At 38.7% G+C, this 72089-nt stretch overlaps 1 protein-coding gene across 2 annotated transcripts; it reads right to left on the minus strand.

Moving 5' to 3' along the window:
- Positions 1 to 5911: 5911 nt before the first annotated feature.
- Positions 5912 to 22650, minus strand: SLC7A2 (solute carrier family 7 member 2). Of its 2 annotated transcripts, none has more exons than XM_009952398.2 (11): positions 22275 to 22650; positions 20846 to 21001; positions 17812 to 17977; positions 17113 to 17249; positions 16246 to 16468; positions 13039 to 13175; positions 9644 to 9746; positions 8228 to 8433; positions 7763 to 7929; positions 6701 to 6809; positions 5912 to 6099 (listed from the first exon to the last, which is right to left on the minus strand). In XM_009952398.2, the coding sequence occupies exons 1-11, from the start codon at positions 22648 to 22650 to the stop codon at positions 5912 to 5914; spliced, it is 1968 nt and encodes a 655-aa protein (XP_009950700.1). The 2 variants fall into 2 exon arrangements, with proteins under 2 accessions (XP_009950700.1, XP_009950692.1); XM_009952390.2 differs by lacking the exon at positions 13039 to 13175 and adding an exon at positions 13581 to 13720.
- Between the last annotated feature and the right edge of the window lie 49439 nt (positions 22651 to 72089).

A 72089-nucleotide genomic window follows, 5' to 3' on the forward strand; every position in this document is an offset into this window, starting at 1 on the left:
TTTCAGTGACTTCTTGAGTGCTTGGAACCAAGTGTGAAACAAACGCTGCTACTATCCCCATCTCCACACCAATGGAAATATAAAAGATTTAAACATAAAACATGGTTGGTTTTTTCCCCCTCTATAAAAGCTGTTGTGTTATTTATTTTAATAACATTAGATATCTGACACACTAATGATTATTAAGTCACTATATTATTTTGGTGTTTACTAAAACTATAGTGGTGGTTAGAGTTAGAGCTGTTGTGTGAAGTAGATAGAAGTGATATTCAGCTTTATTAAAAAAAAAAACAGAACTACTGCACAACTGTTATCCCGTGAAGCACATTTTACAGTACATGAAGAGCAAATGTAATTTCCAACAGAATTTGGAACTAAGGTAACTAAAAATGTCGCTGATTACAATTCTATCATAAAAGTGAAAAAAAAAAAAAGCACCATATTCTTAAATATAAGTATTTTTACATTCATAAAAATTCAAGACTTTTCATTTTGGTAGAGCACTTCAAAGAAATAAAAATTTGTAGTTCAGGTTGCATCATAATCATTCTATCTACATTTTAAATGCTCAGCAGCATACAATACAGAAATAATCACTACAATGTACATATGAACAAGAAGAAAAGTTACAGTGGATATGAACACTAATGTTTTTTAAAATGATGCACACATAACTATTTGTAAAGATATGTAACATGTGGTAACAGAAAAGAAAAAAGCCCTGCTAAACATTCAAATCCTTTTATCCTTTGTCCTGACTCCAACTAGACTTGTATTGGTGCAGCTGGAGTTACCTGGCACAAGGCTCAATGAAAACACACAAAGTCAACAGAATTTGTCCAACTGACAATAAAAAAAAAAATTATATACATAGTTCTTTGTAATGCATGTCTATGCACAGACATCCTTCAACTTAGCTAATGTTTAAGGATTTCGGTTTCTAAAATCGAATGGAAAAGCAGATCAGGAGATGGTAAATGCATTATACTGAACTTTGGAAAGGTCCAGCTATTAAAAATGCAGAGGTCCTCAGAACGTGTACCAGAAAGAAATACTAAAGGCACAGGAAATTAAAACCAAAGATCCTACACTATATGAAATCCCAGCTGCTCTTTCTGTAAGATAGATATTTGCCCAACAGTGGCTAATCTCAGTGCTTTCAACGAGCATACTGCAATTTGTACAAACTTCTAGGCCAGTCTAGGAAGAATTAGGGCCCAAGAGCCATAAAAGGTGCTTTTATTTTCTTTTTTATGTAATCGAGTAACACATGCCAGCCACCATGTGAATTAAGTTCCTACTGTACAAAATGCACCTCAATGTCAAAGCATCACACCTGATTAAAACAATTGCACAGTCCCACACAGATTCCCTGCGCTGTCATGGATTTCACCCAGGTTGTTCAGCTTTCAGTATCTCAGGATGCTTATGGCACATCTGATATTGGCACTTATTAAAACCCCCTTGAAAACAGTATGCCTTTTATTTCAAAAAAATGAATATATCTTTGCATAAATTTCAGAGAAAAGGTGGGTAGACTTGTACACTTATCATCTAATAAAATACAGAATATATATTTAAGCTTTACAAAGTTTTGCCTCTGAATTCATTGTATCATTTGAAGTGTTTGGATGGCATAGTTAAATTCGTAAGTAAGTACATAAGTAACCCTCTGTCACTACTATTGACATTTATTACTGATAATTCTCTAACAGCAGGTAATATAACTGGCTTTAACACACATTGACATAAACATAAAATGACAGATTTCAGGAACCTAACCAGCATTTGTTGTGCAGGAAAAAGGGTACTATCATTAACAGAATAGTTTCATCCAGGATAACAGGCAATGAAATCAAAGATACCTTGTAAGATTTTCCATTGCAGAATTAGGACTGGAATGCCACAAGAAGATCACTTCAGTTAACATGAATTATACAGAAATGTTTTATAACTCTTATCCCTCAGAATAAAAAGACTTATTTTCCCTTAAATATGTTTTGACTTACTTTCTTAAATCCAACTAGATAAAAATAATTCCTCTATCTAAAGGCATATCCAGAATGTACCAATGCAAATAAAGGTTTTGGAGGATTTTTTTCTACAAAGGAAGAAAAAACCAATAAGCTACCTCCAATAACAGATATCTTGTATTAACATGTACCATTATTATTTGCACAGAACAATTTACAGTATCAACAACTATGTTAAAAAATGACAACAACCATTTAATTCCACTGGTCTTGTGCTGTCTGCTGCTCTCAGCAAATACAGACATAAAGCAAACACGAGAACAAAATCAGGATTTGTTTCATTCATGGCTCCTGCGTAAGGACTAGCATGGCATGTCCTTTGCTCCTGCAAAGTCCCACTAAAGCATCTGGAATTTCAAGACTGCATATACAAATGCAGACCAAAATTAGCATAAAAATCTTCTGGCTTGTCCTGTTCTTACCCAGCCATTGACTAATAATGACTTTAACTATACGCACATATAAATAAGCTTTGCGCAGTTGGAGCAACCAAGAATAGCAAATGACTTTCCTTTAACTTCATTTTCTGTCTCATTAGTTAAGTGGACAGTTCCTGTGCTGCAGCTGGCCCCATCTCCCTTAGCAACATTTGCCCCGGCACATTTTTTTTTTATTTTTATCTAATTAATTTCTCTAACATGGGGGAAGAAATATTCATACAAACGAAAGGGGAAACTGTCAATACACAAAGTGCTGACACATCCATTAGGTAAATAAGATAGAAAATTTATTTTCTTTAATTATCTCCAGAAGTCTTAGCTAGCACTTGCTTTAGTCAGGAGTTTATTATATTGACAGCATCCCTTAGAAGGAAGATTCCAGTGCAGTACAGAAACTATTTTAACCAGTACATCAAAATCTCTACGGGCTAATGTCAGGCAGATGCAAACATGTAGACAGGCGTGCACACATACATTCTTTATGATGGCCTTGGGAGGGAGCGGGTTCTTCCTTGCACACCACAGAACAGCAGCAGTTTGCATCTTGGGAGCCTGGCTTGCCTGCTCTGTGGCATTAGCAACCATAGGAAAAAGTAAGTCTCTGCTTCCCACGCACCAAGATGTGTAAGGAATTTTAAAAGAGCTGCGTTTCACTGTAGGCTTGTAAAGGTGTAATACAAAAGCTTTACCTGAGTACTGCTGACTGGCTCCCACAGCAGTGGCATTTTTTGCAGCTGAGGATTTAAGAGTACTGGGCAAGCCAGATTAAGAATGTCCTCTGAGAGGACAATCACTGAAGAAGCTCTTGGCAGAGTTGTAGCTGATAAGGAAAAGCATCAGCTTCTCTGTTTCAAATACTTGTGGGATTAAAAACAACAGAACATATATTCATCTACTCAATTCTTTGGTTACTTATAAATAAAACCTTTGTTATGACATGTCTAAGAATTACTACATTGGATTCCTTTCAAGAATCTTATATTCTTGAAATTCTTGATTCTTAATTTCTCTTAAATTTGTAATATTTCAGACAAGAACATACAGTTCTTTTGTAATTTTTGGCATAAAAATGGGCCCAAGTTAAGTACAATTAAAACAGCAGATCCAACTGACATAGATGGCTCTTTCATTCAATGAATAGAGTTTCTGAAAATTATCAACAGCTCTAAGAACTGCCCTGAGAATTCTTATCCGTCCCATCAACCAAATATTTACTTAGCATATCATCTACTTTATATTAGTCTAATATGAAATCTGAGACTGTCTTTAATGGCATTTGTAAAACAATGGTGAATTGTGGAAGGAAGTGGCTATAACATGATCAGTTCTGGATGGATTAGGATATATTAAAAACCAGTATCCCATTGCCACCTACCCTATAATTTTTCCTTATCCTCTGTGTCCCATCCATTTTTAAGGACCCCAAATGGCTAGAACAGCGGTCCTTAAGACAACGGCAGTTGCAGTAAGAGGATGTGTGCGCTCGAACCTCAGTTAAGAGGTAGGTGCTTTACCTATTGCGTGCCTCTTACGTTTTCAGATTGCTGCTCCTAATTCTGAGCAGCCAGTAGAGGCCACTGGTGCAATAGCACACACCGATCCGCTCGGCACTGCCAGCACGGCAGGACCCTCTCCCAGTTCAAGAAGAAACGCATCAGGCTGAAAACCTCAGACCTGCTCCACGGTGGGATACCAGCCCATTGCAGGGTTCTCTGTCAACCAGCACTTCTCCTTCTGCCCTTCAACATTTAGGCACGCTACTCTTGCAACAACAGAAGTCGTTTAAGATTAAGAAGTGTGAACCTATTACTGTAAAAAAGAACAGGAGAGAGACAGAAGCAGCTTAACTAGTTTCTTTTTCTTTTTTTCTCTTTCTTTTTTTTTTTTTTTTTTTCCTTTTTTGGTGAAATTCCAGCTGTTACAGAAAGTAAGGTGCTTTTCACTGTCAACCAACACAGCTCTCAAGGGATCTAGAGTTTTTATATCTAACAACAGGGATTAATACCAATGATTAGTACCGGCAACAGGTTGCAACTCTCCATGACAAAGTCCAAGACAGTTCTTACTTTAGGGAAGTTATTTTTATAAATACATTCTTGCAAAATAACTTCATATTGTGGAATCCTTCATGGGACTTGAGCCTACTACTTGCTGAGAAAAAGTGTTAAAATAGCTGGTGCCTTTGACAGGTGACATGACTTTTATGTTGAAAGAAGAACGGTTTCCATTTTCACCAGCGGTAAAATAATTGTTCATCCAGCACTGCTGCAACAAGTTGGTTCTTTACATAAATTAGCATTTGGACATGCTACCCACATGAGTCGATTTGTGGATATAGGCTTGGCTTGTGAGAAACTGCTGTGCTAACATGTGTTTAAGGCTTAGTGAAGTGCTGAAATACTGTTTTGACAAGGATTTTTTCCAAAGCCTGGGCCTCTGGTTTTTTAACCTCCCCTTCCATCTGAAAAGAAGGCTGGGATTTTGTGCATTAATTTTTCTGAGGAGAAGCAACATGTAACAACTAATCTCAGAAATATCAGCTCTGGCACATGATAAAGGAGAAGAAAATTATGAGGGAAATAAATACAAGGAGGAAACCTTGATGACTGCTGTATGTATGTACCAAATTATCTAGTCAGGGACAAAATCTGGGCCCTTCTGAAATCAAAAGCACAATACTTGCTAAATCACATACGAATGTCACTGACAATACTGTGACCAACAGATTATTTCCCAGATGCTTTTGCAGAAAACAACATAGCTCACACACAGCACCTCTGAAAGGAAAGGAATTCACGTAAGTAGAGATCTTGAATAATATTTAGAGGGAATAAAAGCCTTTGAAGTATATTTACTGTTTGAGTTCTCTATGACTACTGATTAGTAAAGGCAAGCAATTATTTCTTTTTCCATAAATATGTGTTCCTCTACTTTTCACAAAGTATCAGATCTGTACAATTACCATTTGGTTTGCAAATACTTTCCAGGCCTGTCTGCAACTTCTCTCTTGTGGGAGTTACTTCTGTAGAAAGAAAAGAGCTATTAGATTGTGACCAAAACACGTAACAGAGATAAGGAGAAGGTACAAAAGGCACTTGGATTCACAATGCAGTGTCAAATATTCAGAACTTCTTGCAGGCAGTTCTAAAATTCTTCATATTTTGTTATGGCCAGTGATTTTGGATGACAGTTCAAACAATGCATCCAAATTTTCGCTTGCCAAAGGGTACTTCTCTTGTTTGTTTTTAAATTTAAATATTAATCTCCATGCTGTCAGTTATGAAATGATGAAGATGGATTAGCAGCTTGTCCAAAATATCAGCCAGGCCTTGTAGTAAACACTTTCAAGAGGCACAATGTTGGCAGACAGCTTTTGAAATTTCAGTCCACGAGTAAAACGTCAGTTAAAGGTTTAAAAGACTTGTATGTTTGCAGAGATTAACATTCACTTGTCCTCTCATGTGCAAGAAATTGATCACTTTCATTTGCATTTTCAGGTTCATCCACTTCTTCCACAGGGTTCTTTTCTTGCAACCCACTATTTTCTGAACAAGAATCATCATCTCCATCACTACGATGACCTTCAAGACTGTGTCTGATGCCATAAGCAAAGTAAATGAGGAAGCCTTCGAAAAGGAAAAAAAATATAAGTTAATAGGGTTTTCTGGCAAGTAGTGCATTGAAAAGTAGTTACTTATTACTCTTTGGTTGAACATATTTTCCAAAACAGGTTTCTTCTTCAGGTATCTTAATCAGAGCTCATGCTTCAGGTCTTCCCTGTTTCTATGGAAATTCCAGTGCATCATTTTTGTGTAATTAAATGCTCTAAAAGGTCATGGAAACTACTATCTCTAATTTATGTCTGGATGGAATTAATACAATTTTCCATATCTCAAAGGAAAATGTCTGATACACTGTGAAGAAACCTCTTACAAACAGGCTTCTGCACAATTTTATCTATATCTCTTAGGAAAAAAAGTTGTGGCTTATTTGAATTAGTCCTATAATTTTGATTCTTCCTATTACCTCAAAACTGTATTTACAGTTTTGACTGCATATAAATACTGCTTCTGAAGCACGTTCTTGTTTTGATCAGAAATATCAGCTTACTTTTAATAAAACACAGACTTTTTTTTTCAAATATTTAAAGGAAGAGAATCAAATGTTCTGAGATGGGATTCATGAGTCCTAACCTAAGAAGTGACTGAAATTAATAGAAGTACCTACCAAGTGCCATCCAGAAGCTAAACCTGATCCAAGTGTCTCCACTTAATTGCACCATCAAGTAAATATTTACCAGGATACTGAATGATGGCAAAAATGGCAAGAGTGGAACCTAAAAGGAAATATTTAATACAAATCTATTAAATAGAATTTCTTGCATGTCACACTTCAGTTATGCAACACAAACTAGAGGTGACATATCTAATCACTAAAAAATAATTGAAAAATTGTTTTTATTGGAATAAGGTGAAATTTTCTTTTTCACTGGGTTTAACCACCAGTTTCTATGTATCTTATATTTTTAAAATACATTATGTTTGATATATATTCTCTAAGGCTGTGTAGAAAACGTTCCAGTTTGTGCTGAACATATATACTAACGAATTCCTGTACCTACAGCTGAAAAATATTATATATTTATATATCTCACTTCTTTCTGAAATGTCCACCCAACTCCACCAGATTCCTTGACCTTCATCACTATATTTCATTATTTCCATTAAATACTCCATTAAATAACTGATCTTAGAACGTAAGCGAAAGCTCAAAATGCAAGGATTATACTCTGGGAGGTATGAACTGTATTGTGGTCCAAAGCGTTGCACACAACACAGACAAGTGTTTGTACACTAATCAGTTCCTGAATAGTTTTACAGTTTCTAAGTGCTGGATCTCAGCAATGCGCACTTTGAGGATGCCCCTAAAGGAATACCTAGAAGATCAGTGCTGTCAGATATGCTAGTTGTAATTGCAGCTGTTCACACCAACGTCAGTGGTACAGCCATTTTCTGCAGCCATGCTCCAAAGCATGTCACACATTCAATCTGTGGACAACAAACCCCTTTCTCTAGTCCTGAGAAGATCTGGACTGTACTGCACACGCTGCTGATTCAGCCATGACCGCCAGCTACCCTTACGTTCACCAAAAAACCTGCAATAGTGGCAGTGCAGCAAGGAAAAACTGCCTGAAAGAGGACCACCTCTCTCTTTCTCTGCCCCTCTCCCACTTACTAGAATCCATCCAAACCTCTTATTAGAGGATAACATAGAGAATATGTTATTCACCATAAAGGCCACTTTCTGCTGGTTCTGAGGCTGCCTTTGGATGAGGAGAATGGTAACTATGAAGGACGCCACCAACACAGCAAGAAGGCAAATACTCCAGGGCTCCCAGTTAGCAATGAAATGAATCCCGTATGTGGTGAGACCACTCAAGCCACAAACCAAGCAAGCTGTGTGAAAAACAAAATGATGGAAATAGGAAAGAGGTCTGCATTGAAGAGGAAGTGACTTTTAAGAACGATAGCAGATCTTCGGTATGAAAGGTCATCATGAAAAAATGTTTAATTAAAGGAAAATACGCTAGACTACAGATTAGATCCATCAAGAAGTATAAAAGCATTCTGCAGAATGACATGTTAATTATGACTGAAAGAAGGCGTGTTATCACTGGATTTTTAATTTTGTCTTTAATAAAATTCCATTATTTATGTTAATGCATTATATGAGTTTGGACAGCTGAATACTTACCTAAGAGACCCACTAAAAAGTTAACGGTGGTTGCAGTCTGCTCAGTAGGTAAACTGGATGGATTAATCAGGGACTGAAGACTGAAGTGATTCTCTTGTATCATATTTATCTGTGATTCACTTACTGCAGATTCCCTTTCAGATGCAGCCAAAGCTGCTTTTTCTGGAGAATATTTTGGTTGCTCATAGGTTAAACTGGGTTGGTACCTATGCATAAAAAACCAGGTTAATAAAAAGATTCAGCTTACTTTGGGATTTGAAGCAATATGACTCTAGGAATGTATTCAAATACTAAATTCTTTTCAGTAGAGATTTATAATTTCCCGATTTATAACTGCACTGCAACAGCATATATTATTGTTATTAATATGGTAACATGCTAGGGAAACAAACTATGGCAATTCACTTCTTTGCTGGGTTTGTTTGGGGAATTTTTGGGCAGTTTTTTAAGCTACATGAATGCGCCAATCGGTCACATAAATGACCAGTCTTGTACAAAAAGAGGTGACAGGGTCTGCTGGTCAATGGAAGGGAAAGGGTAGGGGAGCTTCTTTCTGACTTGCTTCCCATACTGTAAGAGGCCTACTAACAGGCATAAACTGAAATTTTACATATGCTCTGTTAGAATTTAAGTGTATTTTTAAAAATACATGTGTTAAGTCACTATGGGATAAAATAGTCTTCTCTTTTAAAGTGTGAATTATTGCAATGACAAATTTGAACTGAATTTAAGCTGTTATACTTTTCAAAGTTAATCAGTTAGCCTTAAGTAATAAAGACTTTTTAAGTTAAAAAGAGCAATGCATAATAAAGTGAGCTGTAGCTACCAATATATCAGTATTGTTCCATAGTTTTACAAACAGAACAGATACCAGAGTTTTACTGACAGGTATTTATAATCTCACTCATTGAGAGATAATATTTTCACTTTCTTCTAGGGCTACCACATCTTGAAACACTTGTCTGATCTTATGTTTCTGACTAGGGTAATACAAAGCAATTATTTGATCTTGTTCATCCTGCGGACTACTTAGAACATCTACACCTTTCACATATAGCCCTCACAATGTAATAGGCCTGATGTACAGCATAGATTGTATTTGTATCAAAATTGAATTTTGTACACAAGCTTACATCTAGTACCTTTGGGACTAATGCTTGGACCAATAAAACTTCTGGAAAATAAAAGGTGTCTAGATTTCACATGAAGCTTTGACTTGACTAACTGCTATACTGATATGACAATATACCATTGCTTTCTTTGATGGGTCACTGCTTCTTAGTAATCATTTATATGCATACAGCTAATTTTTAAACATTTAGCTATCTGGCAAAAATCATAGCCTGTAAATATCACTTCCTTTTATATATTGACAGAATAAAATACAGTAGAATACAAAGGATGTTTTTCACTCACCTAAGAATGAGGACACAGGTTGCCACAAGTGAATAAGCAAGAAGTGTACCAATAGACATCATGTCCACTAAAGCTTTTAGGTCAAACAAAAATGCCATTATAGCTAAAAAAGAAAAGAAAAAAAAATGCAAAAATTGTATGAGGCTGACACAGAATCTTAGAATTGTTTAGGTTGGAAAAGACCTTTATGATCGAGTCCAACCATAAGGGCTAATATTAATATTAAGACATATTAAGAGCTACGATTTTAAAATCCATCTGCAGTATAATTTTACATTGTTTGACTGACACCAATGTAAATGAAATCATGGTAGTCCTTCAGAACACATTTTTGAAGCCATCGCCAACATTCCCAAACCTAATTCCCTACAGTTGGGAATCTCATTTGTATAGATATGCACTGTTGAGCTGTACAGTCATGTTGCATAATCAAGTGACTCCTGTTGGACTTGTTTGGACATTAGTATTTGTACACATGGCTTTTTTAATTGGGACCACATTAAAAATACATTTTTACAAAATAAGGTTCAGATCCTGCAACAGAATCTCACCAAAGCTAAGAGGATGGATCCCACTGCAAATCTGCAGAAAAATGATCCAGCCCAGTAAGTCACCCATATGTGAAATTTCTGCTGAGCTGAGAAAGAGCTCTACGTAAAAAGGGCTTTCAGGAGTTGTCTCGAATAAAATGGTTTTGTGGAGTTTTCTAAATCGATTATCTCCCTAAAAAAAAAGTTAAGTTCAAGTGGTCTTCAGGAAAGGCCAGCAAAATCTCACAAGAACTAATATTCTTGAGATCACTGAAATCAGAAGCAGAAGCTTCCATGACACTGACAGTAATTATAGCAGTCTTTGTGTTTATAAAAGCTAATGCCACATTCTTTTTGAGATTCTGGCATGTCTACTTTTGTCTGTGCTGTTTGCACACAGACACAGATAACTCATCAATAAATTAGCACAAGCCATCACTAAATGAAAGGCTAATGCTAATTGATTTGAAATATATGTGGTCAAAGAACCTCTTAAAATATTTGTATTACTGAGATGCAGAAAAAAATCTAAAAATATTTAATCTTTCAAATCATCAGTAATCTTAACATCAAAAGAAACTATTAAACGTAGCCTTTATACACTGTACGTATATGCATGCACCATTTTTTCTATGTTCAGAAATACTTATAAATAACATTTATGTAACATGTTTGTTAATGTATGTGTACACAGGTGTATAAGTGCACAAACAAACACATATCTCTCTAGTATTTGATGCTGAAGGAGAAAGCAAAATGCGATTTGCTGAAAACAAGACTGCTGGGTCGCAGAAGTTTTATTTAATTTGTGAGTCTCCTTTTCCAATGAAGGAAGGAACACTATCCTGTTTTCTTTAATGATGGTGGACGTTCCTAAATCCAAGAGGTCATTTACAGGGTAGATTTCTGAATACCTCACTGCTTTGCATGCTCAGAAGAGCATAGGTAAGCAAAGCTGAGGAGGAACAGAACCTACTATAACCTCACATACAGTAGCTATATTTTTTAATCCTAGCTTTGAAACGCTACTTTGTAGCCCAGAATATTCTTTTGTATTAGAACCAAACTGAAAAATGCCTGTAAGTTTCTGACTAAGAGAAAAAAAGACACAGTATCGCTCTTCCACTTCTCTTAATTCTACTCCAAGAAACAACTGTAGATCAATTTATGGTGAAACCTTGGACTGACACCAAAAGATTTCTCTATGTGCTGAGTTTCGCAAGCATGATTACCACTTGTGAAAAGGTAAGTCACGGTAATAACATGTGACTATTACCTCAGCTGTAGTCTTGGCCTGGTAACTTTAATTAAGGGGCCAAACATCTAATCTTCTTAACATTTCTTAAAGCTATGAAACTATGCATGCTACGAATGAATAGAAAAGTCAGATAATATAAGCTGTTGCAGACATCTGTAATTATTCTGGCAAAACTATTTATGACCACAAGTTACCAATATGCATCTTTTTTTTTTAAAAAAAAAAAAAAAAGAAAAAAAGTAGAAGAAATTATTCGTTCTCCAGCAGTAGATAAAGCTGTCTTCAGGTGAGTTGTTGACACACCAAATTCCCCAAATTGTCTAAAAGCAGTCCAGGTGATGGCTGCTGCATAGCTATAGTCAGGGCTGTATAACTATATTGATCAGTTTACCAGCTGGGTAATATGGTTTTCTTTCTCCTCATCATTACTGTGATTTCAGATAAAGATGTTCATTTCATCCCACAGAACTGCACTTCCAAATTATTATAGGGGAATATGTCAATATTATAAATTCAAACAATATATAATAAGTCAAAACAATAACAGTAAGTCTAAGCAATTTATGTGCACTCTGACAAAAGAAAAAGGGAACTGATAATAATGTTTCATGTGGGAGTTATCTGGACAATGACTGTGCCTTCCCACATTATTGTCAAGTAGATGGTGTGAGTGGTTCCATTCTTGTGGCATCTGAGGATGGCCCTGACTACAAAAAACAATATTTCAGTCTCAGTTCTGAACCTCTTATTTGATATCAATTTTAGCCAGGGTTACTAAATCTTATAAGGCATGTATTTCGTATTTGAATTACTTTTAAGACTTTTTTGTTTTGCCTTTGGGTAAATACTTCTAGAGCCTCCAGTTTTCCTGGGTAATCAGTCATCCCACGGAAATAACAGTGAAATTTGGGCACTGTGACACCTACCTCTGCAAGAAGTATGGACAAAAGTGAAACAGATGTATGTTAAGAACTTATATTTGTGAAACATTAAGAGTCAGCAACAACTCCCAAAATGCTGTTTTGCTAAAATATACGTGGGCATGTATGTACATACATACACGTGCATACACACACAACCCCCCAACACATGCACATATCCCTCAACCACAATTTGGTAAGCCTATACAAAACCAGAATAATTTTCTTTAGAAGAAAATTTAAAACTCTTGATATGTTACACAAAAATTGATTCTGCTACAAATGTAGAATTTTTTTTTCATGTCTCATCATAAAACACATGACAGTTATTTTCCCCCCTTATAGATGTGATAAATATACAGTGTACATCAGACAAGGAAACCCTGTAAGTAGAGCATCAGCCTAAGGGACCCAGATTAAGTAACAAGCTTCATCATCATACAAGGGGCCAATATTAAAAGAAAAAAAAAAAAAATCATTTTTAATTCTGTGACATTAAGGACATCACCACCACCATGATTGGCATGATCTGGAGTTCTTAACACCCTTTGATTTCTCAGTAATTTTATTCCCATTGTACATGCAAGGGAAGTTAACAAGCAGCCCTTTTCAAAAATATAAAGTAGCATGCATGTGCACAGAAGGTTTAAATCTCAGTTTTAAGTAACGTGGGCTTTGAGAGCTTACCAGAGATGACCCCTGCTGTCAAGGTGGCAGAAACTGGTGCCTGCCTCTTACTCACTTTGGCAAGAAAACTAAAGAGTAAACCATCGCGTGCCATGGCAAACAGAATTCGGGGCAAAGGGAACATAGAGCCGAGAAGACTAGAACAGAAAAATGTATAGTTCAAATATAGGTTATTAAAAGCACAATGCTTTACTGGCAAACCCAACTACACAAAAAGAAAGCTTGGAAGAGTTAATGGGTTTAGATATAGTTTTGGTTTAGGCTCTGTGTTTCTGCTCTTGTTTTTTTGTTTTGTTGACTGATGTTCTTGGGTTTGGGTTGTTTATTTTGAACCTAGGCTTTGAAAGCCCTTGTGATTAACCAACATATACAAAATCTGTGGTAAGGAAAAGTTTTACTCGTAGCCTACTTTACCTGGCAACAATCAGATTGGAACATTTCAGTCCAAAGCAAATCAAAGCTGCACAACAGTGGTGTATTTCCATATATGCAACATGTTTAGCAGTGCACCTTTCTTTACAAGGATCAACTCTTAGTCTCACCTGCTACTGCACCAGACGATAGAGTAGCAACTAGTGGGGTCTTCGTTTTGGAATTGATTTGAGCTAGACATTTGAAAAGCAACCCATCCTTCGCCATAGCATAGATTACACGTGGCATTGGGAAAATGGATCCAAGAAGACTGAGTAAAAAGCAAACACATGCAACATGGCAAACACAGTTCATGCAGAGTTGTATCACGAACAAGATAAACAATGTTAATTAATGGCATGTATAGAAACAAAATTTATGATTGTAAGACAAAACCAGAAAGCCCCATAGTCCAAGATACTACAGATCAGACACAAACAGGAAATTTCTTTTTCGCTGTAATGTTGTTGCCCTTTTTTTTAAAAAAAAATTAATTTAGGTAATGGAATTGCTTCATTAGAGATAATTAAGATTAGCAAAGTAACTCTTGTCATCGCTGTAGTTCTTGGATATTAGTGGACCAGGAACGTGTTCCAGGTCACACTAACTAGGCACTTAAGCTTTAGTATTCCTGGAGAAGGTCTGTCAGTCAGCAGCAGCAAATCAATAAGCATTAGCAGCATCTCTTACACTCTGTGTTTCCATGTGAGGCTGCTGATTAACAGTAATTCAAAGTAAGCACCATACAGTTATACGCGGGTGTATTATTTCTTGCCATTAAAGCATCTCTAGCCAAGCTTCACTAAGATTGTTTCTTTTTTTTTTTTTTTTTTGGAAGAAGTAAAGATAATTAATTTAGATTTATTATTAGCAGAACACAGAAAGCTTTTAAACTGTTGATAACTTGAAGCTCTTTTTAAACATACTTCTTAAATTAGGTGGTTTCTTTCCCTGAAAGCAAAATAATTGTAATTAAGAAAACCAAAACCATTGAAAGGACCAAAGGCAAAATCATAGCCAGTATAACCTCTGCAGCAAGCACACTAGTTTTTTTTATCAGATGAATGGTTGCCTTTCTTACTTTAGGGAATAGACTATATCACTTACAGAAGGCACAGCTTTTACATACCACAGATGTTAAGTACCTCCAGTAATGCTCATGAGACACAAGCATTAAGGTTAGACACGTGAGGGAAGCTTCATTGCACATGAACTGATTTTGATGAATGAATGTCCCTTACAAAAAAGAATGTTTCCTGAATCAGGGTGACAACTGATTTTTCAAATAAGGATACTGTTAAAATCCACTGCCAAATTTTTTGCTCTTGTGGCTTTGTAAAATCTATTTATCCTACCTCTTTTTAAGTGCATTCACATAAATAATGGAAATGTTAACAAATATCTTTACCCTGGGGAAATAAGTTTACGACATAACATTATAAGAGGTAACAAAAGCAATGATCCCAACTTTTGTCTTAATTATACCTCTAAACTGAGGAATATGAAACACAATTTTCTTTGTTTCGTTCGAAACTGACATCAGTCAAGAGACTGAAAGACTAACCTTTCCCTAGGAGTAAATATAATTCTTCAGAATACACTGGAAAAAGAGACGAACAGTTCAAATTTCTGAAAAAGCATTTTACCATCTTAGTTCATTTTGTTTTCCAGTATTAACTTTTTAATCTAGTTTCTGCTTATGTATTACTTTTACTGTTTACCAATATAGAGGAAAAATTAGGTAAAACCTCCAAACTGAGGGGACCATGAGAAGTAGAGAGAAAATATAATCGCAGAATGAAATGTGTAACTATGACATTCTTCAGTCAGCCCTACAACTCTTTTAATGTCATTCTGGAACTTTTCCTTTTTCTATCCCATCCTACATCAGAATGTTCATTTTCTTTAAACCATTGTCCACAGTCAGTATGCTCATCTTCTTCAGGTTAATTCTTACAGGGTTATCTCGGACTGCTGATAGCATTAGTGCTTCAACAGGCATGTCGTTTCCCTTTGTTGGAAGGCAGCTGGTATTCTTACCGCTGAAGCTTGTGTAAATGACTCCTTACCTACATAAGCTCAGGTAGAAGATTGGCATCAGCATTCTTCTACACCAAAATTAAAGTATCAAGCAATTTTCTATTCTATGAAAGTGTTTATATCACATTACAATTGGGGTGTAATATAAATGAACACATACTAATATATCTCGTGCCCTCCTTGATCTTTTTAATCAAAGTAACACGGTAAATAAAGTTACATCCACAGTTTCACAAACGGGAATAAAAGAGAATATTTTCACAGCTACAATCTACATCTCAAATACCCACACAGAAACCACAGGAAGGGATGATGTCAGAAAACAGACTGGCTACTGGAGGAAAACAGAGACAGGCAATGAAGATGAGGAGTGGATTTTGCCTGTAAATACACAGAGCTCGTAAAGCTGCTGAGTCATTGGGAGTGAACAGCAAGAAAGGACAAAATGGGTGAGGTTTATTTTATCAGTTAATAAAGATAACTTGCAGGTCATATGTCTGAAAATATATATTTTAATAAAAACCTTTTTGGAAAGAAGCCAACGAGGTAGAGTTCAATAACAGTACAGTTTAAAAAAGGAACTTAAATTAATGCACCTACTGTGATCAAGACTTGCTTAGGTCTAAAACATGCTTATACTTATTGCTAATCTTTCGCATGAACTGAGCCTTTAAAATGAACTCATGAACATATATTTAAATGTCACATATTATCTATCAGCTTTTACCAATAAAATTAGTATTTCAATGTCTTTACCTTGTAGACAAAGCACAGAGGGATCCCACTGCTACAACATATTTTGCAGGACCCCATCCAACAAATTCAAATGCTACTGGCAGAGGACTTTTCTCATCTAGTAGATAGTATGGCATCATAAGTGTCAGTGCAGCTGAAACCCCAAAATAGGCCATGAAGCAGACAAGCAGGGACACCACAATTCCTATGGGTATGGCTTTCTGAGGATTCTTGACCTCTTCTCCTGAAAAAAGGAAAAAAAAACACCCCACCAAAAATTCTTACTCATTTCCACCTTCAGCTTTAAAACATAACATCAAAGACAAATCATTTATTAATCTAAGCCATGGGAATCATATTTGTAATAGGAGTTTTTAAAATCTGTACAAGATAAGCTCAGTGACACAGAACAAAACTCAGTATTTTGTTACCAGAAGTAACATTTAAAAACAGAGGTAAACTAAAGGTCATAAAATACATTCTATATTTAGAGTACCCAAAGCCCATCATTTCTAGTCATTTACCCACAATTTATAAGTACAATGTACTCATTCCCTATCAGCCATATACAAGCCAAGAGATAACTCATCTCAGAGAACTGTAAAAGTAGGCAGGCGGTTAACGTGATTTGGGCTGAAAAAATTGTATAGTAAGCACTTCTCAGACTTAGAAAGCAATAATTAACTTTTTCAGAACAGGAATAAAATCTCCTTCTCCCAGAATGATAGCCACATTCAGACTCATTCTACATGGACTGAAGGAGATTTAGGAGAAAGCAAAGGAAGAATAGTGGACAGATGATTATGTTGTTTGTGGGTTTTTTTTTTACAAAAAAGGCATGTTGTACATATATACTTATACATATAGACACACACATAAATACTATACCAGTTGTTGCAATGCAATCAAATCCTACAAAAGCATAAAAACAGGTTGCAGCACCAGCCAATGTTCCTGTGAAACCATATGGCATAAAGCCACCGCTCCCGTATATACTTGTCACATTCTCACAGGATGAGCAATTCCTATAAAGAACAAAAATACAGCAGAAAAATCACTTTTTGAAAATTCTTATTATTGGTAGGACAAACACATGCATCCTCCTCCCCTACCATTCTGGAAAAGCATGTTAAAATGCTCTCGTCGAGACATTTCCGTTTTACAAAACTGTAGGAGAAGACATTTTTATGTCGAAGCTTGTAAGAAAGACAAAAATAACAGTAAATGGAAGAATACCCGAATCATGTAACTATCATCTTACTCACTCTGCAGTTTGTGGCAAAACATATTGAAACACTAATGGTGTAGGCAACTCTTGCTGTCATACTCACATATTACAGTTAATACACGGCTTAAGGACAAGAAGTACCTCTCAAAGGGCCGTGGACAACAGTATAGAAATAACGTGATTTTTTAAAGGAAACTAAAAACAAGAAAATAAAAAACTATTTTTAAGGGAATAAAAAGTTTATAATTCCCAGCAACAGAGCTATTAGTTGATATATCACCTGCAATACCACTAAGACAAGTATAACAGAAAATTGCTTGGAATATGAGAAAGTAAAATGATTAAAAAAATGTAATTACTCTGTTATTGCAGTAAGGTTCATGAGATATTCTTCACTTATTTTCCAGTTGCCAGCATCTCCTTTCACAAAACCAGAAACCATAACGAAGAGTAGGACCAAGATGTTAATAGCAGTGAAAATTTTATTGACCCATGCAGATTCTTTTACTCCAAAAGATAAAAGACCTATAAAATAAAAATATTTTATAGATGTGAATGGTCCCTTAAACTAATTGGCATTTTAAAGAATATATACATGGAGGTACTGTGAATAGTACTAAAAAATTAGCACTAGATTTTATTCTTTTAAAAAGCAGTAGCACAAATTTACTAGACTCTTTGACAGCATGGCAGTAGGCAAGTGTGTTAGAAACCACAAAACAGCAACCTTCTTTAATCGTGTTCTTTAAGTATTTAAAAAGTATTTTCAGCAATTGTTACTGCTTTTCTGAGGTTCTAATTCATATCTCTAATTTATGCGATGGAGCAAAAATAGTTACAAGAATTCTATGCTTAGTAAAAATGGATTAGTAGAATCTACTCCTTACAGAACAATTACTCATTAGATTAATAAAATAAGCAAAGCTATTAGATTAATAACATAATCTGTTCACTCTAAGTTTTTCAGGGCATATCAGTCACAGAGTAATAGTCCTATTTCCTAGCTTATTAATAAAACCTTTAAAAGAAATGCATGCTGCCTATTCGTAACACTGATTCACAGAGATTCTGGGGAACAGTCTGACAAAATGAAATCATAGAATCATAGAATGCATTGGGATGGAAGGGTCCCCCAAAGGTCATCTAGTCCAAGCCCACTGCAGTAAGAAGGGACATCTACACATGCCTTAGGTTGCAGAGTACTGCATTTAAACATCCTAATTTATTCCATCAGAATCCTACTGTGTCATTAGATTTTTGTAACAACTCTAAGTGATTAACAGTTTAATGGAAGAGCAGGCAATGAGCAGATCAGGAAAAATTACATGCAATGGGAAAGCCTCCACAGGTTCTTTGCACTCCAAGCATTTCCACTATCACATACATGCTTTCCCTCATTATTTAGAGATTAAGTCTGAAAATTTTAAGCCTCTCAAGATACCATCTAAAGAATTTCTGACTCCACTAATGAAACATTTGTTATCTTATCATAACACAGAAGTTATTATGGCATTTTTATTGGAAATACGTGTATGCTTTCTTTAGTTCAGTTTTTCCCAAAAAGGCAGTGTGTCAATCAGCCTGATGCAGCATGACACATAGTATGTATATTTTTTAAAGTCTTTTCTGTAGGAAAAAAAAAAAATCCCCAAACCAGATTTCTGTGTACATTCCCTCGTGCTTAGCACACACAACATTTTCTGTGAAACATCATCTGCTACTCCTATGATTCAGCTTTGCACAGCTCAGAATCCAATTACTGTATCATGCTCAGCCTACGCAGCCCTGAGCCATCCCCACTGCCCTTCCTCCATGCAGCAGTGAATTCTGCCCAGTTCATTCACTGGTGGTTTGACTGCTTACCTGGAGCGGTAATTTGCAGCATGAGCGCAAGAGATGTGAAGAAGGAATGATGGTGGGAACGAAAAGACAGGACACAAATGAAAATGCAGGAGCAGTGACAAAGCACAGAGAAATATTTCCTTTTCTATCAAAAATCTCTGCTTCTTATGTTAGGAAGCAGCAATGGCAATGGAGAAAACACAAAAGGTGGCAGCATCTATACCAGCATTTTATAGTTTCGTTTGTGGAGTTTCACTGCTCTGCTTTTCAAAATGTCATTTTGCCTCCTTCCTTTGGAAGAGGTGAAACTGAAAGGTCTGTTCCAGCTATATACCAAAGTCATTCCCATCCCTCCTTGAAGACATAAGGGTCTGAACTGGTCCCATAGGCAACTCTGAGCCACAAACATGGCAGGATGCTGGACTAAACCTTGTCTAGTAAAGTCCCTGATCTTCCTAAGTGTGGGAACTCATCTTTTTATGTACAGAGATCTAATAAAATGCACTGGTCACTCCTTCTGCCATTAGGACTTGAACAGAAATTATTTCCTAAGTACTGAGTCCAAAAAGCCACTCATAGCAGAATAAGAGAACAGGAGGTTATACTCATATAACTTAAAAGTTTGACTTTCCAGAGAACAAAAGCTCTTGCTTTTGTTTGATCTAAAGAGAGGCTGAGCATGACAAATATTTGAGATATGGGCAAGACCTCTACTGAATACTGAAATGCTTCTAGTATTGGCTAAAAACAAACTATACACTACAGAATACACTTACCAATTCCTTCACTCCTGGTTGCAGTAAAAACATTTCCTTTTGGAAAGGAATTGTTAAATGCAAACGTGCAAATAAGTTGTAGTATTTTGAGCTTTCTGATCCCTCGAAAAGCATATAGTTGGTGTCAGTTTTTGTGATTTAAGAACATGATACAGGAGTAAAGATGAAAATGAAACAGAACTGAGTGGAGTAAACATGAAAGGTTTAGTCAGGTTTAAACCTGTCTGTTGGGCCTTGGAGTGCCCTTTAGCTCAAACAAGTTCTAGGCAAAACAACTCCTTTGAAGACTCAGAAAGCAGAAAGTTATTTCATGCTGAACAAGTTAACAGTTTAGAGGGGAAAAAAATCCCCTTACAAATACCCACCACATGCACAATATGTGATTTAAGGAGAGCATGTCACCAAACTACAGAGCTTAACCTCAAGATTCCTCTGAAAGCATTTACCAGTGATAAAGCCATAAAAAGCACACTGAATTGTATAATTTTCCTGTTATCATCAATCTGTATCATGTGTTTAATAAAAAGGGTACTGATAAGTGATTATGTCATGTCTCAGCTTCAACAAAAAAAGAGGGTACACATGAAAATTTGATTCTAACATTTAATTCCCAGAGTTATTGTGTCAATAAGCAATATTGACACAAAACGCATCTGAACTTATTTAATGTTATTAAGGTATTTCTGGTAAGACACAAACTACAATTTAGCATTTTCATCTGTAAGAAACACTCTGACATTACAACCACCATAAATGAAGCCATAAATTGTCTTACCTGATAGGAGTAATATAAGGAATACAGCAAAGAAGTCAGGATACTCTGCTAGCCCAGAGTAATTGATTTTGAAGTAGGTTCTGAAGAAATGACCAATCTGTTTTCCAAGAAGTTCATCAAAGGTACCACTCCAGGCTCTTGCTACACTTGATGTACCTTCATAAAATACATGCATGTTTAGGATTTTGCATATGTACAATGGGGTATAGTTACTTCTACCAAAAAAAAAAGTAGAACTAAGCATATTGCTACTTGCATTTAAAAAAGCAGAGCTTGTGTTAAAACAGTGATTTTGTTTTGCTGAGGAATTTTAACATTTTAGAATTCTTCTACATAGTTAAATGGCAACATATTATTCTACAACTAAAACATACAAATTTGTAACTCATTTATTCCCCAAATATTGCAGAAATTATTTCTGTAGCCTTTATATCTGATGTCGTTCTGGAAGACACTTATTTCTAAAGTTACAGTATGGCATATGTTAAACACTATAAAGCAATATAAGAAAGCAGTTTAAGAAAGAACGTGAAGGAAAGTTTGTCTACCTGGAATTAAAGCAAAAAAATCACTAGCAAGATGTATTTTGCTAGAGTTAGCATTTAAGATTAATACTCTTCTCTGGTAAAGAGGTGCACGTGGCCACGGCTAAATACAACCTCATTTTTACAACTCTCCTATGATGAAATACACTTCAATACATTACTTGGGCATACTGATTTTGTAGTGATTTGGGCAACAGTCCTGTAGTTAGGTATACATATACAGCTAGGCATGCTTATACACAATATCATGGATACTTGGAGCACATACCTCTGGAAGAAAACATTTTTGAACCAAAAAATAACATCTCTGCTAAAGCACTGAAATAGTTGTTTGAATATCTGCCATATAAGCATTGATTTTATTCACATCTGGTCAAATTTTTATTTTATGGGATTACGTGATAAGACACTGTTTATATAGCATGACATTATAGTAACAAGTTAGGACTTAAACATCATGCCTTTCTTGAAGTGAGAGATGGGGTACCTGCAAATGTCCTTGCTGTATATTATTCAGAAAAAAAAGCCCCAAACTTACTGATGTTACTGAAATTATTCTTGCTGACCAAAGACAGCAATGAAATCCTGTTTATTCCTGTGCATCATCACTGAACTGTCTGACACAATTTTCATACAAGGTAATCAGTTCATGCTGCTGGAGACACATTGTTTACAAAAGCGTCTTGCAAAAAAACTTTTTGCAGTGGCGATGCACAGGAGGATATAACCTAACCAAATTACTTTGGTTACTTCATCTCAGCAGGAGTAAAAAGCAATAGTAGCTAAGTATAGAGACAGAAAAGCAAGACAGAATCCAAAGCTATATCTTATATTTGCTGTCTCAGAAACCAACCCTTGAGACCTGTGTTTTTTCTTAATCTTACCTATAACATATGATAAAATGAGATTCCAACCAGTGATAAAAGCCCACAGTTCACCAACTGTTACGTAAGTATACAAATATGCAGAACCAGTCTTGGGAACACGAGCACCAAACTCAGCATAGCAGAGACCTGCCATCACAGATGCCAGCGCAGCAATGAGGAAAGAAACAACGATGCTAGGTCCAGAATCAGATTTGGCTACTTCTCCAGCAAGGACATATACACCAGCTCCAAGGGTACTTCCTACTCCCAGCGCTATAAGGTCCACTGTTGATAAGCATCGGCACAACTTTGAGTCCTCGAGATTTTCACCACTGACATTCTTCTTCCGCACCAGACACCGAACGAAGGACAAAGCTGGTCCACAGGGCAACATGGTGGATGTAGAGCTCTGAAATAAAAGAAATCATTATGGTACATTAAGGGTAGCATAGACACTGGTGAAAAACCATGAAAAAACATATTTGCATAAAGAATTTTAATTTGTGTAAAGAACATCTACTAATTAATATGTTTACACTCTTCTGTGACATTAAATAAGCTGGCATGTGCTTTCTCCTCAGGAAACAAATTAGCGATTCAATATCCCTAATTTTGTATTTAGCACTTGTTTCCCCAGGGAAAGATACCCATTATCTTTACTACACTGTTGTAAAAAAGAAGAAATTGTTGCTATTTATTTGCTAATTGCCACTTCTTAACCATTTCTAAAACAGAATCAGAACAGACGTCTATTATCTTATATATCATAAGGACTGTTAAGATGAGGGTCAACATGAACACAAACAAGGATTTTTAAGATCTAAAACTCCAACGCTAAGGCTATAAACAGCAAAAGCTTTAAAATACAGCATTCTGACAGAGCCAGCGCAATCTCCTTTTGGCTTCAAATACATGGCTTTTTCCTTTAGAATTTGCTTCAGTAAAAACTGCTTGAAAGCAGATAAAAATAGTGTTTCTACTCCCTCTCACACTAATGAATTTTCCCAGAACTAATTATGTTTACAAGAAGTCTTGTACAACTCTGCCTGACAACCATCTATCAAAACCTGATGGGATCACTGCTCATCCCATGCCAGCTGCAATTCTTCAATATTCTGAGTGCACATCACAGTGTGGGGCATGATCAGCTCTTGCACATGAGCTCAGATTTTGTGACCAGCTATGTCCTGGCAGCCAGCAGGTGGGCAGCACTTCTCTGGCCTGTGGTACCAGTGCCCGCTAGGAGAAACAGCAGTGAGCCTGCTTCCCAGCTCAAAAAAATGGTAGCTGAGGGTCCAAAGCTTTTGCTTGGGAGGCAGGACATGGGCATCCCATAGAAATTAATATCTCGAGGAGGCAACATTAATGTACAAGTTCTGCCTTTCTTTGCATGTTTTTTTGAATTGTATTGTTGATGACCAGGAGTTTGGTAAGAATTAAGCGATACCATCTGCCATCTCCTCAAACTGATGTTTGTTTTTGCAACTCCTACCATAAATATCTATACTCTGCTCATGATTTTTTACACAGAACCCTTCTGAGAACTGAGAATATTTTGCCATTGAGACAAACACATTTTTCTGGTAGATTCCTCCCCGATCTATGTCAGTTTCCTAGACCAGTAAAGGGCATTTCTACTCATAATAGTTCAATCCACTAACAGCAATGACTTTGCATTGAGATGGATATCTCCCTGTTCCTGTACTAGCTCAGACATGCCGCTTCTGTCTTCAAAGAGCATTATTAAAAAAAATAAAAGGTCACCATTCCCTTTCAAGGAAAGGTAAGTTGAAAAAGGATAGTGAATAAAATTGAATAGATCTGGGCAGTGATGCTTAATGCCCATTAGAAAGGTGGTAGCTGCTCCAGGACAGTGGAAGGAGGCAAGACAGGAAAGTTTCCAAAGCTATGTTGCAATTAGGCAGTCCTTTCAGCCCACCAGACTCCCAGAGAGAAGTATCTGGCCATGGTACGTAGACTTCATCCACTGAGATTTCACGCATCATCTTCAGAACCAAGATGATGTGCATGTTGGCAGGAAGAAGAGATCCACACGCTCTTCTGCAGGGAATCAACATTGAACTGCTCAGGCAAAATCCGCTGCTGTAGCTCCTAAACTCTTCAGTAAGAGCAGCCGGAGGCTGAGGCACTCCACTCCTCCAAAGCCAGGTTTGTCTATCCTGGGCTATACTTTGACAAGTATTCCCAAGGCCACTATGGTTTTTTTCCATAATGACACTTCCAAAGCTGTAGCAATCACTTAGGATATTATATTAATATACTCATTGGGCTGTAGCCTATGGCAACAGGCAGCAATGCTCTTGTGACTCTGTGCCCTTCACCTTAGCCATTTCAACATTGTAGAAACATGGCATATTTTTAAAGGAATTATTTCCCCCACCCTTCAAATGATAGTTCATTTGGTATTTCATTAACAGGAAAAACTACTCTGGCAGACATTCTCAGAACACTAACAGTTTCCAAGACTTCTGTTATCCAAATGGCATCTCAGATTGCTCTACTCCTTTGCAATATGGGACAAGAAGTCATGAAGGTCATAAAATCATCTATTGCAGTGGCCAGGTGGGTGATATTGTGGTTTTCTCTGCTGAGAAGGAATCCTTGTCACAAAATAGGAGGGTTTTTCCTGCTTCTGCTTTCTCTGATTCTTGTGGAGAGGACAGGAGGTTGGTTCTTGCTAGCCACAAGCCAGTAAGATGAAAAACCTGCTCTGACTCAAGTCCACATTTTCTTCTTTAACCTTTGAAAAATGGAGCACAACCAAAGACAAATGTTCAAGATACAAACTTTGTCTGTAGAGACAAAAAAAAAAATCTCATACACATGAGAAACTTATCTTTTTAAGTATATCAATCCTAACATGGACTTGACGAACACACATCCTTTTACGATGACCACTGCAATCCAGAACGTCTTTCTTACACTGTTTCCTATACTTGCTATGCACACATGCATAATAAGCAATGTCTGAACACTGCTTCACAACTTCTGTTGCTGTGCACTCAAGTGCAGCATTGTACCTCGGACATGACCCCCTTTTCAGATTTGGCTTAGACATCCGAAGTCTCCACTACAGATCACTTCATACTGGATAGGAAAGTGCAGCAGGAAAAACTGGTGAGCTTATGAGGATATTTGGCCTCCACAGAGGACCAAATGACGTAAGTAAGTGGTGACAAAGTGTCTTCAGAAATCACTGTCAAAAGTAACCTTTTTCTGAGGTGTCCCTTGTAAGACAGATCCTTTAAGTCATTACCCACTGCAAGACAACAACCTGGGCTCTGACTCAGTGCTGACGTGTGCTGACTCACAAGCACAGCTTATCATAACACTGGCTGAGCCCGTCTCACACTCAAATGCTAACCTACAGAGGCAAAGAAGGTAACAGCTGGGTGTGCCTTTTGGTGGCAGCATTGTCCTAGATAAGCTTACACTGACTGCAACCACACTAAAAGCATCTTATTCCTGCACTGGCATGATTGGGCAAATCTCATGGTTTCTTTTTCTGTTGATCTTTAGGACAGAGAGGAACATGAAGTAGTGAACATGGGAAAAAATTATGTCTCCTACTTTGTGACCAGCAGGTCTCAGTATTTTCCCAATTGCTGCTTTTTACTTCATCCTTTCCCCGCTGCAGTCTAAGCCTGCCTTGTCCTAGCAGACATTGTGGCCTCTGCTTCCTCTTCACCTCTGCTGCCCTGAACTCCACCAGCACTGGCCCGGGTCCTGCACAGCTGATGAGCACTGGCTTTGCTCTGAGCCTTCCTGGGGAGGCACACTTGACAGCTTGGGAAATGGGGATTTTGGTAATATATTGGGTAATTAATCAAGAAGGAAGTAAGCTTTCTTAATCCTCTGCTGCTGACAGAGCTCACAGTGCTTCTAAGGCATCTTTGAGGCGCCTGCCCTACGTTTCTTAGAGCAGACTTGGATACCTGCCTTGCCTTTGAAGAAGCATTAAGTATGTAGCCTGAAAGTATGATCAGTTAGGGTGGGCTGAGTTGTTCATGCAGTTTAAATAGAGTAAAGGCTGAATCCTGAGCCTACACAGAGTTTAAGCATAGGAAATTAGTGATAAACCAAAAAGGAAAATGACCTTGCACTCACCAACAGTGTGCAGCTATTTCTAATTTAGGTGAGGAGCAGACCCAACCTGTTGCTTCCCCCATGCTGTGCTAGGCTCCCCTTCGGTGAAGCACGCTTTACAGAGACATGTCTCACAAGCAAAGATCTGTGAAGTCCATTTGTCACGGACCTTGGCACATTCCTTTTGCTGTGTGCAACTGAGGTGGCAGCTCTCTGGCTCTGCCTGCACCAAGTCACTGCACTTCTGAAGTCTCTTTTGGACTAAGATTTTTTTAGCTACAGATTACTCTGTAATATGGAATACGTCTCCAACAGTCCTCTGAAAAAGTGAGGTCTCAGTTCAGCTGCCTTAGACTTGAGGACCAATGTTCAGTCTGTATTCATACCTTCTCCTTCCTTGAATACATTCCTAGAAACAATCGCAATGCCGTCCACATCACATTTTAGTTTTACCCCTTCAACCACATGCAACAAAGAGACAGGCGGGATAGGAGGGCTTAATTTAGACAGGAAAGGGAGTGGACAGATCTCTCTCACATAGGGCGGGGGGAAAACCCAAAAGCTTCTTCATGTCTAATGGACATTCACAGTATCTGCCAGAGTACCTGAATAAGCACAGATAGTCCTCCAACCCCTTTTGTTCTTTATAGTCTTGTTTGGTTTTTTTTTTTTTTCTTTATGGTAGCTGTTGATAAATCCTTCTTAAATTCAGTCTTTCCTAGCCGATTGTAAAACAGATTATTTACTGCTTGACCACCACGCATCCAAATGCTAACCCAAGAAGATGAGTTCAGCCTTGTAATTCATACCAGCTCTTCCATTCAGATGGATGATTATGAACATTTAATGGTCATATATTGTTAGCTCTCTTCTAGCAGGAAAAGTTTGGTGTAAAAAAACTTGTAACTACAAACACAATGCAAGGGACAAAGTCTCCATCTGCAAAGTTTGTATTCATCTTTAAAATAGCTTTGACTGCTTCACAGTCATGTAAAACCTATCAATTTTGCAAAGTATTTTCGATGTAAAAATAACCTCACAGCCTCCTACCTCAAAAAAACCCACAAACAATAAGCGGATATTGGAGCAAAAAAAGTTACTTATATCATGTATCACCACACTCCTCCATTAAAATAACATTTTAATTTAATTTTGTGTAATAAATGGTTTAATTTAGTAACATCAAACCTAGACTACAGGTGGGAAAATCTGAAGTTTTGCTGCAGTTGCCATTCAACTCTTCATACAAAATTTTCCATTAAAAGCTCTAACAAAAAAGATAAAAATCTCATATGGAAAGCAAATTATATAAAGCAATATAAAACCTCTGAAAGTTTTAATCCTTACTGAGATGTAAGTTTAAAGATTCCTGAAGCAAAAGTAACTGAAAGATATTTTACTTATAAACTATTTTGTTGAACTAATATTATATATTATAATATACTATAAATTTTAGGTGCAGTAGTTTAACATGTTAAACATCATACCCATTAGGGAGAATATACTCCACTAAGTCTGTAACATACTGAAACCAGGACAATATAAATATATACTGATTACATACAGATTAATTTAGAGTCTTCCTTCAGCCTTATTTTCCTGAAAAAAACCTGCAAAATTTTATATTTTATATTTTCCATCTGTAGAATTTATGAGAAAATGTTTGTTTGCTCTTAAGTACATTTAGCCTTATTCAAAATTAATGTATTGCATTGATTAGAACTAGTGCAATAATACATGAAAGTAAAAGAATTCAGAGATGAAGCAAAACTAGGTATAGTCTATGATTTGTGTGTGCGTACACACATGCACAGACAATACATGATTTTACTGCAAGCGTCCTGAAACTTGATGTTGTGCCCAAGACTTTCACAAAACTCCTAATGCCTTGGACTATTTAAAGCAGTGTGTTTAAATAATACTTAAAGCCCTAAAATTGGAAAGCAGCACCTATAACAAAATTCTAATATGTATAAAATGGAAAAGGAAAGCTTTATCGTCCAAAAGCAGAAACACCTTCCAGTCAGACTGGGAAGGAAAACAGAAATTGCATCTTCTACACATTAACGCTGTAATTTGCATTTTATCAGAGACACAATAATGCTATAATGTAACCTAAATGTAATACGGCATACCACAGCTCTTGCTGCTCAAAAAGCACATATGTTAAAGGCAAAGCTTCCTATGATAAGCTACATTGCTTTCAGGTTACTTCTTTCAGCAGTAAACCTCATTACAAACCTGATTCAGAGCAACTTCTGTTGGGCAAACTTCTGTTCCTTCTACCCAGTCCCGAACTTCTGCCATCTTAAATGGAAGAGTAATGACTGAAAGTGATTTTATTAAAATATTTGCTTTAAAAGCCAGCTGTAGGTGGTGTGAGAGCTGTTGGTGCTAAGGGGTGGATTCCCGGCAGCCCGGGTGATTGGAGGGCTGTGAGCCGGCCAGCTGTTTGCCCAGCTAAGGCAGGGAGGGAGAGAGAGAAAGTCTTGCTGCTGCTCAGATAAATCATATCCGCTGTCTTCAGGACACAAAATCCAACTGGAATGCCATTTTCTGCATTTAAACACACCTATGTACTTGCATACAAAATGGACACTGTAGTGAGGGTATCCCCGCAGGGACTCATTTTACACATCCCGAAGGAAAAGCAAAAATGTGGATGTCAAACTTGGTCTCCTACTGTGAAAGCAAAGTCTTCCCATTACCCTTGTAAAAAAATAAACTGGCTTTGAAGCATATTGAAGGATACTTTGCAACGCTTTGAGACCTGAATGCAATAGCTTATCATGAAAACTGCTTTTGCCGAGTAAATTTTAGAAGAACATAAATAATTTGAAAAGTTAGAAACAACTTGTGGCTAGGAACAACACAGAAGACTATATTTACAGAGTCTGGTTAGGGCCTGTTGTGTTGAAAAGGGATAGACGCACCATATATCTTGTTCTCCTTTATATGGCTTGAAATGTAAAAACGCTGAAGACTGGTATTAGAACAGTCCAAATATTCCTGTGACACAATCAATAAATAATCCTGTTTCTTAAAAATTAGTTTCCAGAATAAACCAACCCCCCATGGATAATATACAGCTGTATTTTCATTACTTCCAATGGCAGACAACCCCACCCCAAACATGCAGTAGCATTTCCAGTCAACATTATTCAAAGCATATTGCTTCCCTTAAAACACTTGTGTTTCACTATCTCTCTTTCTGTTCAGAGAACACTGGAAATATGAACTTTGCAGGAAAAAGCCCTATGCTTCTCAGTATTAAAAAGTATTTCCTAACAAAATATGGAGAAAAACACATGTAGTGTGGTAAACCCCTGCAACTTGCTCTCAGCTTTTAGTTTTCCCCGAGTGTAAAGTCTGCCAGGAAGGCTCCTCTTCCTTCCCTCATGAAAAGTTCTGCTTCCTGCGGCCACACACAAGGGACGAAGACAACCTTTTCTCAGCTCTCCCAGATCCAAGGAGAAACATCTCCAAGTAGAGTGTGCTCCACAGGCGCGGGTGGTATTTCAAGACCAGGAGTCCATATGTCATTTCTTACATTATTCAAGGCTATTCTTTTCTTAAAGTGCAAAAAGGTGTGGAAAGAAAAGTTCTTCCCTTTGGGCTGACCTCATCGTTGTTAAACATAAACTTTATCTCTTTTGCAGTTAATACCTGGTCAGAAGACAGAAACAAGAAGTTATGCTACAGGCGTAAGCTGCAAGGTTAGGTTTCTTGTGTGGAAATATACAGAAATTACTTTTAAGGAGCATAATTCTCAACCATGAAAATATCTAGGTATTTTTTTCTCAAACCATCACTTTGTAGCAAGTTTGTGAATGACTTGAGAATTACCCATGTGGTTTTTAGTTAACATCCTCAAGACCAGTTTTGAATCGTTTCCAACCATGTAGATCCACTAGGAATTGTTGTTAATGCATAAATTGAGTGAATTATTTCTTAATCATGGAAAATATTCCTTCTGCTTTAAAACAAAAGTAGAAGCTATAATTACTTCATAATCTGCTGAATATAGAGACTCCATTTCTACTTGACTTCAGCTAGCCTTCCTCAGGCATACCTTCCCCACAGTATCAGGGCACGATACACCCTCAGAAAAGCTGAGTGTGAGGCTAGCCTGGCTTTGACATTCTGCTTTGATTGCTTTCTGGTAGACTTCTGCCAGGTTAATGGTGACGCACTGTACTGGGCTGATCTATGAATTCATGCCACTCCTGGAGCTGAAACCACTGTCTGGGGTATTACCATATGTAAATAATTTCCGAGTGGCTTTATTAATTTTTAATAAAAGACAGTTCATCAGGTCAAACCAAAAAAACCCCACCCCAAACCAACACACCAAAATCAACCACCACCACCCCCCCAAAAAAAAAACCCAAACAAAAAAGCAAACCTTGGCAACTACTGGCAACTACTTTCTAAATGTGGCCATAGAACTGAAAACTGAGCAAACCATATAGATGTGGTCGTAACAGGAGCATGAGCACAAATTTAAACAGGGGAATTGGAAATCTGTATTTCCAAGAAGGTAGAACAAACTTAAGAAAGTAGTTTAATTTCAAATTTTCATTCCTGTAAATATATTAATTCCTTATAATCATAGTTCTTCCTATAGCGTCTATAAAACACCTATAAAATATTTTATGGACATTTCATATACATGCATTTCTTGCATTTGTATGTACACACATTTAAAAAACTTTTGCACTCTGAAGAATTAACATAGAGCAGTCTGGGACATGTTGTCATATTCACAGAGCAAGACAAACAATTCTTGGTATTAAATACACAAACCTGGTCAGACTGAAGCCAACAGCAAAATTCCAAATTATGTGATTTGGGTCAGCATTTGATTCAAAATAAGGACTTTGAATTAGGAAATGGGAAGAAGTAGACAGTAATGACAGAACGGACTAACTCTTCCTCTCCCAACAACACACAACAGCACTGCAAAGATTATTCACACTTTTCCACAATAAATATTTTAGGGGTGTCACCTTTTTTTCTGGGTCTGTTTTGACTACCCCTTGCAATCTCTAGCACTCTCTCAATTTATTCATTGTACAATTAAGAAGAAACAAACCCACTACTCTTATTATTTTACAGTAGAGCACAATCACTACATCGTACATGGATTTACTCCCCAAACAGAACAGAAATATAAATATGCAAACTATTTCTCTAGTTTAAATTTGTCTGCAAGTGCCATAACACACATCGCAAATCCCATATTTAACTACTTTATCTAATATACAGCATAAAACAATCCGTTGAATGTACCATCAGGTTTCTAGAGTTTCCAAAAACCCACTTCCAGTACATCTCACTGAAAACTGGAAAATGAGCACTTATTTAGTCATCCATGTAACCACAGCATCTCCAAAACTTTCTTCAGTACCATTTCTAACTCTGAGGCACCAGCTCCTCCTGGTGATTGCCTCTTCAGAAGTGGATCTCCCTTTTATGGAAAATGCCAGAAACAAGATCATAGTAAGTCAGATTTAGTATTAACCAGATCCCCCTTTGCCTTCTGCCTCTCTTCATTTTTATCCTTGACCTTATTATGGTACAGACTTGTTACAGACACTAAAAGTTCAAATCCTTCAGGGGCTGTATAAATTGGCTCAAAATGTCATGCTCATTCTTTAAATTAACAGTAGAAACTCAACTGACATCCACGGAGCTGCAAAGTCTCTCACAAGCCCACTTACTGGTTCCTTCGGAGTGATCACCTGGCTGTGATTAACAATTCATCCCTGGTAACACCAGTAAAATTATGGATCATTACAGACAGATAGGACCTTGTATTGGGTTTGTGTGGCAAGCTCTTGGTAGCAGCGGGGCTACAGGGCTGGCTTCTGTGCTAGAAGCTTCTAGAAGCTTCCCCTATGTCCAATAGAGCCAATGCTAGCCGGCTCCAAGACGGAGCCCATCAGTGATGGTGGTAGCACCTCTGGGATAATGTATTTAAGAAAGAGAAAAAGTTATCGTGCAACAGCAATCGCAGCTGGAGAGAGGAGTGAGAATATGTGAGAGAAATAACTCTGCAGACACCAAGGTCAGTGAGGAAGGAGGGGGAGAAGGTGCTCCAGGTGCCAGAGCAGAGGTTCCCCTGCAGCCCATGATGAAGACCACGGTGAGGCAGGCTGTCCCCCTGCAGCCCACGGAGGTCCATGGTGGAGCAGATAACTGCCTACACCCCATGGAGGACCCCATGCCAAAGCAGGTGGATGCCTGAAGGAGGCTGTGACCCTGTGGGAGGCCGTGCTGGAGCAGGCTCCTGGCAGGACCTGTGGCCCTATGAAGAGAGAAGCTCACGCTGGAGCAGATTTGCTGGCAGGACTTGTGACCACGTGGGGGACCCACACTGGAGCAGACTGTTCCTGAAGGACTGCACCTTGTGGAAGGGACCCACGCTGGAGCAGTTAATGAAGAGCGGCAGCCCATGGGATGGACTCACACTGGAGAAGTTTGTGGGGGACTGTCTCCCATGAGAGGGACCCTATGCTGCAGCAGGGGAAGAATGTGAGAAGTCCTCCCCTTGAGGAGGAAGGAGCAGCAGAAACAAAGTGTGATGAACTGACTGCAACCCCCTTTCCCCATACCCATGTACTGCTTGGGGACAGAAGGGAGAGAAATTGGAAGTAAAGTTAAGCCCCAGAAGGGAGGGCTGGGGGGGGGTGAAGTTGTTTCTAAAATTTGATTCTATTTCTCATTACCCTTCTCTGATTTGATTCGTAATAAATTAAACTAATTTCCCCAAGTCGAGTCTTTTTTGGCTGTGATCTTCCTGTCCTTATCTCAACCCATGAGACTTTAATTGTATTTTCTTTCCCTGTCCAGCTGAGGAAGGGAGTTTTAGAGCAGCTTTGGTGGGCTCCTGGCATCTAGCCAGGATCAACCTACCACAGAATTGCACTGCTGCGGTTCATTTGACTTTCTAAAACTTAATCCTGGGAACAGGAGCACACAACAGCTACATTGCTAAAGGCATTCAAACCTAGAACCATCCCAGGCTCCCAGCCGAGAGGCAAGGAGTATGCTGGCTGGTGAAATAATATAGCTTGCATCTATCCCACCTAGATCGAGAGCACTGTGAGGTAGATCAGTATCTCCCCACTACCTAGTGTTTGGTTCAGAGGTCCTATCGATAGTTTTGTGTGTGTTACCAGTCATGGGAACTCAAAACTACAAGATCGTGTTGCTATCCAGCAGAGTGGCATTTTTGTAGACTCAGCCAAAAGCTTGTTTGTGTGACTCAGGGTGTGTGACACAGCAACATCAGAGGGGTGTTCATGAAGGTATGGGGTTTAGTGGGGTATCAGTGAAGGATGACAGATCTGAGGCACTTTGGAAAAGACTGACTATACAGAGTGCTGTCTGGAGGCAGCTACCTGCAAGAGTATACCCAGCTTCTCTCTTGGAGGAAATTCTTGTTTCTCTCCAGAGAAGAGCTGTGGTATATCCACTTTGTGTAGTCCACTTTGGCTGCCAGTTTGTTTCCAGTTACAAATCCAACTGTGTTTTGAACCAACAACATTACTTTATAGCTTAGGTTCTGGCTTTAGGGACTTCTTTTCTGATCCTTAGCAACTATATCACAATTGGATTAATCTCAAGTGCCTCATCCAACAGTTCTCTGAATTGCATACCCCAAGGACTTTTGCATTCTTCCTGTAAAGAAGTTGATCAGAAATTCTCTTCTCACCATGAAACGGCTGACCACGTTAGAGGGAATGAACTGAGAGAGAAAATTATTTTGTTTATTTTATTTTCCTATGGAAGGCTTTTTTAAGACTTTCTCTTATATTGTCAAAAGAGTGTGAACGTATTTTCATAGACTTAAGCAGAAACTCATGCTTAGGGAATGCTACATGTAAAAAAAAAATCCTCATTAATTTGTGAAGCTCTTGCACAGACTGAAACAAAGTGCTGCAGAAGCCCAAATGACAAGCTGATTAAAAACTGCTCTGCTGTTGACTCCGACTTCTCTCACAGATGCAGCCTCACAGCTACAGGCCAAAAAGCTGTGGAGTTTTGCATAACTAGAGGCGCTAACTTTGCAAAAGCATGTCCGTGTGCTTGCCCATATAACTACTCATACTGCACAGGAGTTAAACATGAACAAAAGTGCTTGCAGGACAGGGCCTTAGTGAACCATTGCAATCCCTCAACGGTGTCCTGCACAGCACATGCTGCTTTGCCTTGGAAGTCAGGACTTTGCAGCCAACTGTGGCAAACGTAACTTTTGACATGCACAAGAAAAAAACCACAACATGGTTTGTACAGTTTGTGCAGCTCTGATGGGATTTGAGACGATGTACTAATATTCATAAAAGGATTCATCAAGTGCCAGCAGGATTCTTTTCTATGTCGAGATAAATAAATTAGCATTTTAGTGGTTCTGAGAATAAAAATCCAGGTTACCACAAAAATAAAAAACTAGTGCAATCTATGTGCTAAACTACATAAGATGATCATAAACATGTGAGAGAGAAAAAGAATCTTCATAAAGCTCAACAGTAATGTAGGCTATGTCTATAATGTCATGACAGGATAATTTCTGAAAAGAATAAATTAAATTCAACAGTTTTTAACAGGCTTTCTATTTATTAAAATATATTTATTTTAGATTGCTTCTTATGGTTTAAGCAGCTTACTGAAAATAGTTCCTACAGGATGTTGTTTGTACAGATTAAAAGAAAATTATCACTTACCAATTCTCTCAACTTTTCTGCAATAACTGACTTTCACTTTGTACTCAGAGAGAAAAATACCTCAAAACCTGACCTTCTGTAAGAGAAATGTAAGACATCCTATTAAAAATAATCATATACTATTAGACTAATACAGGCATGAAGAATAAATCTGCAAAACTGCATTTCATATGTAACAAGAAGAAGGGCTACATTGGCACAAATTCCTACTAGTTGACCCAGGAATGAGTCGTTTAACCTAATATTAAGTATGTCCCAAGCAGCTACTAGCTATCATTTGTTGGATTCCAAGTATTCCCAAGGGTCTAAAGAAAATGTTTGTAGTGCTGACTCACAGTGCTGTCCCCAAGTCAAAAATCAGAGTTTTAGAGAAGCCTTGGAGAAGGAGAGTAACTATTTAAAGACATAGTCTCTAGAAAAAAAATCCTCATATACTTTTTTGGCCCAAATCCACACCTCGAATACAGGATAAATATGAATAGGAAATTTAGATAGAAAAGTTTTTAATGTATACAAAGAAGAGCCAAGAAAATCAAAGTTAAAGCTAACACGTTATCTGTAATTGAAAATAAAGTGTGATGCCATGTCTTGCCATGACTGAAATAAAGCGGCCTTGCATCTCCCCAGAGACCTGAGAGAGGAGCATCAGATGTGGCTCCACACTGCAGCTTGGGAAGGAGCACGAGGAAGACATCACAGGCCGGTCAAGGTGTGAGAACACTTCTTCATCAGAGGCATGAAGTCACAAATGGTCATTCAATAAGAGCAAGGAGGAAGATCTACCAGAAAACAAATTATTAAGACACTGTGCATTTTTTGAGCTCTAAGCTATTGGATAACATCCTGTTTTGCTTTTCCGTAGGCTGACGGAACTCACAACATCTCAAATTGAAGCAAACTCAAAAAAAAGAAAAAAAAAAAGAGTATTCCATTTCTGACAACAGTCCATGTTTGAGCCAAATGTGTGGTAACATACTACTGACCATGTATATTTTATTCTAATTGCAACTTAGGTCAGTAATTAGGCACATTTCTTAGTAACTATCCTAGGCTATGTAAATGCAACTGACATTTTATAATAGTACTTAAATCTCAAAACTTAAAATAAACAGCTAATGAAGTTTTTACCCAAATAATGGGGCTCTGAGTTATTTATTATTAAAAGTTTTATCATTATTTACAAGGATAGTCTTTTTTAGTTGTTTTGAATGTTTCCTTTATATTTTTTTAAGGTTGCCTTGTTCTAGTTATCACTTTCTTCATTACCTGAATTAACCAATTGAAAATTTATTTCCCAGTCCTTCTATAACATAGGAGTGTAATCCTTCAACTTACTCTTTTTTTTCCCCCTAGCCAAAAAATCTCTTTTCTCAGTTTATTTGGATTTTTTATTGCAGTGGGAATATTTGTGAGGGGGGTTTAATTTGTTTTGTTTTGTTTTGTTTTTCTTCTAAAATCTTTCAATTGGAAAGGCTAAAAGTGTTAATTTTTCCTGTGTGAAGAAAGGGAAATCTCTCCAGTTTACCATCTTCAATGAACATTCAGTTTTTCTATAAAAAACAAATTTGTCTGGAAAATTTCTGTTAACTCCAATTCTACTTCATTCCTGGGATATGCAATTAACAATCATTTTCCATGCTGGAAAATGCCTGCAAAAATTATATTAAGGTTGCTCGGTTTATTTAATTTTTTTTTTTTTAAGCTGATTTTAATCAGTAACAGGACTTTACCTCTTACCCCATGGTTACTAGGTTTCCATGACAGCCTCTTGTGTAAGACATAAGCAAAAGCCTCTTACAAGCTAACATGAGATCAATTCCATCTATTCTGATCTCTTCAAAACCAGACAAAATAAAAAAATAAAACCCTGATAAACTATTAGAGAAGTATTTTTTTTTTTTCTGTGCTAATAGTTAGATATGAGCAATGACTTCAGGATCAAAATGAAATCCCAACCCTTTCCTGCTGAAAATTGTATTGATTTGCACAAAAGCTTGTGATTCTCTAAAAGGGATTTAGCCACTGATTTTAAAGTAGAAGACATGAGAGCCCTTTCACATGGCTAAATTCCTGAGGTGGCTTCTAAAATTTCTGTAAAGTCTACATATTTTTTGAATGGCTTTGGCTGTGCGCTCATGTGTGCTTCCACAGGGGAGCCACAAAGGGAATAGCTCAGCAGTCCAAAAAGTAGCCTAATTTCATGGTGCAAGAATAGAGACTAAGGAAAGAACTAATGATTCACCTCATTTCTCTCCTCCCGTCCTAGCCTCCGATGGCTGGTTTGATGGCAGCAGTGATATCAGCTTCAGGGATTCCTGCTCACTCAGATTGCCCAGTCCCATCCCTAGCTCACAGCACCTCTCGGCCCATTTGACCAGTAGACCGTACACTAACGGGCTCCAGTGGGTTTTTTGTTTAAAAAAAAACAGTGTAATTACTTTTCTGTATTGATTTATTGAAAATTGTATAAAATAACTCAATTTTATATAAAAAAGTCAACTTTTCCCCTTTTTTATGGGGGCCAAGGAAGGAAGAACAGAGTAGAGGAGAGCGAAAGGATGAACGTATCTAATTTAAGACTAAAAGAAACCATGGATGATACTGGAAATAGCGTTGCTTACAAAAGTATCACAGAGCAAGGGAAGGGAAGGAATTCCTAGTACACATCTCACTTGTTCCTACATGGCTTTTTACGGCAATGAAAACCATGTCATCTTAAAGGGATTTAAAAAAAAAAAAAAGAACTAGGTCACCTAATCAAGGTGTCACAACTTTCTCAGAATAGAACATTTAAAATGAAGTATGCATTCATTATCTGCCAATTATACATATTGGAGTTTTTAGAAGCTAGGTTTGCTTTCTCTTGCTTACAGAATTCCAAGAATTAGATTCACATATTGTTTATATTCCATATTTCATTTATGTCAAAGGTGGTAAAAATTAATTTAAGAGATTCTTACATAAAGGTTTTGACAAATCTTTTTTGCAACCAAATATTGCTCTGAAATAATGGTGAAGTATTTAAAGTAGGATCCATCGCTGGATCGGTACTGAACTTTAAATGTTAAATCAAAAAGTACTTTGCTTCCAGTCTGTGCGAAAAATGGAACTGTGACGTGCCCAACACCACTGGCAGACATCACTCACACCAGACAGAACCAGTGTGCTACGTGCACTGCTGTGACTTATTTCAGGCTTATATATCAGAACAATCAAAACAACATAAACAGGAATAGTTAGTTCACACAATACAAATAAGCCCCATCTGCAAGGCTTAACCCCAGAAGTGTTAAACAGCATTCTGTGTTCTGAAGCTAGTGGTGCTAAGACCACCCTGCATTCCTTGAGGGTACTTTCTGCACCCTGCAAAATCAAACGCTCTTCTTTCAAACATTAAATCCCTAAAATAGTAAGTCACTGCAAAGTCACTGTAGCAACCCTGTTACAGAGCATTACCCTTTGACATTAAATGTAGACACTCCAGCCAGACATTCTGCATATGTCCATGTCAAGATCATATAAATTCTAACATCTAACATTATTTATAACTGAGGCAACCTATGCCAGAGTTCCCTTTTCATTCTTGGCTTTAAATAGCACCACTACATTTAATGGATCAGGAGCAGAGCTTGAAGAACATTATAACCTTCAACTGGGTAATTTTCTGAAAAGATTTTCAAATTTCATGGTATTTTTTAAGCAAGTCAATAAACAGCTTGACTGAGTGTAACATCTCACGAGTAAAACATGACCAAGATTTCAAAACACAGCAAAAATCAACACTGACCTTGCTAGTCACACACTGGGATCTTGATCAGATTTCCAGGTGGCCTAGCAACAGCTATGGGAAGTGACCCTGTGTTAGCCTAACCTTACGCTGTGGCTTTCCAGAGAGCTTACACTTGCACAGGCTAAAGTGCTCCATTTTGTCACATACATAGAGCACTGCAGACAGCAAGGCTCTGTTCAGCATCTTCAGAAGGTACATAGAAAATCCTTTGTGAACTTCCCTTAAGAAAGAAGTATTAATCAAATAACAGCTATGCATGACACTTGCATAACCATGACGAAGGCTGCTGCTTCGCAGATCTATGAAGATCTGACAATGCATAAGGTCTGAAACATTGGCAAGTCTGCCTGAAGAAACTGGATCTTCTCTTGGTATAAATCCAGAACAAGTTCAGCAATACCAGGAGAGTCATTTCAGCAGAGCATAAAAAAAACATGTAAGACAGGACAAGCATAGGTTCATAAAGAGATTAATATTCTGAAAATAATAAATTACATATGGAATGACACAAACATCCCAGACAAAGTCCAACTTGTCTGTGTCAATGTGTCTATCTGTACTTCCAGTCAGCCAACATGAGGGTTCTTTACTTGCAACTTTATCTTCAATATAAATTATCTGGAGGGTATTCGAAAAGCTATCTGCTTAGCAGTTCCGCATTTTTTCCAGGAGGCCATTCTGCTCATAAAAATCAAGTCCTTTGAGCATTAAATTGAGTTTATGGTACCTATGAAACTACTTCACTGGCTACCAAATGGCACAGAGGAACAAACTACATAAATGTTGCTTGCAGTAAAATACTTGCAGTACCAACAGATGAACTAGTCATAATAAGTTACCCACAAATATGTTTTCAGGATAATTTCGATCACATAGCAACTGGAAAGTGGTTGGGACAGTCCATCACTTCCCCCATATGAAGATCAGGTTAAATCCAGTTTTCCATTTTCACTCTGTTGTGGCAACAGAAAGCCCCATAAATTTATAACTTTTTATTTTATCTTCAGCGAACACAGAACATCCTGATAAATATTTTATACCACCTCCACCCCTCAGTCACTTTCTTGCTTTGCCACATCCAATGATCCTAAATGGCATGACCAACTTCTGATTGAGAAGGTTAGGGGGTGTCAAACAGGTAATTACAAATTCCCTCAAACACCCTGTCTAGCTGACATATATTGAACATTAGCAACACAGAACATCAGGCACATTTAATTACCAAATTATCCCATATTTGTTCTTTAACTGCATGTTCACATCTTTCTTCTTTTTTTATCATCCACTTATTTCATAGAATCATACAGTAGTTTGAGTTGGAAGGGACTTTTAGAGGTCACCTAGTCCAACCCCCCTGCAGTGAGCAGGGACATCTTTAGCTAGATCAGGTTGCTCAGAGCCCCATCAAGCCTGATGTTGAATGTTTCCAGGGATGAGGCTTCTACCACTTCTCTGGACAGCCTGTTCCAGTGTTTCACCACCCCCACTGTAAAAAATTTCTTCCTTATATCTAGCCTCTTTTAGTTTAAAACCATTCCTCCTTGTCCTATCACAACAGGCCCTGCTGAAAAGATGCCCTCCTCTTTCTTGTAAGCCCCCTTTAAGTACTGAAAGGCAGCAATATTTTCTCCCTAGACCTTTCTCTTCTCCAGGCTGAACAACCCCAACTCTCCCAGCCTGCCCTCACAGGAGAGGTGTTCCAGCCCCCTGATCATTTTTGTGGTCTTCTTCCAGACTTGCTCTAACAGGTCCATGTCTCTCTTGTGTTGAGGGGTCTAGAGCTGGACACAGTAATCCAGGTGGGGTCTCACCAGAGAGGAGTAGAGGAGGAGAATCCCCTCCCTCAACCTGCTAACCACATTTCTTTTCATGCAGCCCAGGATACAGTTGGCCGCCTGGGCTGTGAGTGCACATTGCTGGCTCATGTCCAGCTTTTTGTCCACCAGCCCCAAGTCCTTCTCAGCAGGGCTGCTCTCAATCCCTTCATCCCACAGCCTGTATTGATACCAAGGATTGCCCTGATCCAAGTGCAGGACCTTGCACTTGGTCTTGTTGAACCTCATGAGGTTTACAAGGGCCCATCTCCCAAGCCTTTCAAGATCCCTCTGGATGGCACCCCATCCCTCAGGCGTGTCAACTGCACCACACAGCTCAGTGTCATTTGCAGACTTGCTGAGGTGCCCTTAGTCCCACTGTCTATATCACTGATGAAGATATTAAACAGCATTGGTCCCAGTATAGACCCCTGAGGGATGCCACTTGTCACCAGTCTCCATCTGGACATCAAGCTGTTGACCAATACCCTCTGGATGCAATCATCCAACCAATTCCTCACCCACCAAACAGTCCACCATCAAACCTGTATCACTCCAATTTAGAGAGAAGGATGTTGAGGGAGACTGTGTCAAAGGAATTGCGGAAGTCCAGATGACATCCGTAGCTCTTCCCTTGTCCACTGATGTAGTCACTCCATCACAGAAGGCCACTAGGTTGGTCAGGCAGGACTTGCCCATGGTGAAGCCATGCTGGATGTCTCAAATCAACTCCCTGTCCTCCATATGCCTTAGCACACCTTCTAGGAGGATCTGTTCCATGATCTTCCCAGGCACAGAGGTGAGGCTGACAGGTCAGTAGTTCCCAAGGTCCTCCTTTCTAGCTTTTTTAAAAATTGGCACAATATTTCCCTTTTTCCAGTCACCAGGGACTTTACTTGACTGCCATGACCTTTCAAATATCATGGAGAGTGGCTTGGCAACTACATCAGCCAATTCCCTCGGGACTCCAGGATGCATCTCATCAGGTCCCATAGACTTATGTACATTCAGATTCCTCAGGTGGTCACAAAACTGATCATCTCTTACAGTGGGAGGGACTTTGCTCCCCCAGTCCCCATCTTGTGGCCCATTGACTCAAGAGGTGTGGGAATACAGGCTGCCAACGAAGACTAAGGCAAAAAAGTTGTCGAGTACCTCAGCCTTCTCTTCGTATGTTGTCACCATCTTGCCAGTCTTGCGCATCAAGGGGACAAGCTTTCTTTAACTTTTTTTCTGGTTGAGATAACTGTAGAAGCCCTTCTTATTATTCTTTGCAACCCTTGCCAAGTTCAGCTCCAGCTGTGCCTTGGCCTTCCTGATCCCATCCCTACACCAGGCCGTGTTCCACTGCCTGTGTATTTCCTTCTTGCTCTTTAGTTTGCCCAGCAGGTCTTGACTCAGCCATGCTGGTCTCTTGCCTTGATTTCCTGATTTCCTACACCTGGGGATCGAGAGCTCTTGTGCTCTATGGAAAGTGTCCTTAAAATCAGCCAGCTCTTTCTGCCCCCTTTGGCTCTGAGGGCAGTTTCCCAGGGCCCCTACTGACTAACTCCTTGAAGAGCTGGAAGTTTGATTTCCTAAAATTCAGGGTCCTGACTTTACTCTTTGCCTGACCTGTGATCCTGAGGACTGTGACCTCCACCAGTGCATGATTACTGCAGCCCAGGCTGCCCCCAATCCTGATGTCTCCACTTAGCTCACTTGCATTGGTGATCATCAGGTCCAGTGTCACCTCCCCTCTGGTAGGGCTGTCTATTACCTGGCTTAAAAAGTTTTCCTTAATGCACTCCAGGAGTCTCCTGGATTGCCTACGGCTTGCTGTGCTATGATCAATTTTAAGTATTCACTTCAAAAATAAAAATCATCTCAGACGAAATTTTAAAGAATTCTTCTGTTATTTTTTATTTTAACCTAGAACACTGTACTAGATGAATGAAAGTACAGAAACAGACAGGAAACCACTGAAATACAGTAACTGCTCCACTATGAAAGTGTTCTTTAAAACATTTAATATTACTTCTAGTAACTGCTCCACTATGAAGATGTTCTTTAAAACATTTAAAATTACTTCTAGTTTTATGAGAAGAATCCTTTGTCTTAGTTCCGAAAAAAATCTACCAGAATTCTAATGATCAAAAGAAAAACAATTTAGAAATACTTTGGTGGTAACAGAAGGAAAATCACTGTTGTATTTCAGCATTTCTGCACTGAAGTCTAGAAATGATAAGTCAAAACGCCTAAATACCTCTAGTTTCACAAACTTTCTATGGCCAAGTCAAAGCATCCAGAGTTCAACGTCCAGTACTGTACTACCAAAAACATTACCTGTCCACATCTTGATAAAGAGAGGAAAAAAGAGGAGAAAAATGCAGCAATTATTAGTTCATGCTTCATCCATTAATAACAACATAATTTTTTCAGGTTATTAGGTCTGAAATGATAAACAGTTTTGGAAAAATATCCTTCTCAAATGCTATCAATCCAGTATACTTAAATTACAAATAATAAGCTCTAATTAAAGTAACAAACTAGCATGGAAGTTTGGAAATACAAGGTAGGAAGTCTGGGTCTTATTAAAGGATATGAAGAGCAATTTGCTCCTTAGGACTTTCTGGATTAAGAGCAACTCTGTACTTCCCAGCAAAGCTACAGTGGTACACAAATTAAACATGTTTTTTCGTGCTAGCCGAATATAGTTTTAAAAATCTATCATTATATGCACAGCAGAATTTCCTGCTAGAACAAAAGGTAAAAGTAACCTTGAAGATATGCAATATGACCCACCTGAAATTAATTGGCATTTTCTTCTGATTTAGGCAAGGTTTTCCCTAAAGCTAACCTCCTCTCTATTTCTGAACTCTGCAGGTATAAAACTTCAAAATAGAAGACAAAATCAATGAAACCTGATACTCTGCTATAGCACTGCAGATACTTATGAAAAACTGCCATAGAAGATTACCCGTTGTGTACAAAAACATTTGCATTTACTTTACCTCCAAATGACGGTAGAGCTTCTACGTCCTCATGTGTAACTCTCCAGGAATGCTAGTAGTGTTCGTAACTCACTGTGATTATCCTTAAAGATGAACTGTATGGTGACAGACTACAGTCTCTTGTTGATAGGATGTTGCGAGAAATCTTTGAAAACAATGATAGTAGAAGTCTGCAAAATAGAAGCGGTGGTGTTCTAGCCATACAACATAAAGAGGTATTCTGAAATTTTCAAGGCAACTTATTTGACATGTCAAATATAGGTAGGTAACATTCTAAGCTGGAAGGCTAAGACTTCACAAGGCTACAGTTTAATGTATTTCACTTACTCTGCAATTCCCTACAATTGCAAAGGGAAAAAAAAAAATCTCCAAAGCAGTAGAACTGGTTCATTATCTTCAAAATTGACCTTAAAAAGAGGGTTTTATTTCAAAATTGACCTTAAAAAGAGGGTTTTATTGATGGGACTTACAAAAACCACCACAAACTGCAGACAACTGTGCAACAGTTAAGGGCAGACAACAGCAAATGGATGAATTGTCCAGATCAGAAAAAATGGGTTTACTTGTGAAGTACATCAGTGGGCTCAGCACTCATATGAAACTGGTGATAGTTACTAAGCTAAAACACCAGAAAAGGAGAAAAATGCAGTAGAGCTACTGAGCCCAGAGATCAAACAGATCAAAGACAGCTGCTCCTTCAGAATAAAGACCCCCATTATTTATTTTTTAAGTATAACTTTGCTCTCTGCTGTCATAGCTGTGTGAGTGTGTGACATTAGAAATTCTGTCATGACCTAGACATAACTCATCCAAATGGGCAGAAAATGCCTCTGAGAAAGCAGAGACAGCTACTCTACCATGTCATGCCTATCACCATAAAATACATGCTGGATCAGTGATGTGATGACAACTCCATGACTCCTTCAAGAGTTAATGTCATATTGCCTTTTATTCTACCTGTTCCTAAAGCTCTATAATGCAGACCCTGAAAGAACCAAACCCCTCAGAAAGCTATTTCAATGATTCAAGTTGTGTTCTGCTAACAGGTTCTCTTCAAAGAAAACACATAAACAGAGCATGAAAGTATCATTCAACTGGGTAAATTGTTAAAACTATGAGTCTGGCTCTTCTTAAACTTAGCTTAACTCCATTTATTCATACTAGTTTTTTTTCTCTCCTTTCCTCCACAAAGGACAAAAGGGCAAACAAAATAATGTTCACAGTCCTAACTGCCTGGAACTAAACCAAAGCACATTTGGAGAAGCTTGTATAAAAGAGAGGAGATGGACTAAGGGAACGCGAGTAGTGTTCAGAGGTTTTCTTTGTTCAAAGTTTATCAAAGCAACTATATGGCACACAAAGAAAGCGCAAGTAACAAGCACATGCTGGATAAAAAGCTATTTGGAAAGTGCAATCAAAACCAGATGGGAAGCCATGGATATAGAGGAGTTAATTTTTGGCATTGGAATGAATTCTGAAACAATGTAAAAGATCAAAGAGAAGCTACTGACAGTTTGGAGTATGACATCTCCCCCTTCCCCAAATGAATTGAACATCTCCCTAAAAATATAACTAGTATTACATGGAGCCTTACTCTTAGGCTTGGCACTAGATGTTAGCCACAAATTATTCCTCTTGACATCTATGCAACAGAATGCCCAATCTGCTGGGAAATATTTTAAACACTCAGATGAACTGAAAATCTTCCTGTTAAAAATTAAAAAAAAAAAAAAAAAAAAAAAAAAAAAGAAGAAGAAAAAAGTTGAGCTGTAGCTGAAGAGCAATTTTCTTTTCATATCTGTCAGTTTTTCAGATTACAAGCAGTGTTTTGTATTATGGCTAAGAGTAAAATGACTTGGTGACCCCATCTATTTGGATAATTCTTGAGGTTGATGTGGCTCAAATTCATGGAACTAATTTGTCTGGATAACAGCTTTACAAAGGTTCAGAAAAGTCTAGACATTTTTACTGTGGGAAAAAAAGATGCACAATCACTTTTATACAAACTTTAAAAATAATATCCTGCAGTCATCCTTTCGTATTGCAAATTGTACTTCTAAAGTCAACAACAGATAAACTAAAGCAGTTGAAAGTAGCAGTGTTTGTACAACACTGGAAGGTATCAAGTGAGATGGAAACAGCCTTTGATTCAACTATTTGCAAGAAATGACACAGCAAAGAAAATGATCACTTATCTGTAGTGCTACAGGCTCCACACAACTTAATTTTTAAGGGAAGTGAAATTTTACCTAATGATAATGTGATTAAAAAGTAAGCTACTTCTCGAAGAACTAGTTAACTACACAATTTCCTGTCCACACTGACTGAGGCTTAAGCAGGAGAGCTGTAAGTTTCATTAGAAGTTTGAGCACAGTTTCTAGCAGCCTAGCACAGTTTGACTAACTGGAGAAAGAAGAAAAAAAGAGGTGAGGGAAGAGACAAACATTGTATTTGGGTTTTACATCAGTCTCTCTCACTACAGCTACAATTTTAGCTTAGAATTAGGTTTTAAAACTTAGCTCTAACGTACTTTGGCCTTACTCCATTCTGGCCTGCCAAACTATGTTCCAAAACTAGTTTAACTGGAACCGTGTTCGAACACTGCTGCCAAGCTGTTTTAGCTCCAGAACAGGAGGGGAAGGAAGAGTCAGCATTTATTTCTTTAAAAAAGAAAAAGAAAATACTTAATTCTTTATCCGTGATCCAGAAATTCAAACAGTTATGTACAATCAAAAAGACTGAAATCCCTTCAAAATTAAGGGCTTTGTTATAAAAGCACTTGAATTTAGTACAGATTGCAGCCACATGGCAAAATTCTTTATAAATACACTTTGAGTCCTAGTTAGTGAAACAAAAAACTTTTCAGCCGTGCTAAGATAAAAAATATCTCTGCAATTATTCATACTGCAGTAACACCCAGCTCAGAATCAAGGCCTGTCCAAGAGCTCAAGCTCAGAAAAATCAATAGTTTGAGAAAACTAGAGGTAAAACAATGAAATGCAAGTAAAGTGCGTTGGATGGTGGGTTCATCTGTCTTCCTACTGATGTGCAATCAATTTTTCTGACTTTGTCAAAACAAGAAGCTCCAATGTAGCCCTTGCTGCTAATACTTTCAAACACAGTTCAGTCGATTTAGGCCAGAAATTGTTTTTTTTTCACCTCACAATTTAAGCTTGGCTGGCTGCTTCTTGCAGAATTACTTTTTGATAGTCAACTGTTTGCCCAGGTAGAATCCAATAGGATTGTTCACCACTTAAATTCTTACCTCCAGGTTTCTTTCTTTGGTGCTTCTTAGGTTATACAGATTCAATATTTTCCATTATACAGCAAATGCAACACTTTCAAGCACTGTCTTTACACTTCCCTCTTTCTGGCAAAGCTCCATCAGATGAAGATCCATAGCCCATAGAATAAGAAATTCCTCTCTTTAGATGCTAAATTTCATGAAAGCACATGTGCACACCAAGAACAGTCCAGTAAAAGAGCTTTTAGTTGACTTAGACTTCATGGTGTCATACTTGGCTCAATTTTCACAGACTACTGCCAAGGTAGAGACAGGTGATGAAATGGTACTACAATCTTATCTCTCTTTCTGACCCTTACCACCAACACTGAGTGAATACATTAGTCTCAGAGCTCAGACAGCAACAGTGAGACATGCTTGGTTCAGGGCTAGCTGCAGAACTGTCACCAAAACAAGTTTTGAAACGGAATCTGAAAGAATGAGAGTCATGTACAACAGGTGAAACCCCATTGTTACCACAGTCAGTGCAACAACCTGATTGCAGCATGTATAGGCAGAGCCAAGTCACCTTGGGTATGTTCACACTGGCTTGTTTTCAAAGCTATTCTCCCAGTCATCCTGACCATTCACCGTGCTTTGGTGCGCTCCATGGAGCAATCCTGAACCATCCTTTTGGGTGAAAGGAAATTTGAATATGTGCTCCAGAAGAGCACCTAATACACTCTAACTCATTCAGTCCATGGGACCAGATAAAAGCTAAGCTGAAGTCCTCCCAGTTCTGCCACTCATACCAAAATACAAGTAAGTGGTGTGGCCAGTGAATCCACAGCACCGGAAGATTTCCTCTACTGCTTCGTTCCTGCAGAGCCACACCAGTTGCTGAAGTAGACACTGCCACTGCGCACAGATAACAGTGAATCCTCAACTGCAAAGGCTGCCGGCTGGTCTGCCAACCCACCTGAATGCAGAGGTGCTCACCAGACAGCAAGCTCTGTGCTGCTGCCACTTCACCAGCAGTTATGGCATAATTTGAACTAACACCTCAAGCTGGCATTTCCACCAAAATATGTGGTGTACCCTGACTGGATACCCACTCCTGCTTTCTTCCCTTGGACAAACATAAACGTTTCTGTGGCTGCAAAGTGAATTAAACGGGGGAATGGAGCCATGGCAATACTGAGTAGGTACAACAAAACAGTTGATTTTGACCCAGGTTAGATTCCTGATAGAATTCACTACAGAGCTGCACAAGTTCTTGCACTAGCATTACTGCACAGTACATATGGAGAAGGATAAACTGCTGTAGGCAAGTGGCATTGCTTCTTTCAGTGGCCAGGCCAGCTGCAACATTTGTGAAATGACAGACTTAAAATATAACTCCTCTTTGGTGCAACCATAGCTCTGAGTAAGGACAACTATATTCTCAAGCAAAGCAGAGCTGTCAGGCGAGCTAAGAACCTGTGAATGCCGCAACAGTCTGAATGACAAGATTAAAGTCTAGAATGTAACACTGCAGCAGCAGTGCTGATGGTGGATGACTCATAATAATGCGTCAAATCCAATCTTTTTGCAGAAACACCTGCAAAAGATCAATCCATTTTGAGTAAACATGGACAGGTCAGCTGTTCGGTTTGGAGCATTACTGGTACATGTTAGGGAAATAGAGATATTTAGAGAACACCGGTTATAAAAGTTACTTTAAGTCTTATTCCATTCCAAGTTCTGTGTAATGAACTGAATACTGACACCACACCCTGCACCCTGATGTGGCATTCACTGTCTAATGGGAATGCCAAATGAACCTCAGACTCCAAGTTACTTGATCTGAAATTCAAAAAAATGAGTCTTTTGCAGAAATAATATAGACAGTATTACTTCTGCTTTACTTCTAAGAAAATACTCCCCTAGTTCTATTTCAGCATGCCTTTATTTCAGTGTGAATACTCCTATTTCAGTGCGAACTGTAAGAAAAAGCAGCTGAGAAAGACAAGGACAGCAACTTAGAAAGGCTGCATTTGTATGGGAGGGGTTTATTTACTTATTTCAGTCTTCAGTTACCACAGCTGTGTGCTCAGTTTCTGGAGAAGACTGTTATGAAAGCCCATCCCCACCATGTGCTTAGTATATGTCTCAGTATAGCAAATGGGCTGCAGCAGGCATCAGGGCAGTATCTTCTTCCTACCACCCAAAAGCAAACTGGTATACTGTACAAGCCTGAAGTCACACATAAAAACAATCACACACTCATCCTTGTATAAAACCAGTCCTATGGTTGTTCTTTAGATCGTTTGGTCTTTGGATGCCGACTTGGTTGTCAACTTAAGATTCACTACAGAAAACAAACAAAAAAAACCCCCACCACTTTGTATCAGCCAGGATCTCCTTTATTTGTAAAATACTCCAACATTACATTGCTAAATTCCTATAATCTACAGCACAATACAATGCTGCCATATTATCTTAATTAGTGAGCAAGATCCCAGAAGCAGCTGAAAGTTCAGACGTGCTTTCTTGATACAGATCTTCAATGATACATACAAGGAATGAAGAGAACCGCTCTAAATGGTGAAATCAACACCAAAGGCCAGCAAAACAACCCACACAGGACAGGAGCAACATTTTTCCGATTTCCATTCTTCATTGCTTAGGATGGTCAGCTGCTCCTCACTATGCAGCCTGGTGTGGGATCATATCCCAAAACATCAATTTGAACGCATGGTATATATTGCTTCACATTTTGCAATTTGAATGGGATTTTAACACTAGTATTTCGCTCTTCTTGGTCTGAAGCATATCCCACTCTTCCATTTCTCAAAGGTTGATACAATATCAAGCTTCACCTCTTCAGACAAGAAACCATGTTTCTTGTAATGGCTCCTACCTCAGAGTCCGTGCTCAAAAAGTTATGGTTCTGTTCTGCCCAGTAATTTACCCAATTGACCAGCAATACTGAACCAAGCCAAATAAATTTCAGCAGAACTGTATCAGTTACAAAAAATGCTAATGTCAAGGACTGCAGTATTTCTGATGGGGCAATCCAACCTTTCCCCTCCTGGGCCTCCAGAGTAGAAATCTGTGGTAAAATATTCAGCCTTACGCAAGTTCCCTGGCTGACCCAGTTCCACATCCAGGCAGACAATTTATATAGCCTATCCAATTCACAGATTTATTTCCCAAGTTGAGCTTTGTAGAGGTTTTTCTGTTGTTGTTCCTGCAATCCTGCTTGCTAAATTTGCTAAAAGAAATAAAAAAGTTCTCCATTTTCAAGCAGCCATGCTAGTAGCTTATGAGAATGCCACTTCACAGAAGCAGCACTGTGAATAACATTGCTATATACCACTGTTTCAGATCTTCCTCTAGCCTTTGGGTGAATTTTTCAAGGCATTTGTTTACCATCAAAGAAGATTCTACGTACAGGACTTGCAAGCTTGTCTCCCTAGAAAGCAAAAGCTCCATCAACTACTACAATTTTCTCTTTTGATTCAGATGATCTGTTTTCAAGGGTTTGCAATCTCCTCCAGCAGGGTAGAGAAATTCAATATCTCACATGCCCTGCTGTGTGTTTCCAGAGTCCTGTTCCCCTGAATATAGTTGGAGTCAAAGTACAAGTGAGCTTCTTTGCTTACAGTTCCAGGCTTCTTTCCAGCCTCCACTTCCAATCCCAAGCTGTCCCTCTGGGGAACACTATGAGCACCATTGGCATAATTTTGTGTTTCTGCTACCTTTCTGCCACTTGCAAACAGCTGCAATTAAAGCAACTCACTGTTTGACTGTGTGCTACCAGCGATGTTTCTTATAAAATCTTTAGAAATCCTATGGAATATTGAAATTCACATTTTTATTAACTAAGTTTCAGCCATGCAAAAATACCAGATTTCATTGTTCCCTGATGTAGAATAAAGGAAGATACTTGTCTCACTCATCATCTTCTACAGGAGTAATTTGTACCAATCATCATGCAGTTTGGACAAATATACTGTAATGTTGCATGTTTTCATAAACAGGCACAAGAAAATAATTTTGAAGATCTCTGATAGCTTATAATAGCCTACTAATAAATGCAAATGAATGTTCAGAGAGTGTTTGTGGGGGGAAGAAGAGGAAAGTTTTGCAGCTTTGGTAATTTCACTGGTTCCCATGGAAATATTCCCAATTTACAATGCCAAACAGAGATCAGAATCAGGTCAAATATGCAGTAATAGAACTACAGTTATAGTAAAGAGGTAACAGATGCAAAGTAGGAAGTACCCAAAATCCTTCATAAAAACCAGTTTCACATACAAGTCATTTACTAAGCAAGTCTAAAAAAGCATTGGCAAAAATACACTTGGTAAGTGAAATCTTCTTGATTAAAAGTTTATTACTTTCTTTAGCTCCTGTCCAAAGGAATGAAACTATAGAACTGAACTCTACACTAGTTCCTATGTTGCAGGAAAAGTATGATTCTAAATGCCCAAACTTACTTCAAAAGTTTGAAGGATAACACACTCCTATGACCAAAGTTTTGCAACTAATGCTTTCTCCACTAAAGACCAAAATGATGGTCTAAAAGGAAGCAAAGACAAAAATCAGAGAGGATAAGAGAAATTATTATGTGTTTTACAGCTATGTGGCGCATATTTGATAGTTTCTGACAACAGTCGTACACTTTAGGCAGCTCATAGTGCTCAGTCTATTCTCTCCTCTGTGTCCATCCCTTAGCTGTGGCTGTACAGCCATGTGTGTGGCCATGTGATAAACTGGAACACAGAACTGATCCTTCATCAAAAGTATGCCAAGGAAAAAATGAATTAGTTTCCTAATCCAGTTCATTGCACCGTACCACAAACAGCTGTGCAGGCACAGAGGGATGGTTACTGAAGCAGGAACAAGAGATAGCAGCCTGGAGCACAACACAAGAGCTGCTTATGCTGACACAGTTTCAGTAAGAAATGCAGAAACTATACCTATGAGCCCATCCACACTGGGAAAGCTACTTGTTTCACAGAGTGCAGTAGATACATTTTAATTAGTTACAATGAAATAGTGTAAATTCACTTTATATAATCAGAAAGTTGACTTAGTTTATTGTGTGTGGATAAAAATGCAACATCAACAGTATTTTACCGCAAATTCTGCTCTTTTTGCATCTGGTTCATTGAACTAAGTGCAACCCATCTGTTACCGCACAGGACAGAAAAAAAACAGTCAAATAGAAGAAAAAAACCTCTTATTTAATACAAATCCAAAATTATTTGCTTAGACAACTAATGAAGTGGAGTATATAGGCAATTAAACACCATAGAAGGCTTTACAGAATACTACAAAATTGCAGGAAGGTTTCTGAAAGTTTATATCCAGGACAATTAGAAATACAAAATGGGGTTATTAAATCTGATGTTGAAACTAATTGCCTCAGAATAAGGCACATGCATTTGATAAATTAAAATGGTCTCATAAAATATTTCTAATAGTTGGACATTGCATGGAAGACTGCAAACAATTCTGGACTGGATAACCAGAAGCAGTGTCCCACTAAGGAATAAATGTTGAAACAATTAGAACAGATTTCCTTCATTTAGAGAAAGTATGTTACAGAGTGACTTTTGCTTCTTCTCTCTCTACCATGCAAAAATCAGACAATGAATACTTCACTGCTGTGAGACAGTCATTCTACCAGAACACCTCATAGCAAATGGTAACTTGCTACCACATGGTATTTTTCAGTATCAGGCTCTACCACCGTGATGAAAGTTGCATTTTCATAGGACAAATGAGATTTCTCCAAATGACATATGAACATCTACTTTTTAATGCCTGAAAACTTCTAATTATCTTAAAAACCTAAAGGAGTCTCAGCAATAGTTGGTTGATATAATTCCCACAAAAAGATTATACAATTTCAGAGGCTGGACATTCAGAAGAGAACTAAGGCAAAACTAAGCAGAGGTGGAGAAATGAACAAAAAGCAAGACTAGTAGGAAAGTCATAGATGAAAACCATACTGTAATTGGCAGAGCTACAATAAAACTAAGCTCTAAAATCCAAATGCATGATTCAGGACTATGTGTGTGTTTGGGGAGGGCAGTGGAAGATCACAGGTTAGTCTTCATGATGATCTCAACCTAAAGCATCCATGAACTCAAACTCTGATGTGACTGTCCTCAGTGACTTGCACTTCAGCATAATAAAATTATTTTTATTATTATTGTTGCTAAATAGGCAAGAAATATCTAATGCTGTATTGCTTCTAGTTTAAAAAGATAGTAAAATATACTTGACAAAGAAAGAAGCAGAGAACACATTAACTGTGAAGTCACAACACTTGCCATATGGGAAAACATATTTATGAACAACCCATTCCTGAAGAAACATGCATTTAAATAATTTTGGTGTCCACTGTGGGATTGTTCTAACCTATTTATTTTATTGTCAAGGAAATTTCTGCTAGCAAGTCAGCAAGAGTAAAACCAAAGAACACAAGTACGCTCTTCTTCGAAATGTTCTGAGAATATGTAAACAAGCCAGCACTGAATGTTTTACTTACATCGCATGTTTAGTTTTCATGCAAGCCAGAGAATGATGCAGACCTGACACAGCTCATAACCTAAGTTCTATGCAGCACAAGAATTTATGCAAAATGTGACTGAAAACTTGAAGCTCTCAGGTGATCTGGGTCTACCACATGCCTTAAATAAACCTGTTCAAACTCTCAGGAGCAACCACCATCTGAATCACCATTGCTTCCCTGTGCAGCATCTCATCTTCAGCCATCGCTGCTACAGAAAAACTACCAAGAGAACCTCAAAATATTATTTTTTGCCACAGAAGTGGCATAACATGTTTGCCACTGTTCAGCATCCATATGCCCCAAAAGGTCTTTCATATACAATGATTTCTCTCAGTTTTTTACTAGATGTTATGCTTCACCAACCATGAGTTTCCCTGAGGAGAAAACAGAGAGCTTGGCAGTATGGGGACCTCTGCATATCGTCTCAACTAAATATGACCAATGTGCCTAAATTCCACTCAATTGTTCAGAGCCCAGGAAGAGTCCAACTAAACATGCTAGAATTCCTTTCAGGCATTTGGACACCGAAAAACAACAAGGATGTTGACTTTATTTTCTGTCAGGTATTTAGATCTTTCACAGAAACAGACAAATGATAAGAATCCATTTGGCTGTGGACAAGAAGGCAGAAAAATACAAACACTGGGAGAGGACATTTACGGACCTTATCTCTGTAAGTCTATTTCCAAACATGTTTTTAGCTCCAGCACGCTCAGGGTATGGGCCTGTAGGCATAGTTTGTTTGTTTACACCAGCAAAAATCTCTACAGACCACCATGTTATTCCACACAAATCGATGTGAACATGAAGTGTAGCAGTCTCTACTGCACCGAAAAACAAGTTGGGAAATGGGAAAGACAGCACTGTGAGAATACAAGGAACAGCAGCTCACCTTTGAGGCTTCCTTAGAAGTCAAAGTACTTTATGAATTAACTTGAAAAGATATTTTCATCTTTATTCACAGTACCTATGTGTGCTAATTCAGAAAGGAGCACAGAATTAAACTACCAGAAAGGATGAGATACACTTCAAGGAATGGCAAGGAAAGGTACACAGGTCACCTTAAAACAGTGAAAACTCCAAAGCAGACTTATCAGATACAATTGTGAGTCTCCTCATAGGTGGTATTTTAAGAAGTACTAATTTAAACTTCTCTGGACTTTTTCATCTAACAGTGAATATTATAATGGCAAATGTTATAGTATTTCTAACCAAGCACTGTGTACTTCTTGGTAATTCATACAACTGAATTTTATATTGGATCTTTTTATTGATCCAGTTCTAGATAACTGCAATTTTTCTCTTGTTATTTGTCAGCATAGCAATTTACCTAGTGCCGACTCGTGCCTTACTGAAAAATAGTTTTTTTGAAAAACAGATTCACAGATATAGGAGGTGCCTTCTACAAACAGGCCTGAAGGAAGCCCCCAGCTCAGGACTGCTCTTTTCACACAGGAGAAGACCTCATTACAGCTGCAGAATGGCCCAGGGCCCCTCCTTGAGTCTCTGTAAAGAAAGCAGGTGGATACAGTTTGGTAAGCAGTGCACAGGTGTAACACATCCAGATTTTCTAAAAACACATAACTGAGGAGGAAAAACAGCCGAACATATAAATTACCAGGTACTTATTATTGCAAAAACATATAACAATTTTTGCTGGCCTACAATTTCCACACAACAAACCTGGTGTTTCAAGACACATACTTCTTCAGTACTACCCTTAAAAGTTCTCCAGCTCTTCAAATCTTTACAGCAGAACAGACCGACTAAAGTTTGTGACCGACTGCACTCAAATACTTACTGTAAGCTTTAAACCTTAAAACAAGTTAGACTATCATTACAAGGATCAAAAATACTGCCTAGCCATCTAAACTACGGTTTCTAAAAAGCACACTGAAGCATCGTACCTTTGAAAAGAATCACTTTCATGCTAATTCTATACATCCACAAGGTTTTTCATCTAATTCAGTGCTGAAATTATTTTGTGTCAAGTCACACCCCATTGTTTTCTCTCAACTGCATGATAGTCCAAAAATATTCAAGAGCAGAATACAATCCATATTACACCAAATCACTCATAAACAGTGAATTCAGAGGAATTAATTTAAGCCCTCATGGGAATAATCAGATATCTTTACGATATCCAAATGTTACATTTTCCTCAACTAATATGGAGAGTTCTCAATCTAAGGAAATTGAGAAGAGGACAATAAATAATTCCTTCCAAATTCCATTTCAATTACTGTTTATTCCACAACCACAATGCACATGGTACTGCACAAACAAAATAAAATAAACACAATCGCTTTCCCATCTTGTCAAACAGCTTGCAATCAAACTCCAGACAAAGAACTAGCTAGCCTCAAAGAAACTGGGCAAGGACCAGGGATTAGCTACATGAATTCACACATATATAGAACAGGTTATTCTCATTGTTCACTGTTTTCACAGCTAGGGAAATGAAGATTAGACTGCATTGAATCCAACTCCCTCCCCTCAAAAAGAATCACATAAAGAAGAATGTTCTTTAAAGCAAAAATAGATCTATTCCATATGTTTCTCAAAAAAAAAAAAAATCACTTTATTCTGGAAAACAAAAAGCAGAGGTGAAGTTGTGTATTAAACACAGAAGATGGTCTAAAATCTGGCAAAATCACTTGGTACAGTTTGTCTTTTCCTTCAGTCCAATCTCAACTAACAAATGATTCCTAGTTAAGTTCCCTGCAGAGGATCTATGAAGAAAGTATCTTTACTTGGATTTTGTCAGTCGACACCTTTCTACATTTTGTCACCTTTCTACAGCAGATAAACTGTTGTTCGCCAGAATTCCAGTAACCAGTACAATTAAATGAATCTAATCAAGTACCATCCCTTTCTGGTAGTACATCTGACAAAATAATTTTCAGAAACAAAGTAATTTAGTGAGAACAGCCATGCAAGACAAAAGCTGATGTTACCATCCCAAAAAGGCAAAACCACCCTGCCATTAGTGATACAGGGGACTACAGTGTAACACTGAATCACCAGTGCCGACTCTGCCCATTCTGACTACTTATCAGAAGGAGCAGCTGTTTGCACTGCGCTGCATTTCTGATGAGTTGTCACAGGGAACTGAGGGCACCAAACATCACCTTTCTCTAGCAACTGCACGGAGGTCTTTACGGGTCACCTACATTAACTACTGGGGGCGGTAGGAAAGGGTAATTGAAAAAGTGAGATAGAAGAAGAAACGGAGTGTGTGAACAAGCCTGACAACAACATGATGGTTTACATAAGATTGTTTCCTCCATTTTTCTCCTATGTGGCTGGTTTACTTCTACTTGCCAGATGTGTGCATCCATTCAGACACTAATACAAGAGATTCCACCCTCCCAAAATGAGTTTTGGAGCAGTCAAAATGAGTTATGGCCTGGATTCTTATGTTGTTTGTCATGCTGTTTCTAGAAGGCATAACCCAAACTAGAGCAGCTAGCTGTTACCAGAGCTGTGGTGTCCTTCCCAATGCTATTCCGTACCATTCAAAAGCTCATTGCTGTCTGGGCTACATTTTGAGAGGCTAGCTCTTTCTTTGGGATTCTATTAACTTTATGAGATGTGAATATCTTTATTTGTGAGGGCCTCTGTTGCAAAGTTTAACCATACTAATGTAGTTTATCACTTAGTTCTTCCTAACATACATTGGGGGTGAGTGTACACGTATACAAAACCATCACACATACATGGGAGTCTATACAGTCTAGGACAGAATCTTAATGGCCACAGTAAATGAAGCATAGATATGACAGTTGGTTATGTATGCTATTCCAGTAGCACCTCTCCCCTACTTAGATTCAATAAACACAGACCCAACACCAGCCACTAGACTATCAACTTTTTTAGACTGTCACAACCTGCCCACCCTCTTTTCTACAGAGGTTCATGGTCAAGTGAGACTGATAGAACTAAAGGATATCCATGTACAAAGTTGCTGTAGATCATATCTCGACATTAAGAGATCTGCAACAATTATCTCACAAGCAGAATGCTTTATTCAAGGCAATGGCACATTTCTTCTCCAGCTGCGTAGAACAAGATGTCCTGAGCTAACTCCTCATCGTACGGTCGAGCACATGCAATACATTCCCCATCAGTATCCTACATGCATTCAGAAATCCCTCATTCCACACATATGCAATCCTATACAGGAACTCGTGAAGACGATAACAGTGCATTTCTAAATTATCTTCCCCTTGGAGTACTTCCACTCAGATAAATTACAGTTTTGAGATCAGGCAAGATAATATTGCAGATCTTGGATGACTGTCAACAGTGACTAAACTAAGGAACCCCAGAAGCCACTTTTACTAGTAACCTTTATAACTCTCACTGGAGTTGTAGTGGCAGATCACTTACTTACACAAATGCTTTTCCCAGCAGAGAGAAGGACACGTTCGTCATTTTCTGAAAGCTCAACTGCTTGCTTCCAACAGCCTTGTCCCTTGACTTATCAACAGTAAATTGTTTAGCTACCAAACCAGTGGAATGAGGATGATTCTTATCCCAACTGGACAACGCACAGAAGGTTGAAGAATCAACAAGACCAAGGATCAGAATTGTATCATGACACTGAGGGGTCAAAGGCAATGCGATAAACAGCAAAGCTGTCATGAAAGTGGGCACTTTCAGATACTTGGAGTCATGTTTCTGCATCTTAAAGATTTCATGTATATTTTATATACTTTTTAATAATTTCAGCAGCATATAAAATAATTTTAATACCTTAGTGTGTAAAAAGCTAATGTGAATACATGAAGTTCTGCTTGAAAGTCACAAATAAGCATACAAATGGCATTGCAAACTGTTTTCTATATCTTTGACTACATGGCATTAATAGATCACTAACTGCCTGGGAAGTACCTGAGGGAAGAAGGGAAAATAAATGGCAGAAAATTGCTCATTCTGATATCAAAAATGAATAATAAGTCAAAGACAGGACTGGTAGCTTATAATGCACGCTATATTTTACATTAATTCCCTACCTAATATTGCCTACATAAAGGAAAAGATCCCTGAAGGGTTCTACCCTAAAGTATATCATCCTGTGAGCTGGGGAGGATTAAAAACAGGATGGCAAGCAAAATCAGGAAAGCATGCCATGTTTTGTTGGGGGTGGGTTGTGTGTCATATGATACCATCATATCATGAAGGACAGATGCCAGTGAAGATGATCAAAGGTATATGAGTAAAGCTGAGAGAACTTTATGATCTTATAACCTCTATGACAACTTTGGAAATGAGATTTAGCTTAAGCTCCTTTTTGATCATTTGCAGTCTTTCCCCTTCGTTCACCTGTCTTAAACATAAAGTCCACTGCAAAATGAAAAAAAAACCTGCCAAGGCAAAAAAGGAGGAACTAAATCATCACAGCACCTTTCAATACATCTCATTTTGCAATAAATACGTGTCACAACTTTTCTTAGTTACTCTGCAGTGCATACAAGCTGCAAGGTAGAAGCGATGTGCGTTTTTAAGTAAGCTAAAGGCCATATCAACTTAAACTGATGTGTGTTTTTTTCCCCACAGTTGCAGAGTTAATCTCTGTCCCATTTCTGGTCCGTACATTTGTAAAATTAAGTTTCACATCTTTTCACTTCAGATACATCCGTTTTTTGCAATTATCTCCACCTAGAGGAATTCTAAGGTGCTGGATTGTTGTATCCAACATACCTACCCAGAAGTTCTGTCTGGTTTTAGTCACTGTAACAGCCATCTGCAACCACTGATTTACAAACAGAAGCCTCCTCTTTCAAAATACGTTGTTGCCAAAACACTTAGAAAGTGAAAAAGTAAGTTTTTAAAAAGTTTTAAATTATCATTCTCCTTTTATCTTACCTGTCTCTTTGTACTCACTGCCACTTAGGCCAACATATTCATACAGCAAACGTCCCCATAAAGCAGCTAATAAGTGGCAACAATAACTTAGCACATTGACTCAAAATTCATAGTCATCCTTAAGTACCTTATTAATTAGAACTTTTAGCTTGAAAAAAAAGTTAGAATTATATAGAGAGGTTGAAAAGATGCTAAATACACTAATTTATTAAGAAAGTTGAAACTAATTTTGATTTAATCCATAAGTGTGTACAAAGCTAGAAGCAGTTACATGTTCATGCATCTTATCAAGTACATTTTTACTGAGGCCAAAAACCTTGGTCAGACCATCTATCCATGCACACACTAGCCAACACACTGAGCTTCGTGACCAAAAGTTCATTGCATTAAAACTTCAAAATGTCAGTCTTCATCCAAGTCTGAAAAATCAAAAATTGTATTTTGGTAACATCGGTTAGAAGATTACTCCATGCATGATAATCTTCGTTGCAACATGTGGCAAAAGACTAAAAACATTCGTTTTTCATACAAAAGGTCACTGCACCTTTCAAAACATACCATTATAGCTACTTATGTCTCTGTGGGGTTGTTTCATTTACTTCCCAATTTGTATTGGAGCCCAGCAGGGTTTAGAAGAATTGTGTGGATAGCGGTAGTGTCAAATGGAATCAACTGCAGCAATGGACATCTGCTTACAGGAGTAAGGCAGGCACCATGTCATTTTCTGTCTGACAATATAGTACATTATAGATGTCAAAAGATGTTTACTTTTTGTATAGCTCTTACGCCTATTTTTGCTATCAATCTTAATGTCTTAATGCCATTAGGCAACACAAGCCAGAACTCAAAACATTTTCCACACTGCGTAATCCAAGACCCAGTGTGTACTGAATCTGCACAGTGTCTACATTAACTTTTCCTAGAATTTGGTTTGTCTTTCTAGCATAAACAAACTACCATGAGCTTGTTTCAATATATACAAGTTCTGTATGCCTTGATCCCTTGTCTTACATTCGCCATCTCTGAGACATTTGAATGCCTCTCAATGTATTTGTTTTGGTCTTAATTAGGAAGAATACAGAGAGAAATGTATTTGAAAGCTTTTAAAATAAATACATGTTAGGTATTAATATACTTGAAGCAGAGGGTGGGCTTGAGAAGTTCCTTTCACAGCTTAGGCCAAACCTCAGGAAACTTCCATCCCTTTCACAGGTAAGTTACTTTTGCTGGAACGATGTGTTAAGCACCAGTATAACAATCAGCAGAAACTCACTGTCAGAACTAAGTGATGTGACATCCCCCACTTCCTCAAAACTAATTTAGTTCAGCCAAATTAATGGAGTTCACCCAGACACAAGACTTGCATCAGATCCACAATACTCTATCATCCAAATGGTGTCATAAATCTCAAGTCATAACCAATATTTTAAAATGAAGGGTTTTGTTCTGCTGCTTCAGAGACGTTAATTTTTAAACATCATTTTACTGAACTGGCTTTTTCCAGCTGCCAGTAGCATTACACGTTGGATGACATATACTTCAAACACATTTCTATATTTAAACGTGCAAAATTGGCAGAAGGGAATAATCTTTCTTAAGTTTCCCAACCTTGCTTGATAACAGTTAGGGACCTGCACCCACTTCGTGCTCTTCACTGAAGGGTGATTTCCCCAGCTTCTCAAAAGGCACTGAAGAACTGAGGTTGCATTGAGACTGCACGCCTTGATTCAGTAAAAAACCTGCACGGCCAGCACCCCCAGGTAAAGCCAGTGCTCCAGTGAGCTTGTCCGAAACCCAGGGCGGGCAGTTTCACCCATCCACGCCTCCAAACCTTTACAGCAGCAGCAGACGCTTCCCCAGGACTGGCAAACCAGGTCCCACACCGCTCGCCCCGCAGCCTTCGGGTGCGCCAGACCCCCCGCCCCTGCCCGGCTGCAGCCGCCGAACGCTGGCAGGGACGGCCACCCTGGTCGGCGGGGAAAAGCCGGCGCAGCCTCCCCCGCGGCGGGCTTTAAAAGGCAGCAGGAAAGCCCTCGGCCTCCCTCCCCTCGCGAGTCGCCTGGCACTGAGAATAACTCCTGGGAGACCCCTCGGAGGCGGGAGGTCAGAGCCCCTCCAACCGCACACCGGCGCCTCTCGCTTGGCTCGGACCAGGCTTGCGGGCGACGGGGTCCCCCGTCGCCCGCAAGCCTGGTCCGAGCCAGGCGAGAGGCGCCGGCAGCGGCGCTTCCCCCAAGCCCTCGCCCACCCGGTCCCGAGGAGGGGAAAGGTGGGAGAAAGGCGCCACTCACGGGGCCCGGGCACGGCTCCCTGCGGCGGCGGGTCGGGCTGTGCGGAGGCTCCCTGTGGCAGCGGCGGGTCTCTCTCAACGGCGAAAGCCGGGACGCTCCTCCCCTCGGGAAGCCCCCATGCCCGGCCTTCCCACACGTGCGGAGCCGGCAAACCCCACCCCGCCGACCCCCTTCCCGCCCTCCTCTCGTCTCCTCCCCTCAGGAGCCTCAGCTGAGCGGCGCGGGGGTGCTGGCTCGGGCCGTGTTTCCCGCCGTGCGCCCCTGGGAAGGGAGGCCGGGCAGCTCCGGCGGCGCGGCTGGGGCCGGTGCCCGCCTCGGAGCCGTAACAGACCACCCCACCCCACCCCACCGCGGCGTTACAGAACCCCCTGCAGCCCGTTAACGGTTGAGCTCCCACCTGCGGGTCTCCCCCGCTTCTCACGACCAGCAGTCACCAGGGTTTTCTACCCCAGTTTTGCCCCGAGCGCTTTGAAGTTCTCCGTGTGAGTGGCCCTCAGAAACCATATTCCACACAGTTTTAGACGGGCGAGCGTGTGGCTGTGGGCGGACGCCTCCCCCGGCCTTGCGTCCGGTGGCGGGAGGAAGGGCTGCTCCCGAGCCCGGCGCCTCGAGCTGCCCTTTACCGCCGGCTGGATGTACCGACCAGGGCCGCTTTCAGGAGCGTGGGGCGGGGTAGCGCGTCGTGCGCCGCTCCACGTGGGATTTCTCCATGTGGGATTTCGTGGCGAAGCTCCAGGGAGTGGTGGGAATGAAGTGGGAAGAGCCGCTGCGGCTGTCCTAGCAGATTATGCTTTGGAAGTTGCTTTTGGGATACTTCGTAGGCAAAATCTGGCTGAAAGCAGCGAAAAGTGCTGCAGGAGGGGGTACAGCACCAGCCTGTCAAATGTATGATGCTGCTTCTTTTCATTCTGGTGTTGTCAATCATCAGCTTAATAAACTGCCTCTTCCTATGAGCCTTGTCGCATTTGAGATGCCTGGGACTTGACAGCTCTATCTGACCACAGGTTGGAGAGTTTTTGTGCCTCCCTCTCCTTCAGCCTAAATAATTCAAATCATTCCCCTGGGCCAGATATCTTAAAAAAACTCATTTTAAGGCTAAGAATAGTCTTAGGCTAAGAATAACTCATGCTAAGAATAACTAACATTAAGAATAGCCAGAATAAATCTTACAATCATCATCTCTTTCTCCCTGCATGTATTCTACTTACATAAGTCCTTTCCTTTCAACACTATAATCTGAATATGTCAAACAGTTGGGAATACCTTTAAAAATTTTGTCTGTGGATCTGCTTGTCTCTTTTCTGTGATATTCTGTCACCATATATGGTGTGCATGTGCATATACATTATATATACTTATACACACACATGTGTATCCCTGCTGTAGGGTTTAAGAAAACAGAGGCCATTCCATGAACACCAGGACTAACAGTACAGCTAACTTGAAAAAAAAAGTCTTCATTGTCTTTGAGTTTTTATGTGACATCATAAAATCTAACTTTTTTGCGTAGATCACAAATTTCCAACAAATTTTTTATCATGATACCCAAACCTTGGGCTATCAGTGGATCACATATAACTAACATTTCAGTGCTGGGGTAAACTTAGGCAAATCTCTATTAATGGGCCTTCAAATTTGCTTCAGGTAACACTTGAAAAAGACCAGCAATCACATATCACCAACTATCCTCAGTTCAAGCTATTTACTTAGCCTACATTTCACAAAAAATAAACCTAACATATTTCCACAAATATTTTACACAGCCCTACAGTGCTTCCACCTGCTCCACATCCATATGATTTCCTGAGGACACTAATGCTGTGTTCTGTCAAGGATGCAGGCAAAGCCTGTTAATGTCTGGACCATTTTCAGCACCCCTAGATCTCTGATTTTTCTTTTGTAGAGGACTTTACAGGTTGAGTATATTCCCTTCTGTTTCATTCTTTGGATCTAAATGTCATTTGCTCTTCAGGCAAGGAGCCTGAATATAATTACTTCCACAATGAATAACAATATTCCTTACAATTAAAAAATTGATACTTAATAGTGTAATTTCAGCTATTAGACCAAAGGACTTTTCTTTTCTTCCATGAAGATTCCACCTGAAGTGGTCGTGCGTATGTTTGTGTCTTCCTCTGTCAATACTGTAAAGTGTGAAATTAAATATTTATATCCAATGTTAACAGGCTTTGAAATGCATCACCTAAACCAGGAGAAATGGCCAGATATTATCTCAGCCCTAGTTATAGTACATCACCCTGTTATCAACTGAAATGCCTTTCCCTGCTCTCTCAATCACTGGTGGCTTTGAAATGTTGACAGATCCATAACTGCTTTTATGAAAAGCAGCAGAGTGTCACAGACCTCAGCAAGCATGTTTCTGGGGGGTCTGGTAGTCCTGCACAGCTGCAGCTTTCCTTTTCTTCAGTGGAAAGTCCTTTCCCACTGATTGTGCAGCCAAGATAAAGTGCCTGCTTTTGGAACAGATCCCATTTTGGGGGGCTCAAACTCAGATTGTCAGCCTTCAATTTATCACCAGCCACTTGTAAGTGTGTCAGTTCTGATTCAAATGTTTAGCATGTACTAATGTATCACATAATTAAAGCAAATAGTAATTGTTCCAGGTTGCTGATTTTGCAGCCTCACCAGGAATTGCATGTATCCTACAGTCAAATGTGCAACTGCAGCTCACAAGCATGCTGGCAGTCCAGCTTTAAACCAGCTAGATCAGAAACTAGTAGAGTCATGGCGTTCAGTGCTGACAACAAAAGTGCCCAAGAATTTTTTGTTTGTTCACCAAGGCTTCCTGGGCGTGTTTGGAGACAGCAAGGAGCTCCGTGTCGCCATGACTGCAAGTAAACAGACAAGAATTAGACCAGGTGAGTGAGATCCCTGCTTCAGTTGCTATGCTGTTAGATACTGCCTGGAGTGCTGTATGGAAATACTCAAAAGTATCTTTGTTGTTCTTGTTGGGACTAGGACATTGTATAGCTCCTTTCAAAAGTAGATCAAACTCCACCTTTAACCTGGCTAGGTTTGGCCTTTCTTCTTCTACAGGAAATCTGTTTCAGAACTGCAAATCTGAAAGAAGCCAAGCATCTGCAACTCTTGTTTCAGCTCTCATACTGTGTGTCTCTTACTTCACACGATCACGCAAAGGGCCAAACTGATGAAATAAGAAGAGGAGAAACATACCTGAGCAGTGACTGTTTAGTGTCTTAGCACTACGTAAGTGAACTTACGGCTCAGAGGAATGAACAATTTTCTGTTTATCTGCAGAAGAATAAATCATGGACCATTCTCTTGTGTTCCCATGTGGTTGGACTACTTTTTTTTTTTTAATTATCAGTAGAATTTCTCATCTTCCCTTTTCTGGACATTTCAGGTATTATAGGGAGTGTCATCAGTCTATTAAGAAATAGTTACATCATGCATGCAACGTAAGCAGTACAGTGATTTTTTTCATGATGGACATCAATTATTCAGAGAAATTATGTTACTAAAGGGAAGCCTATTCAACCAAAACATTGGCAATCAAAAAGTTGTTTGCTCTTGCCCTTGCTATGTGTGCAGGACAACAGTTTTGACTAAATGTTTTAATCTGTATCAATAAATTGTGTGTGTGATGCATAAAATCTTCTGAATACTACTGAAGGATACTTTTAGAGTAACTGGATTTGTGAATATGAAAGTTGTACTAAGTCCTGTCTGTGACTATACTACGTTACACATCAGAAGTCATATGCTAAAATAATTAGGTGCAAGAGAATGTCTTGCTACAAAATTAGTTTTGTGAAATTTCCAGTTACCTTGCTTATTATTGCTGCACTGTATGTGCTGTTACCGCACGAATACATGACCATTCTCCACCCCATTCTTTAGCCGATAACAGCAATGAGAATTTTATCACATGTGCAAAACAAAGGTAAAAAAATGATCCCTCCTCCTCTTTTTTTCCTCACTCTTTAATCTTCTACTTGAGTGATGCAATAGAAATGTAGAACTGGGTTCTCATTCTCTAAGTTACAGTCTTTTCCCCTGGTAACATAGTTCTTTCACCTTCCTGTTTGTTTCTATTCTGAGTGTTGATTGTCCTGTGGGATGTATTGACAGGGGGAAATGCTGAAGAGATAAGTATTAATATACTTGATGAACACATGCACTAAGCTTAAAGATTTGAAGTTTAAACATGTAATTTTCCAGTATTTAAGGTAGCCTTATTTTCCCAGTTTTCAGTCTTAGTGGGTCAGTCTACTATTAAATGATTTTCATCAAATCAAATAACTAAATAGAAGTATGAAAAAATAATGGCCCATCAGCAAGAATGGTGGTAGAGGAAATGAACCTGGGGAAGAAATCCGCCATATGGTGGGGGCAGTATGTATAGAGATATCCACCTGTTTTCCTCTGACTTCAGACTGCTTTGCAGATTTTTGTGAGATATTGAAAGCTGTGCCATATTAACAGGCATTGGTACTACCAATTTCTACAATTTCATTGTAAGTCTTAAAACACTTTCTTCAACACCTTGAGTCTAAGTTTGGGAGAAAATCTCCTCTTGCATTGTAAAGAGAAACTTGGAACTCGTATATCTTGATCCAAGTGAGGCTCAGAAAACAAGACTCTGAAGATAAATAACATAAAATTTAATGTTGAAAAACCTGATGACTTTTAAAAAACTATATTGATTTTCGGAGTCTGACATGCTTCTACATCCAGTTCATGATACCGATTGTAACTAATGTGTATAGCAGAATATAGGATATTAGCCCAGACTTGTAGGTCATTAAGACGTTATGCAAAAAGCTTGAAAAAAGCAGAGAGGCAGGGTGGCAAAGAGGAGAAAGAGAGGGAAAGATTTCTTTAACCAAAAAAAACAGGAAAGATTTCTCCAACCAACCCAATATTCCTAACGAAGGTATCGCACCTTGTAAAACGAAGTTTGCTTGTAAGTACTTAGCTATGGGGTAGGTACATTAATTCTATTAATAAAGTTTTAAGGGAAATTTTATCTGAAGGAAAGTACTTAGTGGTGCCTTTAATGTCCTTGTGACCTGTGCTGGCTGGTGATTTGGGGGGAGGAGGCTAGGCTCTAGCCTCCTCCCCCTTCTCCATCTAGTTCATGGCAATGTTATTCATAGTCAGTGATTCTGTGAGGAACGTGAATGCCATAAAAACGAAGGCATTATTCTTTGCAAACAGGTTAATACCCACCAGGTCATGACAGATTGACTTGGCAGTACAGAAGCTTCACATTTTGGCTGCCTGGAATACATTTAGCCACTAGATAAATAAGGGCTTTTATTATGCAGGACAGATTGTCCTTTAAACTTTTCAAATACAAACACAGAGGGGGAAAAAAGTTCGTAAAGGAAAAAAAAAAGCCAAGAATTATTTTTAATCTGTGTTAATAAAAAAACCCACTGTATTTTATTAGACTGAATTAGAACAACAAAAAGACATTTAAATAGATCACACAAAAGTAGTGTGTCTCTGTAAATAATTCATTCCCATTTGCAGAAAAAAAGGTATGAATATTTAAAAATATATTTACATGAATACTGGATGATAAATTTTATTCTTTCCAACAGTTTGGGGGTTTATTTACTTTAGAGATCTTGGCTATGTAGAGTCAGAAATGAATTATTGCTTTTCCATAACAGTAGGAAAAAAGTTCTGGCAGGACTTGATCTTCAGCTGCATAGAGCAGGCCTGTCATTTGAGACTTCAAGGGGGTGTACCAAGGGGAGTGTAAGGGGGAGTGGCAGGAGAGCTGCAATCATCTTGTGTTTTCCAGTGAACGGTGCTGAGGTAACCAACAACCTGTAGCAGCCTATGGCAAGTCTCAGCTGTTGAGCAACTGAGGCCGTGTCAGTGAAACTTCTAAAAGGAGAAAGGCACACATGCCAAGAAACTTGTCCAGCCTCATCAGCAAAGAAACATACTTCTTCTTACAGTTATCAGCAGGTTGCTTACATATTAACCACTGTTTTACAGTCTCCTGTACACAGACGCTGTTCACAGGCTCAACATATTCTCTTCTGGGGTCAGAATTTGCCTAAGTACTTAAGGTTTGATTAGCCGTAATGAATCACATGAGTTGCCTCAGTAAGATATATTGGGTGACTTGCTGAAGCTGAACCAGACAACATGAGTTTTGGCACATTTAAAGAATGAAATGTGCTTTATGGGATTGTGAGGGTTAGTTTCTTTTCATCTCTTCTACTTTTCCACATGAGCTGTGCTTCAAATTGACACCTTAATTTGTCTGAAGAAGTGGAGAAGGTAATCTCTTAAATTAGGATGGGATTGTGATTTTGGGTTTGGAGTCTTACTAAGACATGAAATAGATGCAAGTTTTACAGTCTGATCTGTGTAGAGGAGCCTGTTGAGATCAGAAATTGTATGCGTTATTTATGCATTATATGCATTACTCCATGGAGTTCTGCACAAAAGGATGTTCTACCAGTAGAGGTTTGTTCCAGCAGAAGTGAAATGTTAAGTCTTAAACTGGAAATTCTTTCTAAGTATGACCCTGCAAAAGTGATGCTGTGGGGTATCGTTATCATCATCAGTTCTGCAAGCTCAGAATAGCCTCTGAACTATAGACTTTTCTTCTTTCCCAGCACCAACAGAGCTCATGGACTGTATGACTTAATGTCCTCAAACACTCAGCTGTCCTGAAAAGTCTAAACTTTCAGTTTAGAGGGGGAGAAAGTATCTTACCTGTGATTTATAAAGAAAACTCAGATAACCAGATACAGATGCTCTCTCACTGAGCTTCTGGGATTCCTGAAAAAAAAAGTTCACACTTGAGAACAAACCTCTGTGTAAATATACCCAGGTTATCTTTTAACAAACAAGTCTTTGATTCTGGATCCTGATAACTGTCCATGTAGAGCTTTGAGTCACTGCTGTTAGATTTCTCCTGACATGCAAACTTGGATGTCTTAAAGTTTGGTCAGGCTCTTCTGCACTACATGCCAATTGTGCAGTGTAGACACATTGTGAGAAACATGAGCTGCTCCACGCATTTCAGCCAGATAATTAGTTTTAATTCCAAAGACAATTCTACATCAATGGCATTGGTATTAACTAATTAATAGTCTAGTACTTTGAGTTTCACCATACATGTTAGTTTTAGTTCTGCACAGTTTCACACTGTATCCCAGAGCTCCTACCTACCAGAATCTCCATCTTTCCTACATCAGTTCCTGTGATTCAGCATGTCTCTATCACTCAGAGAACTGACCAAAACTTTTACAAAATCACTTTTCTGAGTAAAGCGTTACTTTTAATCATCTTTCCCAGGAAGATTACACTGACCTTTGGGTTGCTGTGTAGTCCCCCACACAGCTATTCTTCCCCTTCTCTGTGGCCGAAGATGTGAGAGAAGAACTTCCCACAGGAAAAGGGTGGGAGAGAGCAGCCAGATGTGGAAGACTTAAACAGCCCTTCTGCCCTTGGAAAAGAAGGAGTATAAATATATACTGATACATTTTTAAGTTCAGCCTGCCTAGCGTGGTGGGAAGGAAGTTGTCTGAATCATTCAGTCCCATTTATACCACTGGGGAAACCATAATGTCAGCACACTCTGCTCTGTCTCCACACAACAGCAGCATTCATTAATTACTGAAATATTCCCTGAGGAAAATAATGTTTACAGCTGGGGCTTGCAATTGATTACAGAGATGCCACAGAATCTATGACTAGGTACACTGTGCATGTCTTTGTTCATCTGTGTTTGCATCTGTATACTTTATAGATAAGTATACATTATACATACAGGTAGTCTGAATCTGATGAAAAGAACATGTTCGCAGCTACTTTTTGAGGAGATGAAGCTAAATTTTTAAGTGGTAAATGCAACATGTTTTGGATATTGCACGTAACTCCTCTTCATATTTTATAACTTTTTCTCTTCTGAAGCTGTTTCTTCAAAGAAAAATGTCACCTAGATAACTTCCTACAGCTGCCAGTGGATTTCGCTTTTGACCTTTTTGTTCACTTCTTCTTCTGAACAATGTAATAGCAGGCACTAATGAAATGGTTGAATTGTTCCCGGCCTGTGGTTACTATTCATCAGTAAGAGATGATATGATGGTTGAAAATGTATCCTGCAAAATTCTTTGAACCCATCAGAGGAAAGCTGGTAGTAGATCTAGGGTATTATTCATATGGTGGATTTGTATGCACCACTTTTCTTCACACTGCTATTCTTTTTCTTGAATAACAAGTATGACTCATACACTATTATTCTTTTCTTTTTTTGATACCTAAAACATGCTGAGCTTAACCAATCAACAAGTAATGGAAGACTTTGTTTATCTCATGGCATCAATACTTGTATTTTATCCCCTTTAAGCACTCACATGTGTAACTATTGTCCTTCAGGATGAGGGCAGCTAATGTCATTCTTTATGCTGAGGGAAATCTGTCTTTAATCGATGCTTATTAAATGCATTAATCAATATGAGAGAACGCTGAGAAACCGGAGGAATTGTATCTTCCCTTAGGCTTAAATCTGGTAACTCTGGTGAACTCCTAAGTTAGCGCTCGCCTCTGAAATAAATACAAGACTTGAGACTAGGGAGAACTTCAAGAACTTGTTTTAATCAAATAAGCTTCTTCGAGTGAAACATTTTGCTGGATGCAAACTGTGATTGGAAGTGGAAGAAGCTCATTTGAGTTTAGAGTTGCAAGCACTGAAAAGGTAGAGGACGTGATTCTGGTAACATTACAAGATTTGTTTTGTCCCTTATGTTGTACTAATGTTAAAGGTAACATGTCCAGTGATTCAAATAGCAGAGGGTAAGTCTTAGTTTGGAACATTTCCTATCTACAGCAGTATGAACAGATGCACATTCCTTAACGATGCGTTTTCACATTCGTAAGGACCTCTGTGGAACTCAGGGGAAGAATGTGTCCCTCAGAGCTGATTCATGACTCTAGCCACTTCTGCAGGAGGAATAAACACTCTATAGGGGAGAAAACATTGAGCCTTGGCTTTAAATGTGAATATGGAAAAGCCTCCTCAGCATTGCGGTCACAACAGCTGAGATGGTCAACCTTTTCAACACTGGTTTTCTAATCTCTCAAATTAAGTTTCCTTGGTTTAGTACAGAAATTAATAGCAATATTTTATATGAATCTTCATGCATGTAGTAATCAAACCACTGTCTTAGCCCCCTTAGTTGGTTAGTGGACTATCCTTGCACAGAAACACAAAGAATCTATGTACATTTGCAAGATATACAAGAAACCATATAGTAAGCATACTAAATATATGGAAACTAGTCAAAGAGACTGCAGAGAGCTGCCAGCTATCACAGGAAGATTGCCCTCAGTGATATATATACATAGTGCACTACAATCTGCAGTGTGACTACTCCCCAAAGTGAGTTTTTATTCTGGCAAATTGAAGGCTGATGTGAGATATGATTGCAGCATATATTTCAAAGAGTATGTTTTGGGGAGAGAAAGGAACTGTTTAGATTGGCAAAAGCAGATGTTGGCACAAGAAGCCCATGAATACATTTTGGCTGGGACATATGTGTCAGTGTCTAATTCTTTGTAGGAGTGGTATGGAGGGGTGAGATAAAGTAACTGGTCTTAAAATGGATCTAGATGAATTTATGAAGAAGATCATATAATGGAGTAGTTCACAATATCTGCAGACCAAACATGGTGATCCAGAAGGTCCCCTTCAGTCCTTTGTCTTTCTCAAAGGGTGAATGTATTTTTAATTGCTAAAGTAGTTTTGGAGAGCACTATGTTTATAACATTGCCTGGGAAACATTAGGCCTGAGCACAAGGATTTAGAGACAATTCTTTTTTTCTTTTTTGTTTATGTATGCTTTTTATAAGAATGAGCACACATGGACTGGATTTATTTCCCAATAGAAAGAGGGCAACAAAAAGGAATTGTGTTAGTACTATCTGAAGAAGCAAGACATCCAACACAGAACAGAACTAAACTAGTTATAACAACACTATAACTATTGAGATTAGCAGCTCTGCTCTAAATGCTATTTAAGACATAGAACTTAGAGCCCTTGCAAGTGACTGTTTGACACTGACTGTACTCGTCTAAAAGTAATTCTTTGCTGTGTGATTTGATTCATCATTGCTCGCTCTCAGAACTAATATAGAGCATGACCTATTGATCCTGATATTGAAGGCCTTCCAGTCCCAAACTTTGTCATATCCAGTTTGCTTTAAAATAGCAGATTTCTAGAGCTAAAGCTAGTGGCAATAGCTAAGATGCAGTTTGTAGTCATGCAGCTGTTGTTGTTCTCCTAGTAAATGTCTGCAGATGTACAGGCCAGAAAAGGTACTACTCTCTCCCTGTAACTTATGACTTACTCTTTTCCAAAGAAATGATGAAATTTCACAAAACTGAGAAACTGTGTTCAAGATAGATACTTCAGGCTACATGATGCAA

This window comes from Leptosomus discolor, chromosome 4 (assembly GCF_034619465.1).
Source record: "Leptosomus discolor isolate bLepDis1 chromosome 4, bLepDis1.hap2, whole genome shotgun sequence".
Classification (NCBI taxonomy): domain Eukaryota; kingdom Metazoa; phylum Chordata; class Aves; order Leptosomiformes; family Leptosomidae; genus Leptosomus; species Leptosomus discolor.

Bases quoted from the DNA above. Each gene is read 5' to 3' on its own strand.
- SLC7A2 (XM_009952390.2), bottom strand. From the start codon at position 22,650: ATGTTGCCCTGTGGACCAGCTTTGTCCTTCGTTCGGTGTCTGGTGCGG. The intron at 17,250-17,811 runs GTAATTACATTT...TGTTCTTTATAG, and splicing joins AACCTTACTGCAATAACAGA to GAATTGCTCATCCTGTGAGA. The intron at 8,434-9,643 runs GTGAGTGAAAAA...TTTTATGCATAG, and splicing joins ACCTGTGTCCTCATTCTTAG to GTACCAACCCAGTTTAACCT.